This window comes from Numenius arquata, chromosome 9 (assembly GCF_964106895.1).
Source record: "Numenius arquata chromosome 9, bNumArq3.hap1.1, whole genome shotgun sequence".
NCBI lineage: Eukaryota > Metazoa > Chordata > Aves > Charadriiformes > Scolopacidae > Numenius > Numenius arquata.
The window spans coordinates 37,541,087-37,613,175 of NC_133584.1; positions in this window are offsets into that span (position 1 = coordinate 37,541,087).

Genomic DNA, 72,089 nt, shown 5'->3' on the forward strand with positions numbered 1-72,089 from the left:
CACGCTGTTTTACATTTGAAACTTCCAGAAATGACCTTTTTAACAGTATGGAAACATGCAGTGAACACACATTGAATGTATTAAGCACTTAATCATTGCACATGATCTGCCATGTAAATTCACAGAAGTTATTGGCCTAAGACAATGCTCTTACACCTGAATTTCATTACTTCATCATCCTTTGCTTTTATATGCTTTATTGTTAATTCCTTGCAAAATTCATATTTATTATTTAAAGTTACATTAGATGAGCTGTCAAAATTTTCTTCAACTAGGCAACTATTTTTGTTCAAATGAAATTACTATTCTCCCAATACTTGTTTTTATCAGCAAATTACAGATTTTTTTAAGGACAAATTATTATCGCTTGAAAACAGTCCGATTTATGTACACAGTAACTTCTTTTTTATATCATTTACAACTGTGTGTGCATACTCATATTAACATTATAACATATTACAAATTGATAAATGTGGTGCTGTTACAAGATACCACATAAAAATATATTTAATGACCTTTCCATACAGCAGACAGATACTTTAGCTCATAGCATTTTAGAAGAATCTAGGTATATTTAGTGTGGCTATTATGGTCTGTAATACCTTAACATTACAAGTTTTAAAGTCTATCAGAATTCCCTGTACACAATAGAGCTCCTACCGTATGTCAGGTAAATAAAATGTATTTTGAAAACTCCCTAAACCCTTACTTTTCAACAGTGGTTATTAAGGTTATTTATGGATATATCTATTCTCAGCATGTGGAATTCATAGCCACAGGAAGTCATAGAATAAAATATCAGAGCTGGATTTGAAAAGCAGCTGGCTCATTTTACGACTAGAGTAATGTTTGTGGGTGGTATATCCCTTAACATGGCAAGTCTGTGCAGGTACAAGTGCAAGAGCAGATTCATTGCTTGAAGAAGAGAGGAAGTTAAAATCCATCTTGCCGTCCTTTGCTGAATGTCATCCTATTTTTCAACACTCTTTTTGAAATGTGACTACCGTTGCTGGACAGAGTAATCCATGGATGCATTTTTAGTACTTGTTAGGGCTCTTCTCTGAATTTATTCCAGATCCATGCTTGTGTTGAAATAGCCACAATTTAGTCATGCCTTGACTGTGTTAGCCCTCCTTGCCAGCATTGATGCTGAGAGTGTATGTTCCATGATCACCTAGAGTCATTTTTCAGAGAAATGGCTGTGTATGACTCAGCTACCATCATGATTTTACTTCCTAATATGCATTTATCATCTTAGATCCATATAAATGACTTATTGTTATGGTCTAATCAAAGATTTTTTTGTCATATTTTATTAGCAGTAGTTTTATTACAGATCATTGCTAAAGCTACCAAATATCATTAAGCCAAAACTTGAGCCTACAAGAAACATGGCTTCCCACTTCCAGTTACTTTGGAAAGTCTGTTTGTCATCCAGATTCTCCCCCATTAGTATGGGTTTTATTGATTTTATACAGTGTTATATATAGTGGTAAATTAAATAAAAAAATCTCACAGAAAATCAAATAGTTCAGATTATTCTACTACATTTCACAGTTGCCTTTTCCAACTGGATTTGCAGTCCCATAAAACTGACAACAAGTCTTAGATCAGTGCAGAGTATTAAACACAGTTGGCCAGATGTAATGTGTTTACACAGTAAGTTTTCACTTACACACTCACCCACCCACCCTCAACACACACACACACGTGTACACGTACATATTTTTTCAAAAGTTTAAGTCATGTATGGAGGTAAAACATTAGTTCTGATAGGCTATCCATCTGATATACTACAGCGATGCAATAATATTAAAAAAGGGAATGTTTATTCTACTTTTCCTTTAGGTTTACAATTAAATAAAAGGTCTAACATGCATGTGTCCTGCCAATTATTTGAAACTACAAGCCCCCAAATACAATAAGATCAGCCTGTCATTCCTCCAAGCTGCAGCACATACTGAAATGCTAACCAGCCTATACCTCAAATCACCAACCTCCCTTCAAAGGTTAGCTGAAGCAGATGGACCTTCCTACATATAACCAGAAATATACATTTCTAATGATGTCTCTCCAAAGCTCACATTATAAGACTGAATCCTGATATTGAAAAAATAATTATTACTTTCTGTAAATCTGTAGTTTAATAAAATCTCAAAGGCAACAAAAGACAAAAATAAGTGAATGTAAGAGCAAAGATCACAAAAGCCAACAAGTTAATTGTTACTTTAGGCATGTTTTCCTTGTGATAACATCTATATGAGAAAATGTGGGCATCTACCATGAGAGAGTCTCCTTGGGACTCTCCTGTGTGGGCAGCTGGCCCCAGCAGAATGATGTGGGAGACATCAGCCAGATGTGCTCCATACTGCACCAGCCCAGTGCTCCAAACAGCACTGGCTGGATGTCTCTTCCACGCTCTTTGTGATGAAGCTGGAAAACATTTGTCTCCTCGGGGAACATGAAGGACAGAAAACCGAGAGTGTTACTCATCTCCAGCTTACAGCTGGCCTGTTCCCTGTAGTAGAAACTCCATTTTCTGCTGCTATCTGAACAGATCTGTATCTACTCTAGATACCTATGTTCTTCTGACAGGGATCTTTCTTGCTAAAGTATCAGTGGTTAGAGCATTTAGCCAGAAAATTGGACAGAATTCCTAACAAATGTATGTCTTCTAGTTCCCAGAAGAGCTACCTAACTGATTGCTTGGAGAATACCTGGGGGACAACTGCATATTGATCCTGTTGGGGCTGTGTCAGAATAACAAATAAGAAAATGCATCACTGTCATGGAGGCAGGGGAAGAAGGGTTCCTGCCATTTTGTTCTAGCACCCACAGCTGTTTCTGGTGACCAGGATCCAGGTAGTGAGACGTGGGGTGGAATACAGATATCCCCTTCCCTGACAAATGACTGTCATGACTAAGACACTAGACAGTAAGGCAGTGCTTTCTGCTGGGCTTATTGCTTTGGATGTATTTTTGGAAGGCTTGAAAATACCCAGTGAGTAGGATTATATAGGGAAGTGGATATAGTTTAGGTATCACCATATTAACATATCATATTTACACTGTTACAGTCTTTGAGTACTTGTGCAAGGTGCATAGGGAATGTCTGTGATTCAAAATGTAGGTGTTGAATAATATAGATGTTGTAAGACTGGCTGGCTACAGCTGCAGACTGCTGGCTTTCTGAACAGGCTTCCTAAAAACACATGACTCACTCTTTTAAGCACCTAAGTGGGCTCTCTGGGTCTCGTTCATAGGCATAATTTGCAAACCTGAATGATTAAATACAACTCCCTCCACCGAGATTAGTATTTAGACAGGTTAATTAGAATTGAATAGTTCCATCCAGTGTCTCTGCAGCGTTTCTTTGAAGCGGAACAGCAGCTTTACCTGCTCAAAAGGCCAGGAAACTAATTACAGGAGGTATAAGATGGTGCTCTAATATGGCATCCACTCTGACTATGAAGCCCAGATGTCAATGTTTTATTTTAGGCAATAAGATTCAGCCCTAAAACACTCTAAGACATGTGCAAACCTGTGAGTCATCTTTCCAGTTGCACTTAGGTCTCTTGCAGTCATACATGCTTGCAGCACTGAACTCAAGTTCTGGTTTGTGAGGGGCAGTAATTTTGTAATGGGATTCCTTACTTAGTTTATTAGTTACCAGTTACTATGATTTATTATTTATCTGCATCTGTATTTCTCCATTAACGTGTTTAGAAAGAGGCAAAATGAAGCATCTGATCCTGCTCCATTTCAAAAGATGGGAAAAGATTGTGCTGTCTAAATTTATGTTTCAAATTAAAGTAGCTGAGGAAACTGAACATTATTTATTTAATGTATTTGTTTAAAATTGTTAGCATAAGAAAAATAGTATCTTTTAAAATGAATTGTTCAATTCATAAGTATCCTAAAGTATGAAGAAGTAATAAATTTTCCATACAGAATAGCAACATTTTATTAAAAACACTATCCATAGTCTGTACTTGCAGTCAAAGGAGAAAGTATGGAAGATAAAACATTATGTCAATTTATCTTATTGCTATAAAAAATACAGCCGAAAAGGAAGAAAGTTGCATTACCAATAGAAAAATCATATTACCCTCTGTATATTTAAAAGAAAATGCCAGTTTATTTTTCATGTATTTCTCACAAATATAAACTGTACCTGTTTCTTGTTGAGCAGACCTGCTGAGTATAACACTAAGTAAAAGCAAAACAGGACTTGTTCACTAGTCTCAGTTCCCTTTCAGGCTCCAAAGGATTCAAGCAAAATCAAAGGTCTGTGTTTCTTATGCCGGAAAGGGGCACATTATCAAGAAACCATTGTAAATTACTGAGCTGCCATGGAATAATTTTTCCCCTGGTTGTTTTCATGGCAGTAAAAGAACATGATGCATTCATTAGTTCAATGGGAACAAGCAAAGGACACGAAATATATCCTCAGTTCCTTTGTTTTCACTTGTAATAGCTCTCAGGAATGCAAGTTTCAGTGACTGCAGGTGTGGTTCCTTTTTTTACACAGATTAATCCAAGGTCAGTGGCTAATAATGCTAATAACATTTACTGTTTTGTCAAGGATGGGACCCCCGACTTGCATGAATAATGAAGGCCCTGAAGGAGTTGGGGTGGGGACTTGAATCTATCATTATACAGCGAGAGCTGTATCCTCATTCTCAGAGACAGATTTCTTTGTAAGCTTCTGCCCAAGATCTTGCCTCATGGAAATGTGTAGACTCCTCTTCCAAAAAGCTAGGTGGTATTGGTGACTTATGCTGGGTACCTTTAACGGTCAGTAGACTACTCTGCTTAATGTTATGAGTGTTTTATGGCTATTTTGACAAGTAGTTGAAGCTTTTTGCTCTTAGCGTGGCACATACTGCATGTGATATTCATATTACAAGTGATAGTCTGGGAGCGTGATGTCTCTTTCACATAACAGATCTAGCTTTCTTCAATTTTAGGATTCTGCATAACCAAAGAATACCTAGACAAACAGATAGACTGACAAATACATAGATGAATGCATGTTATATGTTTAAAAATGCATGCATAAAACTCTTTTCACTGAAATAATTCAGACTTTAGCCAGCTTCCACAGTTGGAGGTGTGTATTTACATTCTGAAGGTCGTATGTGAACCAGGACACTCACACTACCCCCTCACCCCTCAACTACAGCAAGAACAATTCCTTCTTCTCTTTCTTGCTTAAACATCTAGTATACCCTTATATACCCTTATGCCTTATGCAAGGGTACAGTAACTAGGTGCTTTTGGTTTTGTCAGTATCGTGGGCCAGGTCATGAAAACAAGTCCATTGAAACCATAAGCAAGGCTCTTTGCCAATATCAAAGTGTCTAAAATCTTGCATAATAAATTGATCATTACTGCTTGAGAGCTTTTCTAGCTGTATGTAATATTTCACTACTGTGGATCATGCAATTTAAAAGTCACTATTTGGCTTGATGGGGCTTATCCAGATGGATTAGGCCAGCATTACTGGGTTATTGGAATGGCCATTTTTCATAGTAAATGTATTTCTTTCTCTATCCAATGCACGGCTATACCAGCAATAGAGCTTGCTCTGAGTCGCAGAGTAACAAAGAGCTTGGCTCACAGAAACAATATACCTGCATCAGGGTTGTATTGACTGCCAATAAATATGGTTGTGAGTAGCCCCTGGAGAGGAGGATGATTAGTCCCGTAGCTACATCGCTTCCAGTTCTGAACCTACCTCATTCAGAGCCAGCCTGGAGACCTCCATGCAGACATATCCAAGGTGTATCCGCTACAGTATATGCATTTGTCTGAAATGCAGCTAATAGCTACGACTGACAAGGAGAGCACAACCCTTTTGCTTCGTGGTCTCCTTTGCCACAGTGACCTATGTCTCTGTGAGTTCGAGATAAAATTGCCATAATATACTTTGTGTGGGTCTATAGGCTGAAATGGAAATGGGAGAGACAACAAAATGCAGTTGCCCCATGTAGGTAGTAGTTTGTGTTTGTGCAGTACTGATCTCTGGTGACTGCCGATTTGTTCCTGGATGAAGGTCAACTGTAAAGCTCAGGCTGTGTGAGATCCAAGTGCTCCTCTCTGTCATCGTGACATCATGACAGTTACTATCAGCTAATGCTCTCATTACTGAGAGGACAGAGCTGCCAGAGCCTCCTGGCCTCATGTCCTTCATGACAGATCCTGGGATTTAAAATTAGTATTTTCTGCCAGGACTCTGCTCTATTGGCTTTTCAGATTGGAAAGCTAATCTTTTCACCTCCGCGTTTAGGTCACAGAAACACTGCAGTTTGTAAAAATCATGTTGTTTGATATATGAAAAGTTTTAAATTTTAGATATATTTTGTATTGGGTAGGACAGTATTTGAAATGAATGATGACAGCAATTACATCCAGGTGGCTCAAGCTTGTCATGGATACTTATTTACATTTTCAAATTGAAAAAGCTGAAATAATAATCAAATGCAAATCTTGTGGAAGGGGACTTCACTAGCTCAAGTATGTCCATTTTTCTGCGTTAAATTGACCCACTGATCAAATTCTCATTATGTTCTATGGTCATAATTAGTACATAAGACGGTGCCTATAACAATATTATGCTACGTTTTTGGGGGTGATTATATGCATGTACACAAGCACATATTCACTCAGTTTTGTGGATTTCCACCTCAGATGGTATATTTATGCAGTTTTTCTCAAGCTTCTTCCAGTCAGTCATCCTAGTTCCTTTGTCAAGGTTTCATTTTTCTTTGCAAAATTCTGGGATCATGATGATTTTGTTAGTAAGAAGCTGCTATCATCGGATGTATGGGAACACTTCATTATTCAATAATATTCTACATTTTAAAATTATAAAGTATAGGCCAAAGTACCTTATCTGACATTCTGTTGAGTGGACCCAGTTTTATCACCTTTTGAAGAAACATGTATTTACATATACGCAATGGGAGAAGTAATTCAAAAGTAAGACATGAAAAACTGTTTCCATATGTTGCTCATCATGCCATAGAACTGAAGATTTGCAATGTCAGATAATACACTAATCTATGTGTGACAGTTTGTTAGTTGTTTAAAATAAGCAGCTAGGAATATAAGCTGCACGTCATTGGGTCTAAGATTATTGATGCAGAGAGACAGAAGCAGAATGTTTTACAAAATCTGTGATTCTGTGTTGTTGTTCTAAAAATTTTTATAATTCTCTTATTTGACCATGCATCATATCAGAAAAGAAAAATAGTGAAACAGATCAGAAATACTAGAATTTATCATGTTTGTCTCTCTGTTTTACAAGAAGGTTTAACAGGAGAATATTTTATTCCCTTTATTTACTATCCAAAGATTGAAAGCACAATCTACCTTGCTCAATAACTTCTTCCTTCTATACTCTTTGCATATAACTGTATAAAAAAATATATGGGAAGGTTGTGATACTGTAGGGCAGTTTATGTCCACTTTCTCATTCCTAAATATAAATACAACTGAAATTTTCAATAGATATATAAATATACTGTGCCTGTCAGGATTTTAATTTCAAACACCTGACTTGGAGAAAAGTCTAACTGAAATGGTAATAGAAGACAAAGAATGACTCTAATTCTCTGCATCTTTTCCTGGATCTTTACTTTTCCTATTTGAACTAGGGAAAAGTCAAACTTAGAATGGAAAGGTGGGCTCATCTGAACATTCCTGAACACTTCTAAGCATTCTTGCCTATCTAGTGCTGTCTATAGCAAATTGCCAAAGGCCACCACCAGGGCATCACAGAAACACTGAAGTTAATATTAATTGTGAGTTTCACAAGTCAATCTACTACCATTTTTAACATCTTTCCTAGATGAGGCTTATCTAAATTTTGGGTTTCCAGGTAAGAGTGCAGCTACCTCATTATAGTACATTATAGATAAATTATAGAAGTCTTTCAGCACTTGGGGATTCCTACATAGGGAGATCTTTGCTGAGAAATAACAGTTCTGTTTCCTTATGGATAACAGAGCTGGGCCCCAAACTTGAAGTGTTTTGTTGTAGCATGATCCAAGTAAGAAATTACTTTCATATATATCAGAAGATATTAAATAAGTATATCATTCAATTGCCTTTGAATGTATAATTTGATGTGTTAGGATCTTTGAATATTTCCTGATTTCATTGAAGGGTTTATTTCTTCATTAACAGCAAAAGTAAATAAGTATTTCAGTTGACTTCCACCTTGTCATTGAGTCAATGCTGGGTAAACTGTTAGTGGAGCTACCTAATTGCACATGACAAGTATGCAAAAGTAACTTGAATGATAACGAACATTCCTGGACAACTTCAAATTCTTAGGCCAAATATGTGAAGTATTAAGGCTTACTAATTGGAAACTCTATTTACTTAATTAAAATACAGTGCCTGCGTGCTAATACAAATGAGAACAGTCAATATGTAGCTAGCAGGCATAAACAAAAGGGGATTACCTACCTGAAAAACACATTTACCTTAATTACAGCACTCAAATTTTTAAGTCTGTTCCTAATGAAAATGAGAGGGCATTAAAAAAAGAATTGAGGTTAGCATATTATTCATGAGATTCATTAAAAAGCTATACTTTTAATACAATGACCGTATATTTTCTTTGCCATATTCTCAATGTAAGAAACATTGTTCAAGAAGCGTTGTTAGTATTTTATATTATTTAAGCTTTAACTTTCATCTAATTTGCTCATATAATTCCCTTAGTGACTCTCAGGGGACAAAAAAGATTGTCCTGTAATTTGTACTAACGATGCCGATAACAGAAAGATCAGTGTTCTAAAAAAGACACACTAATCCAAATATAGCCATCTGCAGCTTGGCAATCAGCAGGAAACACCGTGACGTGTGCACCAAAAGAAAGTGAAAGTGAGATCTGTTAAGCTAAATGTCATTTTCAGGAGCACCACCTTAGGAAGTAAAGTGTCTTGGCAGCAGTACATAGGTGTTTTTGACAATGAAATGTTTTATTCCAAAGTTGTTTTTTATGAAAAGCTGTTTCTTATGAAAGTGGCCATAAGCTCTGTCACAGATATGATACCTCTCCTGCTGTGAACAAATATTGGAGCTGGGAACAAGCTGCCCTGCAGTATTTGTGATTTGGCCTGTCTTCTTATCTAGTTGAAAGAGCGTGTCAAATCTTAGGACTACACGTGTTGTCATTCTCTACTCCTTCAAACTAAATGCATTTAACAGCAGTCTTGGTACCAATGAATTACCATGATATGAAAGAAGAAATAAGTGATACACCTGCCGCTTGAATTTTGAATGAGAACATCATTCCAACACCAGGTGAAGCAAGGGCATGAATCTGAGAACTGCAGAATTAGATCGAAGAGGGGCTGCGAATGCAGTTTCATCTTTCACTGAGGCCATCTGGTTTTCAGAAATGCTGCACAAAGTCCAGGAATGTCACAAGCAAATGGCAGCAGCTGCAGCTTACCTCTGGCCACTCAACACTGTGGTTCTGCCATGGGAATGCAAGAGTTCAATATCGAGTGCCTTTGATTGAAAATTGCAGACTGAGTTAATTTCTAAACTATCATAAGAATCATCTCTAACAGTGTTTTTTTGATGCCTTTCTAAAAATTACCTAAGATAAACTTGAAAACATGGTCTTTACAAACGCGTGCACCCAGGCTCAGCCAATGCCTTTCAACTCCATGTTGTCAGTACAAAGTAACTGAGATCACCTCATGTCTGAATAGCAATAAATACCTTTCTTCTGATCACTGTTGGTCTTTCAGAGACAGCAAAGTTATCCCATTCCCTTTCTACTTTGAGACACTTGCTTCCCCTGTGTTGGCTCCTAATCATTGTGCTGACACAAGGGTTTACTGGACCCTTTGCAAATCTGCTCACTGGAATGCCTCAGGTAAAAAAAAACAAAAACAAAACAAACAAAAAAACCCCAAAGAAATTCAGTAGATGGACAAAGACAAAACAGGGTGTGTGTAACTTCCTTTCCCTTTCCCTTTCCCTTTCCCTTTCCCTTTCCCTTTCCCTTTCCCTTTCCCTTTCCCTTTCCCTTTCCCTTTCCCTTTCCCTTTCCCTTTCCCTTCCTTTCCCCTTTCCCTTATATAGAGGGTAAAGCTAACCTTTTCCGTCTTACTTTGTTGAAGATGGGGTGCACCTGGGGTGTCTATTGTAGGTTGTTGCCAGCTGAGCACCACTGGCATCATTATGCAATATCATCTGTGACTGCATCAGGAAGACCAGGAGGAGAAGGCCTTAATCCTACCAGCTGCTGCCAGCCACAGTACACACGTATACTTGAAACTTCTTTCCAGTGACAAGGACTTCTTCTCTAAAAGGGAGGCCCTTATTGAAATAGCAGCTACAGGATGCAGAGCTGTGTTTATTGCAAAGCTTTTAGCTGCTTTCTGGTGCTCAGAAGACTTGCAATGGCATCAACCTCTGTTTAAAACAAATCACTGATGGCCTTGTGTCACAAGGTCTTTAAATGCACATTAGTCCGTAATTGGTTCACCCATCAGTGTGAACTTTTCACTCACTTGATAGGATAATTACCTCTGGCTTATATTAGTTTATCGCTGCTTTCTCAGAAACCAGCCTGATTATTGCAGGCAGGCATTCATTAAGCAAGCAGCTGCGCACGAGGTTTAATTTATTTGCATTTTGGTGCCTGATCTCTGAAAGCCACCTCCCAAGACCGCATGAGGATTTTACTACCCCTCTGTACTAGTGGCCCGTTGCCGGCTTCCAGCTGACAACTCTGACCACCCAAGCCCTGCCAGCAGGAGGGATAATGTGAATTCTCCTTAGTCTGCTTTTGGCAAAGTTAGTCAGTTTAGGTTAAACCACTTCCACTGACAGGTTAAGTTAACCTGACTGACTTTGCCTGAAGAGGATGAGGGAGGGTTTGCGTGATCCTTACCCTGGAAGAGCAGTGGGAAGAAGAGTGACCTCTGGCAGAATGACTGAGAGCTGCAAAGTCTTCATGGGCTATGGCAGTTTGCAAAATGAGTGAATTCAGGACCTAAGTATAGGCACTGTTGACCTAAGCTGCATGACGTACAAAAATAATGACTATGCCTAGAAGCATGGTATGAGGAACAGCCTCCATGACTATGACTAATAATAGTAAATAAACAGTGTGAGACACGGTTTGAGGACTGGCAATGTGATCATCCGTGCTGTTTTCTTGTTAACATGCTCCCTGGCAGTTTTGGCCTGGGCCAACCAACCAGAAGAGCACAGCTTGGAGTCGGGGTAGGTCAACAAGCAGTATGGACAAGACCAGCTTTGCAGGAGGATGGAGAGAAGGGTTTAGCTTGTAAGTGTCCTGGACTGAGCGACACAGGACTAACTTTTCTTCTAATGCTGGGGAAAACTGCACTTTTTGGAGACTCTAGTGTCTGAATTTGTGAAAATGCTTACTTTATATCCAGCCAGGCTCTGTGGGATTGAAAGTCTCAGTGTTTTCAAGACTTGCCAGGTGCAGGGACAAGGAGGAGCAAGGCCTGGGCATTTGACCCAGGCTGGCCAACAGGATTATTTCATACCATGAATGTCACGTTCAACATAAATTAGAAAAGTTTGCTGCGTAGCTCTCTCTCCCTTGATGGCGGTGGTCCAGAGAACTCCTTGCCCCAGTGCTGGACCCCTGAGGCCTTTCCTTCCTCCCGAAGCCATTGCACCCACAGTGTCTGACATTTGCTGTCTGCTGCTGGGAGTGCACACCTTCCTGCTGGTATAATTGGCTGAGTATAATCCTTGTATATCTTATATTAGTATCGGGATTAATACTGGTTCTTTAGTATTATTGTTGATTATTTAGTGTTATCCTATTAAATCTATTTATATTTCAGCCCTTGTGTTTCTTTGTGTTCCTCAATTCCCCTTTCAGGGTAGGAAGGGGTCATTGGGTGATAGAATAATTGTCTAAACGGTAATAAATTGTTATGGGTTTTCTCAAACCATAACGGCAAACATGCCACTTGCCTTCAGGACAATGGGGAGGATTCACACGGCATGGAAGAGTAACTGAACTCAGTGCATAGGTGTCCAGGTTCCCCAGGATGCTCTGTATGCTCCCTGGAAATCTGAGCTATTCTGAGTACCTAGGTTACATACCATGTCCTTCACTTGACTAAATGAGAAGTCTAAAGAAATTACCCAGTTTAAGGCACTCGTATAAAATTAGGCTTTGTGAGAGTTTTTTCCTGTCTACATCCCACCCACGTTTTTTATGGACAAACTACAGATTACTTGAATATCTACTGGTTACTTGAATATCTCCAAGCTTCAAAAGCCACCTGGCCATGGTCGTGGGCAACCGGGTCAAGGTGGCCCTGCTTGAGCAGGGAGATTGGACCAGATGACCTCCAGAGGTCCCTTCCAACCTCAATCATTCTGTGATTCTATGGTACTTCGCCTAATAATAGAAGGGTGTGTGGAAGGAGAGAGTGTCTGGTCCTTTGTGGTCATTTGTTCAAGGATCTTGTCAAATCAGATGATAAGAAAAAGGAGAAACCCAAAAATCAGCTACTGGGAGGGACTGGCATGGATGAGGTGAGTGAGGGGCTCAGTGCCAGTGGCTGGAGCGTGACTGAGGGTCACAGCTGATGTGCCATCTGCTGGGGGTGGTGACTGCCCCCAGTCCTGGTGTTTGAGGGGTGTACATGTGTCATTTACGAGTAAACTCCAAGCTGGACTCACTGGTGAGTAGGAGCCCCTTGGTCCAGATGGAAGGATCAGGTGGGTGGAGGGCCTGCATGGGTATTTGGGGAGACCTGTGGGTGCCGGGGTGCCTATGGGAGGAGCGTGTGGCTGTGTGTCAGTTGGCAGAGAGCACCGAGCTGGACCAGCCAGTGAGTCAGGGACACATGGGCAGGAGACCATCATGTGTGTACCCTTGTCAGTCACCTCCTGTATCTGCCAGCCCCAGAGGAGGAGGGGACAGGGCTCTGTGCTTACCTCTTATATCAGTCCTATATGTTGGTGCAGTTGAAGGCAATGCCCTCTCTGTGTCACTGGCCGTGTCCATGTCCTGTGTGTATCTGTGTGTGTGTGTCTCCGGGATATATGCTCAGCTTCCCTACTGGATGAACCTGCAAGCGGGAAAGTGGCAGGCATGTCCCTCAGCTGGAGCAGAGACACCAGATCCCCAGGGCACCCACCTGGACTCTAGCGGCTGAACAAGAGACAGTCCTGGGCCAGGGCTTCTGGAGGTGGTGGCCGCTCCTAACATCCCTTAACAAATAATTTATAATACAACTTCTTGCTTAAACATGGAATTTGGAGCCTGTGTATGTGATTTGCATTGGAAAAAATAAGAATCATATCAAACAATATATTCTGATATTTTGTCTGTTTTTCAGAACTACGTAAGAATTATGTTAATCCCTATTTCTAGGGGAAAAGAATAAAAACATCATACTCAATCCTGTTTTTCAGTCCATGCTAAACATGGGGCTGATAAAAACCTGGAGCTTTTCTGTGCAATTCTAAATGAGAATGATTAGCTTCAAAAATTTTCCTGCAGAGTTTGAAAATTGGCATTCCCTGTTGTATTTGAGAGATATATTGAAAATCATTACAAGTTCTCTGCAATTGCTCAATAGTTTTCTCAAGTTGCTAAAATATACTTCACCCTTGAGCTGCTTCCTGCTCATTGCCTTCTACTTCCAATGCTATCAAAACCCATACACCTTCACAAATGTTCCTGACAGTGCTCTGCCTTTCTGGGGTTTGTGCATATCATGATAAATTATATTCTTATAATCCTCTGCCCTCAGTCTTATATTAAATCAGTTTAGCTAGCCTATGTTACTTCCAAATATTTTGTCCCCTGAAAACTAAGGCTGGGGCTTATCAGTTGATCTTGGTAATTAGAAACGAAGCCCGCAGTAGAAGGACCATTACTGTCTCATTTGGATTTGCGATGTCAGATGATGAGTTAAAATTACAGTAAAATGGCTAATTTTCAGTGCATAAACATGATACCCAGAACCTAAATTTGATGCATTTTAAGTTTCTTTTGTTTACAGAAATAAAGCCTCTTCTGAAGGGATGGAGTTGGCTCTTGGCATAAACTCTCAATTTTCTTGGTAGTTGTGAATCCCCTTAATCCCTTGCATCCTTTGTAAATGATTTAGCATTACACATTCACTTTCTTTCCATTAGATGAGCTGTTTACACAAGTTATTGATATGAATATGCTTTTAGATTTATTTTTAAGTAAGTTATTTTTGTTTTGATCATTCACAGCCAGGCCAGAACTTCATAACTTCAACAAATCAAATTTGGATTCATTTAATATAGATTACAGTTCTTCCCTGTAAATCTTCAGGAATACTCAGTACTTCTTAATGTTTGGAAACTACTTTAAGAGCAATATTCACTGCTTTGTCTCATACAGGTGGAGGGGAGTATAAAAATTTTCATTGCAGAAATCTCATCCCCTTGGAGGTCCAAATAAGTTGTAATTGTGCAGTTATGTGACTGTGCCTTCAGGTCATATAACTGAGTGTATTTGACAATCAAATTACAAAAGTATAAATATCTCCATAGCTTGAAACAGATTTAAGAAACAGCTTGTATAGAAGCGAACAAAAGCTCCAACCCCATTCACCTTCCCGAAGCCAGTGTTTACCTGTTGTCAAGCCACATTTTTGGACCCACGCAGGATGTGGACAGTCCATTGGTGACAATATCTGAAGCAAGGCTTGGAAGAATTACTGCAGAGTTGGTGATCAAACAGATAAATTTGGGAGTTTATAGACAACCTCTGAGTTGTGGAGATAAGACATAATCTGCTTGCTTCCTCCTATTCTGGACACTGGTTCTGGACACTGGGAGTGGTATCAGGGGGACAAGAAGGAGGACGGAACACTCTATCCACTGTCTCACAGTAGGTGGAAACCCCCTTATGATCAGGCAGATAGATAGTCAAACTCCACGTAGTTATGGGCTAAATGGAAAGTCCTTGGTAATTAGAGTGTTGCCAGTAGCTCATTGTACAATTTGGGAATGGAAAAGTGAGCAGGTTCTCAACAAGTGGATTGTGTTCCAGGTTTGATCTTAAAAGACCCAGCTCACCTTTGACAGACACCCAAGGCACAAAGGTGACCTTGCCTCACTTGCTACAAAGAACATACTTCAAAGACATAGCCAGGAGGTGCCATTACAGAATGTCCTCAACACAGGTGGCAAAGATCTTCTCTTCTTTTGTTTATCTTCATTTGTACTGCCTCTACTTATCTTTCACAAACTGACTGCTGCATTTGCAGATGACTGGGAATGATCTTGAGGCCCTGCCATCTCTTGAAGTCCTGAAACATAATAATTTCATCCTACAAGAGGTGTTCTCCATGCTGTCCTGCTAGGGCACTGCTTGTCAAGTAATGACTTCAGTCTATGATGTTCTAAATTTTTGCCTTGAGTTACTGGCACATTAGGAAACTGCATATGGAGAATAATGAAGTGCACTGTGCATTTGCAAAGCCTTACTTGTGTGCTCTATTTTCCTTTAAAGGAATTTCTCACAGGGAGAGCCTGATGTTTAGATGCTGGTCTCAGAAAACTAACTTTTAGAAGATCTTTGGAGTTGGCAGGAGATATCTCAAGTGAAACAGACCCAGGAATTCAGGGTCTGTTTGAAATCCTTGTGTTTTGAGGGTAAGGTTACTAAACTCCCATTGCAGGAAACAAGCAATGACTGTCAAAAGCCTCACTGGCGCTATCATGTCCCCCATGGGGGACCGCACATGGTTGATGAAACACAAATTAAGGAAAACAAAGCTGCCTCAGTCATTGTCAACCAGAACGCTATAAATTGTCATATAAATTGGTGTGGAGGTGACACAAAAGGTTCTTGGATAACTGTTATGCAATGTTGCATTTCTGCCACTATGCATTAGGGCATAAACTATATAAGGGTGAACCAGTCTGTATCACTTCGTGCATGGGCCTAGATGGACTTAGATATGGATGAGAAAGACGAGTGCTGTACCTAGTGGCATAGAAAGCACAGAAGCTATGGCTTTATTTTCCAAGTACACCCTTTTACACAAACAAATGGACACACACGCATTGCAAATAAAAAGATAAAGTAGGTGTAAGCTGTGGGCACTTGTACCTTTACAGCACTCTGGCAATAAGCAGTTGGGACTGCTGGTTTAAGGCACTGGATGAAGTAGATTCGACAGGAGTCGAATCTGTGTGACTACTGATCACATTCCTGCTGAGTTGGTTTTACCATCTTAAATCATGCATAAAATTGAAGCCATTTTGATAATGTGAAGCTTGATTTATGATTCAGAGAGAAGATGGTTTGACCTGGGGAGTGGGGGGTGCAGGAAACAAGCTGAATTGAAGGATTTCTGTAGTTTAGGAAAGAGAAAAATTATAAAATGAAGATAAATAAGCAAAAATGAAAAATCTGTTAGAGGAAACTTTATATGGAAGAGAGAGGTTGTCATAGCAAAGATGTGGTCACCACCCAAATGCATACTTTGACAGACAGAAAAAGAGTACAGAAATATATAGTGATAGTGAACTACATAAATAAATTTGCAGCTAGCTGTTTACCCAATCTATCGGGTTTATCATCTTCATATTGAAAGACATCCATGGAATGTTGGTAAACAACCAAGAGGTTTGAAGGAGAATGTGAAGAAGCTAAATTACTTGTAGTCATCAAATACTGTTTTTGGACAGTATATTTCTCATTTTATATTGCCTGTAAATGGTATGTAGAGAGGAACCTTGAATCTGAAACAGGCTTGAAGTGGAGTGAGATTGTTTAGATAGTTCTGCAGAAGTTTGTGTCAATGTAGTGTTGGTCATTTCAGCAGAGGCACCAAATGAAGCGGATCTCTGACTCTTGACTCTCAGGGATTGCTACAGAGCAAATGAGTTGTCTGCTCTGTATGCTGCAGATTCCTTTTGATACGATGAAGCATAAGAAGACAAAAAAAAAGAGAAAAAATTAGTAAATTCAGGATGGTTATTGCTTAGTGTGAAATGGGGTGGTCACAGAACAATGGCATAGGTTAGGAGAACTCAGAGAATGTAACTCTGAGACAGAGGTTATTATGGTAACGTGTTATCATACAAGAGGTTTCAAATGGGCTAACGGCTTGGAGGTGGTCTTTAGATGACAAGATGTGAGTTTTTTTGGTGTTTTTTCTTCTTACATTTCTTGTGTTTTCTTCTTACAGAGACTGTTTCTCTGGAAAATAAAATAAAATAAATATTCTACAACCCTCAGGGGATTAACATCAATGTTTCTTTTCCTTTTTAACCAGGTCACACTCTTGTTTCCTCGAGATCATTTTAAATCTTGATTTTTCAAAAATGCTATTTTATGTTTATTTTCACATGCTTGTTTTCTCCTGTCCAACGCAATTTTGTTTATAACGTATCATTCAATATGCCTAATAGGACTAAATATGAGAAGAAAACCAACAACATTATTATCCACACTAAGCACATTTAGAAATGTTCATTTTGCCTACTGATTCTTTGAAGCAAGCCATTTCCTGATTTGTAAGGCTGGCAGAGTCCACAGTTTTAGGTGTTTATCAGTCAGAGCACTCCCTCTTATGCCAATAGGCTGTTTCTTTGATCATTTGCTAGAAGTTTCAAAATATCAGAGAAAACAGCCCAGAGGTATTTTGGTTGGATCACAATGCAGACTTAAAAATATCTTAGCTCCTTGCTTATTGGTGGCACTTCAAGTGAGATGTTCAAAAAAACGCTTATGCTGGCAGAGACAGCCAGCTAAGTTATGCCTCTGTTTTACTTATGGTGAAATTAAGAGAGCATTTCTATAATTTTGCATAATTTAATGTTATCAGGCAGACTTTTAGCACAGAGGCTGAAGAAGTGCACAGGTGACACCCAAGGATCTATGTTTTTTAAAAAAAAAATCTTAAAGAGACATTTTGTCAGTGAGTAACATAATCTCTTAATTAACTGGTTTCTGCTAATGGTACAAATGCTGCCTTTTCTACTGTTGCATTGCTATAAATGTACTATGTGCATTACTAGTGGTAAGGCGTCAGCCCTTCCTAGGAGAGCGCTAGTGCAGACCAGCTGTAAAAGGAACACATCCAAGTGCTGAAAAGACCACTGAAAGGAGAAAAGGCTTTTCAGTGGAAGTCTGAGCAGCCGGTCTGAGCAGTGTGCCCTGGCAGCCAAAAGGGCAAACCGCATCCCGGGATGCATCAAACACAGTATAACCAGCTGATCAAAAGAGGTGATTGTCCCACTATATTTGGGGTTGGTGTAGCCTCACCTTGAACACTGTGCACAGTTCTGGCCCCAACAATTTAAGAAGGATGTGAAGGTCCTTGAACGCATCCAGAGGAGGGCAGAAAAAGCTGGTGAAAGGGCTGGAAGGTATGTCCCATGAGGAGCAGCTAAGGACTTTGAGTTTGTCTAGTTTGGAGAAAAGGAGGCTGAGGGGTGACCTCATTGCTCTCTATGGCTTCCTGAGGAGAGGAAGTGGAGAGGGAGGTGCTAATCTCTTCCCACTGGCATCCAGTGACAGGACGTGTGGGAATGGTTCAAAGTTGCACCAGGAGAGGTAGACTGTACATTAGGAAGCATTTCTGTATCTAGAGGGTGGTCAAACACTGAGACAGGCTTCCTAGAGAGGTGGATGATGCCCCAAGCCTGTCAGTGTTTAAGAGGCATTTGGACAATGCCCTTAATAATATGCTTTAACTTTTGGTCAGCCCTGAATTGGTCAGGCAGTTGGACTAGATGATTGTTGTAGGTCTCTTCAAACTGAAATATTCTCCCTTCCCTTCCCTTCCCTTCCCTTCCCTTCCCTTCCCTTCCCTTCCCTTCCCTTCCCTTCCCTTCCCTTCCCTTCCCTTCCCTTCCCTTCCCTTCCCTTCCCTTCCCTTCCCTTCCCTTCCCTTCCCTTCCCTTCCCTTCCCTTCCCTTCCCTTCCCTTCCCTTCCCTTCCCTTCCCTTCCCTTCCCTTCCCTTCCCTTCCCTTCCCTTCCCTTCCCTTCCCTTCCCTTCCCTTCCCTTCCCTTCCCTCTCCTCAAGTTTGGCACGTAATCTGAAGAATAAGCATCCAGCAAATCTCTCTGTATGGAAACTTATTTTCCCAAATTATTCCTCACTGTTAAAATGTAATGTATAATTAATATCACTAATGTTAATAATTGCTGTATGTAGTGACTTTATCTACATTCAAGCATAGTCACAAGAATATCCAATACTAAGATCTTGATGGGAAAAAGATCATTCTACAGATCAGATTATATTACAAATTGTAGGTTTAAAATACGGTATATAACATGACTGTAATGTAATTATTTCTGACTGTCTAAAATGATGTGAACAGTTCTTATAAAGAACTTGTCTCTGGACTTCTTTCTTAAAGTATGAGTGCTTTCTGCCAATCATATAACAGGAAGGCAACTTGTGTCCTGTGTAGCTGAAGACCAGGAAACCCCTTCTTTCCACACTGCTTTTAGAGGCTGCATCAGGCAAGATTTTCACAACCAATTCCTACATAAAAGTTTTACTCTTCTCCATCAGTAATATTTGAAAACAGCAACTGGGGTCTTTTACAATGCTAATTAGCTAGTAGAGATTATCTTCTGTCACGCATATTTAAAATCCTCCCATCAAATATATGTATTCTTTAATGTGCTGATTATACTTATATTTCTGTTGCTTGTACTTGTTTTTAAAAGGAACAATTGCTGATTGAAATTAGAAACATCAGTAAAGTAAATCTAATTTGACATACTACACTGTCATAATAACAACGTCTACTCTTCCTCCCCACAAAAAAAATAAAATCCTTTGATTCCAGAGTTGGGTTTCTAACTTATCTTCAGGTACATTTCACAGACTACTCAGGAGGGAACTCAGTTACAGACCTGCAAACAAATGTTGCTCTGTCTAAACAGTTATAAATTGCAGATTATCTGCTTTAATTTTCCCAAAGATTTTTTTTATGTATTTTCATGGAAAGCCTGAGCTTCCAGGAGAGCCAATATAACAAGATTCTGTGGAGATTTTCCCTGTTTCATTTAATTACATGAGATTTTACCACATTATAATGATGCTTATGGTACTTCATTTTAGTCTTATTTTACAATATGTAAAACATTTTGTGCTGTGAGACAGTATCTCTTTCTTTCAGATGCTTTGTCTTTAATAGCATCTGAAGGAAGTATCAGTTTGGGGAAAGGGTCTTTTATTAGGCACTGAACTACCTGTTTAATTGCCATTTTTGATCCCAAAGGACCGGGCTTGAATGCAGTGAGTATTCCCAAATATGATTACAAAATGGTGGCTTCCACTCTAAACATTTGTTTTATTAATTCAATTTAATTCCACAATGGGGCAAAAATTCTAAATCTGCTGCAGATGAAAGCTGTGTGTTTGGATTCTGATGGAATAAATATTTTTTTCTTTTAGTAGAGAATAATCTAATTTTGCTCTTCCCAAAGGTCGATAAGACTGGCGAAGATAAAGATAGTTCCTGTCATGCTCCAAGGGTCATTTCCCCTTTTATACCTCCTTTTCCCCAGAGCAAAACAGAAAAGTCCTGGTGTCCTTGCAATGTTTGACCCTACACCAAGTATGACAATGACAACATAAAGTGATTTTATATATAGAAAGATTTTAGTGTAATCCTGAGAAAGAAAATCAGGCATACTACAGTATAATGCTGTATTTTAACAGATGAGGCGATTTCCAACTGGTGCAACTCCAGTCAGTTCACAGAGATTGTCTAAAAGGCCCAGTGTGCCCCATTACCTGCAGATTTCCCTTAGCCCTAGAATTTAGAAATGCTTTGATCAATCTTCCTACATGTTTGCGTTATTTATATTCTACTTTGGGCGTTATGAAGTCAGTTGCACTAGTAAGACAACTCCAAGGAACTGGGCAGGCAGAGACAGACTTTCAGGAGGCAGGGGAAGGAGAGAGCTGGTAGGGATTATGCTTCAAGAAGTGCGATATCCCTAGCTGCACACAGAAGCATGCTTCCAGTATCCTATGGCTCATGATAACTCTATATGTCTCACCTGCCACAGAAGTGGCTGGTGTGAATAAAGTTCAGGTAAGATATAGTCAAAGTGCATTCTCAATGAACAAAGGTCTTTGTAAACAGGACACAAAAAAAATAGGGAACCAGAATAAGACAGGATGTCTAGATAAATGCCAGAAGTCTCAAAATAAGGTGGGGCTAAAATGGTATGGGCATAAAGAGACTCAGAAATTTGATGGGAGAAACACACTCAAGAGAAGACCCTAGCAGCAAATTGATTTACAAATGGCGGAAGAGGAAAGACTGATGCAAGGGTGAAAGTAAGTTCGATTAAACAAGTGCTGTTAAGCAAATTGGCTTTGTGAGATCCTTTCTAAGAGCCACTGTGGTGGTGACAACCATGACTTCAAATGTAACTTTTTTTCTAGGAGCAAAAATCCTCCCAGAACTTCTGCAAGTATTCAAGCTTCACAAAGAGGAATTGTAATTATGAGGGAGCCTTTTCAAAGGAAATTAAAGGAGCAGCTGGGGTGGGGAGTTACCAGTGAAATACAATGGTGTGCTACGCTGGGAGCCGGGCCATTTAGTGTACTCATTTGTCTGGAAAGAAGATACACAATGAGGTGACAAGTTTGCTGATACCTTTACATTTTTCTGGGCATTAAAATTCAAAGCCAGCTGAAGAGAGTTAGGGAAGAGTCTCATGATACTGAGTGGCTGGGTGATAAAGTGGTGGATGAAATCCAGTGTTGATAAATGCAAAGTAATGCACCTGGAGAAAAATAAGCCTAAGTACGTATACACAGTGATAGCTTTTAAATTAGCTATTACCACTCAGAGGAGAAATTGTTGTTATGGATAATTCTATGAAAACATCTCATAACAACATAGTGTTCTGTACCAGACAAATAAGCAAGCTAGGAATTATTAATAGAGAACAAATCAGGAAACATCATTTTGTTGCTGTGTACATTTATGGTGCATCCAAATCCTGAATATTGTGTGCAGATCTGGTTGTCCTCATCACCACCTTTTCCAAAAAGGTTGTCCTGGTTTGAGGTAAAGCAGAACCAATTTTCTGTTCAGTTATTTTACTTCTTAGCTAAGCCTCTTCTGACTCTCAGGAACTCTCTGAAATTAACAACACATTGTGCAGAAACTGTTCATTCTGAGAGTGATAAAACCTGATTATAATTTATACCAAGGAGCGGTATGCAGAGAGGCTCTTGCTTATACTTATTGCTATAACAACCAAGGTCAGCTAACTTTATTTTCCCCGTTGGAGGGTTGGAAGAGAAAAGCATAGAGGGGTCACATCTGCAGGGAGGAGCAGAGAGGACAGGTGACCCAAAACTGACCAACAGAGTATTCCATCCCATCTGCATCATGCTCAGTATAAAAGCTGAGGGATCAAAGGGTCACCTTCTCTTCCTTCAATGGCCAGCATCAGAGGAAGACTCTCTGTTCATCTGCCTTTGATCCTGATCCATTCCTGAATGCAGATCCAAAATCCAGTTCCCATCTGTTGCTGAGTCCAACCTGGGATTTTCCCTATGCCTGCCGGTGACGTGATTGTCATCCCAGGAGCTTGATATTGGTTTTGTATATAATTCATACTTTTTTTTTATTTTATTATTAATATTTCATTAAAGTAGCTTAGTTTCCTTCTAACTCATGTCTCTTTCTCTCTCTCCCTCTTGGATGAGCTGAAGTCAGATCTCCTAAAACCCAGGGTCTGTGGTCCGGTACTTGCCTTCCTCATTCCCGCAGGGTTTTCAGCTTCATTAGTTCATGGTCACTACAGCCAAGGCTGCCATTGAGATTCACATCCCCAGCCACTTTTTCCTCATTTCTGAATAACAAATCCAGCTGTGTACAATCCTGGGTGGCCTATCCAATGCCTGTGTCAAGAAGCTATCTTGACACCTTCTAGAAATCCCCTGGATTGCTTGCATCCTGCCATTTTGTCCTTCAGCAGGTGCCAGGGAGGTTAAAGTTCCTTGTTAAGGAAGAGACTCTATGATCTAGAGACTTCCTTGAGTTGTTTAAAGATTTTTTTATTTTTTTTTAATGAGGTGTTGTCCACTTTCTCACCTGGATTGTGTGGTTTGTATCACAGTTCCACCATGAGGTCACCTTCACCGACCTCTTCTCTGATTCTGACCCACAAAATCTTTCCCAGCCTGTTGCCCATCCTGTATAAGATCTCCCCACATCTGAGCTGCTGCTTCATATAGAGGCGTACACCCCTTTTCCCCTGAGAGCTGTCCCATCACATCTCAGTTAGTCCTGCAATGTCATAGTTTTGTAACCTCATGTATAAGCATATGCGGTGCTTCAATTCCCCCTTTTCGTTTCACCAGGCTGTATACATTTGTGTACATACACCTGAGGTAGGTGTCTCTTCACCCTGTTTAATCATTCACTTGATCCCATCACTCTGCACCTTTTGCTTTCCAAACAAATAACAATTCCACTGATTTATCCACTAAGACAGAATATGGACTAGAGAGACCTTTCATACATTCCAGGAAGTCAGTTCCTATATTTTTACATCATTCACTATGACTAACTGTTATTTCTTTATTTTCTGTGAGATCATATCTCCTGCTCCAGGCCCCTTCTCCCTGATTGTTGGGGGTTGTAAGAGTGAAAATGATATTTATTCAGATATGGGCCAAATGCAGTCTAACCCTCCTTTTAATCCATAAAGAACAAGTGGTAGATTATGTAAATGATTAATATTTAGTCACAGATCCCCTTACATTTTATGGCCAGAGTGAGTAAAACATCTATCTACAGAATTGTACATACAATATTATAAATCAGATTAAATATGTAATTACTATATTAAATAAAACAGCAATTCCCCTGAAATAATAATCTGTCTCTGGGTGAGGTTTGGGAGGAGATTGGGTTGTCTATAATGCACTCAAGCATAGACTAGCTGGCAGATAGAATTACAACTACCTCATACAGGAGTTGTACAGAAAAACTGTATTTTATTCCAGTGAAGGGAGATAGAAACATATGATCTTTTATAGTATTCACAGATAATTATTGAAAATGTGCTTCTTTTCCATTACTACACAGCAGATGCACTATGTTTAAAATGTCATGCAAAAGAGAAGTCTCAGAAAAATATATTTTATCTCTATTTCCCTCTTCTGTAAATACTACTAACAATGCACACTGTATCTCGTGGTAAGTCTGTTGGTTCAAATAATTTGTCACAGTCTGACTTCTTACAAGAAAAGGAAATCAGATTATGGTGATTAATGAAAGAAGTTCAGTATTGGTGCATAAAGTTCTATTCTGCAGCTCAGAGAGCTCATTTTGTATGATATTTTAAAGTGAGTTTAATGGTGGTGAAACTTGCTGTCTTAGAAAAGGAATGGAGCACAGGTGTTGCATGACCAACTGCTGGGCCCATGTCACAGCTTCAGCTGTTTCCAGGGATGACAGCTCCATCAGAGAACAGGTAAGTTAGCCGTGTACTCATGCAATCTTTGTTTCCCATTGGGCAAAGTTGTCTTTTGCCTTAAACGCACTTACAAGGGAGAATTTCATACCTTTACACAGTGCAAAGTCAGGTCTTCTCTGTACTCCATGACCTGATGTCACAGCAAGGTGACCTGGACCTTCTCACCCTTCTACAAGCTGTGTGAGGAGCAGGGAGCAGGGCAAAGGCTGGGGGATCATGCTTTAGTCAGATGCTCTGCCACCTTGTGGGACCTTATAGCCTGGAATAAGGTTTCTTCTTATCACACTACTCAAGATGCTCTGGGCTCATTTTTTGCTACTGTACCCATCATGAACTGAAGCAGAAAAACCTGAGATGTGCTGCTAATGACCTGGCAAGGTTAGTAACAGGTTTTACATTAGATGTGGTCACAAAAGTGAGTAATTATGCCCCAGAGGATGACAAAGACCTCTTGTGGCTCTGCATACACTCAACAAAGCTCTTGCCTGCAATTGTTTCTGCTAGTACAGTTACAGGATGCACAGTCTTTAAGAAAACAGCCAGGTGAGTTTTGAACAGGCAAAGTGACTAACCGCACATGCAGATATTTATTCCCTGATGTATTGGATCTGGCTGGGATGGAGTTAGCTTTCCCCACAGCAGCCCTCATAGTGTTGTGCTTTGTATTGGTATCTAGAAAGGTGTCATTACCACACTAGTGTTTTGGCTACCCCTGAGCAGTGCTCACACAGCATCAAGGCTGTCTCTCAAAATCCACCCTACATCCAAAGGCCAGTAGGCTTTGGGGGGCAAGAGATTGGCAGGGAACATAGTCAGGACAGCTGACCCAAGCTGACCAAAGGCAAATTCCATACTGTATGATGTCGGTCTCAGCAATAAAAGCTAAGGCAAAGGAGGAGGGGAGAGGACATGACTCATTAAGGCATTTGTCTTCTGGAGCAACTGCTACACATACTGAGGCCCTGCTTCCCGGGAAGTGGCTGGACATCACCTGCTGATGGGAAGTTGAGAATAAATCTTTTTGTTTGCCTTTGCTTCCATGCACAGCCTTTGCTTTTCTTTATGAAACTGCCTTTATCTCAACCCATGAGTTCTTTTCCATCTTATTTTTTTCTCCCACCCCCTGTCCTGCTGAGGAAGGGAGTGATAGAGCAGCTTGGTGGGCACCTGGTGGCCAGCCCAGGTCAACCGGCCACAAAGACCATAGTGCAGGGGGGCCAGGACATTCCATGTAAGACCATACTGCCCTCCGTTGACTGCTCAAGGCCAGGACACACATATAAGGCCACACTCGCCCACCCCTGGCCCACGGCAGACTGTCTTTGCTCCTGCATGGTGAAGGGAGGCAGCTGCTGCAGTGGAGTCAGGAGGCTGCTGCCCCTTGCAGACCCAGGGAACACACCTGTTGGTGCCTGTTGGCAGCAGCGTTCAGTGGCCGACATCCTACTCCCCATCCCATCAGCCGTGACATGGGATGGCGTGGGCTGGGGGCCTGTGGCGCGCAGCTGCTGCTCGCAGGGGTTGCAGGAGCTGGACCAGCAGCAGTAGGCAGCAGAGACCCGCCAGCTGCTGCGACGGAGGGAGGCTGAGCTCCGCAAGGTGCAGCAGCTGCTGCAGCGGCAGCTGGCTGAGGAGATGGTGAGGCCCAGCCAGAGCTGCAGGGCAGCCTGCAGCAAGCTCCAGGGCGTCCTCCACGAGCTCGGCTGGGGGACGGATGGCTACCACCCCACCCACATCTGCCACCTCCAGAATGAGCTGCAGCTGGAGAGGAGACTCTTCATAAGGCACATCCTGGAGCAGCTTGTGGGTGAGCTGCCCACCTTCCCCTGAAGGGCCTGCTGGTCCAAAGGCCCTCCTGGGCACCAGGGCCATCAAGAGATACAGATCTGCTGCTCCTCTGATGGAAATGGGCCCTGGGGCCTGGAAGGGGCCAGCAGACAGATCAAGCCTCGATCTTTCCAGCTGGCACTACAGAAGAAACCCTGCAAAAGCCACAGTTCTGGGCCGCAGACAACATGCGAGGCTGTGGCAGATGCTCTGCTCCAGGTGCCGGAGCCTGCAGGCGAAGACATGGTGCTTCCTGGTAGTGCATGCAGTTGGCTGCTGGAGCAGAACACCCACCTACAGAGTGCCTTGGAAGACCTGAAGAGGCAACATGGAACCCTTGAGATGGAGAACTGCCTCCTGAGGAAGTGAATTTGTCCAGATGCATGCAAGGAGGCACAGAAGCTCCAGCAGAAAAAATGGTAAGCTAGCTGCCCTCACCAAGCAGCTGAAAGAAAGACGCAGGCATCTGCAGGAGGTCACTGAGCACCTGATCAATACTCCAGTGCCACTCCCCATCCAAAGCTCCACTGAGGAACGGTGCCTGAAAGGTGTTTCCTCAGCACAGGGCAGGAGAAATGATACAGCTTGCTGGAGCTTTGCCATCCCACAGAGAAATTAAAATTTGGGAATGTTCAGAAAGTACAATTTTAAATTTGGTGGGATACTCTGGCATTTCAGAATTCAGAACTGTTCTCAAACAGGATAAAAAGTCCACTTTTTTCTTTTGGGGGGGGAATGGAAATTCCAACCACTTTGATTTTTGGAATCAAATCTGATATTCTGAAGCATTTCCCTTCAATGTTGAAAATCTACTTTATGGTATTTTAAAAAAGAATATTATTAAATATACTGTATGATGGATACAATACAGGATTAATATTATCATATGAAAGACAAAACATGAAACTTTAAAGTGGGTGATTAATTTTAACTTTGCTTTGATTTAATTATGTCTGTTAAATTTGAGTGAAGCTGACTAAATCCCACGAGCTCTCCAGTCACTTACATGGTACTCTCCTGTGGAAATGGGCCTGTTTAAAGTTTTTAGCGAGCTCTAATCACTGAAACTTACGTCTCTTTCTGCATTACAATCTAGGGAAATGACCTTATTTTTCTTTTTCTCTTGACAACCCTGAAACAGCTGACAGAAGAAACGACAAAGGTAGTGACAGAAAAGTTATTTTTTTTCCCCTTCGTTTTGATGTTATGGATTGATGTCCATTCCGCTAGCAGCCTCCAAACCATAGATCACGTAGCACATGACATCCAAGTCAACAAGAGACATTTACAGGTTAGCAAATGTGTTCATTTTCCCCTTTGGCAATTCAACGGGGATTCTAGCCATCTGATTCAGAGAAGCACATATGGTAAATACTTAATGGAATATAAATCTTGAGAGCACACCTTGAAATTAAATGAGATTTTCAATGGGACTCATATTCTTGTTTTACAAAAGTCCTTTTGAGAATTTTATCTATTGTAAGCCTCTGACAGTTATTTATGATCTTGGGCATACATATACTCAAACGTTTAACCTATCCCATCTGTGTTAAATCTAGTTTTATATCAGGATACCAATGTTAACTGCTCACTGACCTACAGAAATAATTAAATTGCCTTTATTCTTCCTAGATTTTATTTCCTGACCTTATGGCAGACCTCAGGATATGTATGAAGATGTCTTTTTATTATTTCTGCAGCATTATTGTATGTTTTTTAAATATTTTTAAGGATACTGTGCTATATTTACATCCTTGTTATTACCACTAGGCCACAAGGGATGAATTCTGGAAAATAAATTTTATGGATTTACTTTAACTATGCGACATGTCTCAGGCTTTATATTTCCTTAATATATTCTAAAAATACGTTTGTCTCCAGGGTGTCTGAAAGTTTTAGAGGTTGGAAACTGCCAAAAGGCCCTTTGATCTTATAGGTTTGAATTATTTCAGTCAGTGGAGCTCCTCAGACTGAAATGGTTAAAAAATAGATTCCAGACCAGTGGAGACTAATAGCAGAGTGAAGATGGTTTCCCTTTCTTATATTGGAGTTGTGTGAAATAGGAGCAGAACCTCATTCAGTTGCAATCTCTTTTAGCCAGCATACCTTCTGAGACTTGTCAGAACTCGGGAGGGCACAAAGTCTAACCCTTCAGGCAGCTGCTCACCCCTCAGATGTCGGCGCTGGATGAAGTAATTGCTGCTCCCCATGCTGTTTGCTACTGTCGTTTTCCTGGAAGTTGCTGCCCCCACAATTTTGCAGCAGAGTGGTTAAGTGAAGGCTTCCTAATACGACTCTAGCAAAAAAAGCTGGGTTAGCTAAACAGCTTGTTCTGGTTTTGGGGTTGTTTTATTTGTTGTTGTCTTGTTTTAAATTATACCAGAGCTGTGCACTTCCTTAATAGACATCTCTAATGGTAAATGTCTGTTTCTCAATTGCACTTTGTTTCACGCACTGAGAAAGATAAAGCATCAAGGAATCTTTAGACAATACAAAATCACGCTATTGCATTTAATGGGTGTGCATTAGAAACCATCTCCTTCTAGGTCATCAAATGAGTATAACATTGTATGTGGCATGTGTATGTCTGGGGATAACCCAGCATGTATTGAAAGAAACACATTAATGTTTTTAGCAACTTTTGAAGGTTATTTTCATAAAAGACTGAGACAAAACCAAAAAAGATATGTTACCATTCAGGACATTGACATTTCTACAGGTATGTGTGAAGGCTAGTAAGGTAAAGGTCTAAACCCAGGTCTCTTCTCTGATCAGAACCAAAGAATTGTCTTATTAATTGCTCTGCATTTAGGTGAGCAGGATCTCAGAACATATGTTGCTGGCATCACCAGTTCAGCATCTGATATTACTGAATACTGCAGGCTCTACTATCAAATGATTAGACCTCCATTTTTATTTTTTTTTTACCAACTGCATTAGAGGAATCATACCTGGCAAAACATGTGAGGATAACATGATGCCAGGACAAATCCAGGGAAGTCATTATGAAGAATTAGGGAGGACCCACAATTTTCCACTTATTTGTTTATTCTTGTTTTGCACCCTCAGCAGGCTACTAGCTACTGTGAAATAAGCATCCTTAAATCTTTCCGGTACCCTCCTTGTTCTTTGTATAAACAATTAAGTTCTTTTTCTGAAACAAATATGAACTTCCACTATGTTACACACAAAATACATAAGCTCATCCAGAATTCCCCTCTCTCTTTTTTTTTTTTTTTTTCTTGATGCTTAAACTGAGTATAAATGAATCCATGTTCTCTGGCCTGGAGAAAGCAGATTCTTAACATGGTTGTTGGACATTCCCATGGGATGCTGAAATACAGGTTCAAATCAGAGAAAACAAAACAATAAGGACGCGTGCCTAATACCTAAGTGATGTTACTAGTTGGCTGCTGTTTGGGGGGATATCTGTGTCTTTGTAACACTTCTTTTCACAGAGTTACATTTTGAGACATATTCCCTAATTAAATATTTCTTGATAGTTTCCTCCAGAAAGAATCAAATTGGATAAATTAACATTTTGTATTCAAAACACTAGCACTGAACAATTCCCAGCAAATTATATACCTAATTAATTCAGTTGCAAATCAGGACAAAATAAGCATTCTATGCCTGTAATAGCAGTGTTTTTTCAGGACGAATGAGAAATTTTTGTGAGAAGTGACTTTCTCCCCCCATCTTAACTGAAAGATTTTAAAATTCCACTATTTCTTCTTTCTGTGTATTTTTCAATTGTGCAAATGCATGTCTTTTCAAATTATACTGCCTTTAACTCCTCCTTGACTCCCTTGGGAGGGTCACTTTGTAACGCAGTAGTAGGATCATATCAGAACAACAGAAGTAGCACGTTGTCTACAAACCTGTATCAGCTGCCTCTCTTTACCTTTTGATGCTCCATTTGTTTTACTATAAGTGGTAGTATAATCCTTCAGCTTGTCCTTCTGATCATAGATAAGCTGGTGTTTGCAGTTACTCTGAGTACTTCTTTGGATTCATGTGATCTAATTTCATGTGAGAATATATTCTTACCTTCACTGTCACATTTTTCACACTAAATTTCAGGAGGAAAAAATTCTTAAAAATGAAATGTCTAATATGACAATTTTGCCACACTACCCCTATTGTTTTTAATTTAATAACTATTTGTAACATATCAAATTTTTTACAGATTCATAGTTTCTGAAAAGTGACTTACTGTGTCAGATTTTTCTTGATCAATTCTGGGTGTTTTCACAAGTACAGTTTGTAAATACATGATGACTCACTCCCATCTTTGGCTAACTTGCATGTATTTCTTGACAGTACAAATTATAATCTTGTAGGAACTTTTTCTTATTTACAAGTTTTGTACTTTAACAGTACTGGTTTACTTTTTGTCAAGTAAATATTCTTCAAAAATTTCTTCACTTCACATACACCATACAGAGTTTCCCCTGTGTGAGTTTCAAAAGGTTAAGAAAGAAGTGTTACAGGTTTGTTGTTTTTTTTTAACATGGTGGTTCAATTTTTTTAACAATTAAACCCACATTTTTCAGCTTTTCAATATGATTTTTCTTTCCAATTTATAATACTTTACTTTTACATAGTATACACAGATGAAACTTACAGGGAAATTTGAAAGAGGATAGGAAATTAATTAATAAATATGACTCAAATTCAGCTTTATTAACAATAGGGAAATAGATAGGGAATAGTTAGGTGATCTATGCATTTTAAAAAATGAACACCAACATGCCTGTATAAACTGAAGTGATGACATCACCTCACAAGGCTTTAGAGAGGGAAAAGATAGCAGTTAATATTGCAAGATTGCAGCCAAATCGCATATACAGGGACTGGCAATTCATTTCCATATAATGCTCTGCTACAATACAATCTCTAAAATACAGATCTATTGGAAAGTCAGACAGGGAAATCTGTGACTAATTACCCAGTTAAACGAAGTTAAAGAACTTTGCTTTGCTCATGTTTATGCCCCTTTATATTTGCATTTTGAAGTAAGAAACAGAAAGAGATTCTGTTAAACTCTTATGCAAGTGATTTCCTTTTTTTAAATGAAATTTAGTTTTAAAGGAGTATCTGTGCCAGAAATACTACTAGGGGACTACATCATGAGAATTCTGACTAATCATAAATAATTAACACAGCTGAAAGAGTGAAGATCGAGTAATTCATGTGTGAAGAAAACTACACCCAATTGATTCAGAATCAAGAGTCTGCAAAAGTGAATTTGAAGAAATTATGATCTATTCATGGATGTTCAGGGACAAAGAAAAGAGATAAACTTCCTCAGATAAATTATTCATGATCAATTATTTGCTCAGCTTCAGTCCGAGTACATCTTGTGACAAAATTAGATTTTAATCACATATTTCTTTAAATCCCAAATGAGGCATTCAGCATTCAGAGATAGTAAAATCCATCGGCTTCTCGGTGGTTAGGGGCTGATTCTGCCGCACTGAAGTCACTGGGACTATTTTTAACTGATTTCAATTAGAGTAGGGTCAAATTACTGGGACTTTATGGTTCTCTGCATTCCACTACATTTGGACCAGTATAACTTTTCTTTGCCCTCCAATTGAGTTTCTCATGATTTAAAGGAGAGAGCGCACAAGCAGCTAGAGCACTGAAACCTTAACGGGGGAAACTTTTTATTTGTATTAATGAACATGGACAAGGGCTTTACTGGCTGCACTGCTTATTAGTCATCTGGTTTACAATGTGAACAGTATGGGCTAGTTCTTCAACTGTTTTTTTCTTCTTACTTTTTTGTCATTTAAGTGTAATCTCGTTATATCATCTGTCTTCCTAATTCAGAGAATAGTAGCCAATTGCAATAGCTATGATGAGCTTTAATTCAAATGTTGTCTCTTTCAGGAACTTCATGATGAACAGTAAAGCTAGGAGGGATAATCCAAGTATTGGGTTATGCCTGCTCAGTGCATACACTGTGTACGGATCAATTGCTCTTTTCCAATGCAGGCAGTTATTTTGCCTATATAAGACTTTCAAACAGTTGTAGAGGAGAGAGAATGTTTTTCTCATGGCAGAAACACATTGATTTTAACTCGCCATTTGGCAACAAGTTGTTCTGAGGTTAGAAATTGCTCTTTAAATAGGAATATGCCCAGCTCCTCTGCAATTGTTTTTGGAAAAGACTGCTGTCTTTTGAAGATAATATTGCCTTTTAGGTAAATATTACATGTTGAAGCTTCTTGTATGACTGACTTTTTTTCAATGACTTTACTGAATGGATTTTACTGTGTTATTCATTGGCTACGTACTTAGGCACGACAAGAGAGAGAACAATACAAATATTTGTAAAGATATAAACCGTATGAACATTAACAACAGGAATATCAAATTCTAAATCTACTACAGGTCTAAAATTGCCTTGAATTGTAGCATTTTTTATGAAACTTATCAACTATTAATAGAACAATCAGTTCTATGCTTATACTTTAATCATGGATATTTGGAATTTTTTCTATAGTTTGAATAATGTTATGTTAAGCCATATTTTTATTTAGATATTATAGCTGCCAGGAAGTTATAGCTAATGTCAGACATGATTTATCACTCACCTTTACCGTGTCACCTTCCAGCTGTACACTAAATCATCTCCATTGACTTAAGCTAACCTTCCAAACCTCAGCACAGCTTCAAATATGAATGTATATGTATACACATTTATATACATCCACATAGAAAAATGGGTATATATATATGTATTTATGTATAAATATATATGCATACATATATGCATACATTTTGCATATCTATGTGCAGAAGTCTAATATAATACACACCAAAGTTATATTTAACCTTTATTAAGATTACTAAATGAAGCAAGAAAGAGTAAGGAAACCCAAATTTAGGTAGATCTGCAACTGAAGTTTTGCCTTAAAGCGATTTCCTTTAAGAGTCGGATTGCTCGGTTTTTTGCCCAAAGGAAAACTATCTCATCTGGTATGCTCGATGCTCTCAGTGAATGGCTGTTTCAGATTTTGTATTTCTCTCAGGGCTTGTTTACTACATAATATTAAAATCTTGCTCTAACAATAGTTACTAATTTGTTCAGGAGCCATTCTGTGACACACATTATTAGATTGGTCAGAAGACATCACTTGCTTTATTTTCACAAAATATCTTCATAGTGAAAGGGTGATATTATTCCATTTTAGAAGTTCTGAACTGAAGCATGGTGATATGGATCCTAATGATTATCCACTAATTTTAGCAGGTCCACTTTGTGTTATCTTTTTGCTCACTTTTCAGAGTTCTGAGTACACTGTGGCCCTTCTGCTCAGAGCGTGCTGTGCCTCCTGTTGATTGAATGTGCAGCTATTAACCCTCAAAACTTCAGCAAATAACCATCCAAATCTCAAACTGAAAAAACAAACACATGGGCTGAAATTAATTTCAATTTAGCTATTTAATATTAAGACATCTAATCTGAACTAGCTGTCTTAGCTTCTTCTTTCTCCAGTTAACAGACTGAGAGGCAGCTCAAGAGAGCCTTTGCCTCCATCAGTTAGAAAAGAGCTTTAGAACAGGATGAACTGCCTTCTGGAGGTGCCTCTCTTCACTTGCAGAGAAAACCTGCCTTGCTTGTAGACCTAGAGTAGGTAAGATGAATTTCACTCTTTGGGAGGGCAAAGCCAGATATCTAAAACTTAGGTGTCCACTGTAGTCAGGAATCGTAAGAACTTCATGCCATTCAAAGTCCTCCTAAAAGAGTTTTGAAGCATCAGTCCTAGAAATGCCTGTTTCTCTCCATTGACTACAAACACTTCAGACATCTAAACTTAAGGAAGATGAATCAAATATTTATTGATTTGCTTTGATAACTGTGGCTGTAGTGATTTTTTTGTCATGCAGAAATTCTTACAAAGAAATAAAATGCATTTCTTCCTAGCACTATACAGCTTGGAGAACAACTTTCCTCCTTATTCTGCCTTCTTATTCAGGCAACATTCACTGGAGTGGTTACTAAATTCAGAGTGTTTATGCCTCCAATCCCAATTTAAGGGTTTGCATGCGTGTAGAATTTCCTGGGCTTTTTAAAAACAGGGGGTTTTTTTGGAAGGAGTGTGTGTTTGTTTTTTTTAAAAATTCAATTACTGGGCACTGTAACGTTGTGTGATGAGCATGGCCTGAAAAGTAACACCTCACAGACAGGTATCAGGGCAAACAACAGTGACTGAAAAAAACGCAGGAGCGTTTTCTATTTAATCCTAGCAGAAATTAAGTAAATCCTTCTTTAATTTCCACATTGGTATTTAATAAATATTTGTAACTCTATTGCCTACTTTTTATGTTCTAATTAACAATTTCTGCTTGCATTTAACATGGCTTATGTTAAGTATGATTTCAAAGTATTTGGACAAAACCAAGAGACAGACTCTCACAAAGGATGATAATCTATGAACCTACAAATCTACTACTTCAAGGTAATCTAGGCATATTCTGCAGGGTTTTAAATGTATAACAGAAAGTGCTGCAGCAGAAATTTCAGAGACCATACAAAGAGCTGGTATCAAAAAGGTCAGAAGAAAAAGTTGCTAACAGTTCTCTTTGATATATGCAGGAAGACATTCAGGAGAATTTTTGAATCAAAATGGATCCCCCAGAGAATTCATTGCATTGGCATACCTGTGAGTACAGCTATGGCTCCACAATGTGTTACATTTGCCCTATCCATCATGAGGGGAATTTAAGCATTTATATCACCAAAGTGAAGTGTTATCCCTTTTTCTATAGCATCTATATATGAAAACCTGTTTTGGTTCAATGACTCTTTCATTGATTTCAGTCACAAATTTATTAAACATCACACTTCTAATAAATTGTCTATAGAAGTGTCCCATGTTAACAGCTTCCCAGACAACAGTCATTGTGAAATGTAGTAGTTTACCGAAACACGTAGAATCACAGAATGGTTAGAGTCAGAAGGGACCTTGAAGATCATCTAGTTCCAAGCCCCCTGCCATGGGCAAGGACACCTTCCAGTAGACCAGGTTGCTCAAACCCTCATCCAACGTGGCCTTAAATACCTTCAGGGATGGGGCATCCACAACTTCTCTGGGCAACTTGTTCCAGTGTTTCGCTATCCTCAGAGTAAAGAATTTCTTCCTAACATCTAACCTAAATCTACATCATAGGGATGACTGAGACTGTCCTACCTCTGGGTGTCAGCACTCAGAGAGACATTTTCTGTAAATATGTGTTAACTTAGCTCTTCAGTTACTGTTGACTCCCTCTCTGTCCCTAGTTCCTTGATCCTGGCCTGCCCAGTCCCACACTCTGCTGGAGCACCTCACGTCAATCCAGCTTCATCAGTCACCACTTCTGGTGTCCTCACTGTGCCCTAATGTCTCCTCCTGTCACCCAGGTTCCTTTCCCACCACCACTACCTTCTCATTTGATTGTTTCTTCCTTGCTACCTGCTTCATTCCCTCCAGACTGGTTCAAAATGACCAAAAGCTTTGCCAGAGTTAAAAATTCCATCTCTTTGAGGCAGACATCTGTGAAATTTCACTCTAACTTTACTCAAGTGAAAGCAAAGAGGGAGACCTGTGAAACTCGCATGTAAGTAGTGTTATTCCATATGGCCTTGTCTATCCTACAGATCCTGTGTAATTATGTGTAATACTAGCCACACTTTACCAAAGAGTTCATAAAAGGACTGACATTTCTGAAACAGTTTCTTATTGGCTGCTGGGCCCAGGAGAAATCACTGAACACTAGTGTTTGGGTAGCTGATCAACTGCAGCTGCCATATACTGATCAATCTTCACTGATGCATAGGCTATTATGAAAAAAATGTTTTTTAATGCTTTTTCCCCAAATTATTCCATTGTGCACTTCATTGCACTCCTTTTGTTTCTGGTCATATTACCACTATCCTCAGTTCCTTCCAGTTTTGTTGCTCAAATTACATGGGTTTTTCTCACTGTCCATATAATGTTTATGCCTAATAACAATAATTTTCTTTCAAAATTAAAATTGTGATAGAGACACGATCTAGCAGGATTCCACTCTGACTCAGTAACTGCTTTCCAATACATAAAACTCATCACAACAATAATGTATATTTTCTTGGAATTCTGCAGTAAGAACTTCACAGTACCATAAAAGGGACCTTCTTCGTTTCCCAGAAAGATCAGCTTGTGTTTCAGAAAGGCTCACAATATCAGACTTTAAAAATATGACATTTTAAGTATAGAAAAACATTTAGGTAATTTTAGAGGTTTATTTGACTCCCTCTACCCTGTGCCCTGTGTACATTTAGATACACAGTAAGCAAGGGTTTAAAAGTAGAGGGATAGAGAAACTAGCACCAATGGCACTTTTAAAAGCTCTCTAAAATGATCCTAATTTAATTTCATTTTTTTTACCACTGTGGAATGTGGCATTTTCAGAATGCAAAATGATAAACAATTTTATCAGGCCTCAGCCAGCATGGCCTTCTTCACCTACAGGGTGGAATGAAGCCACCTGAACTCATGTCTGCAGAACTTTTAGACTATGTTTCCCCATCCAACATGTACATATTTAATTTTATTACTAATAGAATTAAAAATAAAAAAGAGATAAGCTTTAACAACTGGTTCCATACCAAGCAAAATATAGCCCCCATATACTGAAATTGCTTTCTCCTAGCTACTCAAAATAAATCAGATGATTTCTATGATCTCTAGTGCTTAAGCTGAACTGTCCAGTGTGCTTTGAATGCTCATATCTCTGAAAAACACGTGGCAGCTGAAGAAACATTCACAAATATTTTGAAAAATAATGCCTGAGAAAACATTTTCACAAATCTTCTTGAACTTTACAGATATTATAGCATTATAACATGAATTGAATAAATACTCCAAGGCAGCAAAAGCAAATTTTAGTTTCCTGAATCCCCCTGCATCACAGTGGGTGAGCAGTATTATCTGTGACAGGCCCATTCCCTTGTGAGCACTGGGTGCTGTGCACCTTTGCTTGCACATGGGTGGAAGAAAGAAGTCATCTTATGTGAAGAAACTGATTAACAGACGTATGCATAGAACAATTCCCTTCCAGTTCTAGTATTCCAACCTACTTTCTTCTAGGAGCAGAGACAAAAGAAGATGACTTTCAAAACCATGAGGCTTTGAAAGTGATAAGGAAAGCTGGTTTTCTTCATTTCATTTTAGAGGCATGGGCCATCTCCTGGCATAATCCCCTTCTGGTCCTTGTAATTAGAGATTGCTTTTCCTAGGAATAGTCAGATGTGGTCAGAAACCAAATGGGCCCTTGCAAGACAGTGAAGAGTCCTGTTGACTCTTGAGAGACTCCACTTTGTGTTGACTAGCACAGTTAGAGAGAAGTAGTAACCTGGTCCTGAGATTGTTTTTTTTCTGAGCCATAAAAATGCCTGGAGTTTTCCAGCAGCCTCTGTCCTCAAGGTGGAAATGAATTTATTTTATTCTACCGAAATTCAATGATCAAGAAAGAAGGTGCAAAGTAAGAAAACAATAACATGCTTTAAACATTTGCTATCTCCAACATGATATGTCCAATGACACTCTGATTTGGCTTCACAAAGGTAGCTGTATGGCCTCCATTCAGCAATTTTTTTCAGAGGTTTGTAAGACCCTGCCACAAACTACTCAAATTGTACAACCAAGGACATATTGCACCAAACTGTGATACGGGCAGTGAAAGAAGAGAAAGCCCACCTTAAGCTAAGGCTTCTGCCAAAGAAATGTTCCTGTCTTTTTAGATACCCTCAACTGTAAGTATGCATGTAAATAATCTGGGAATGCTAAGAACAAGCAAGCAATAAATGAAATTAATTGAATGAAAAGTCAAAAAATTTTTTTCTGAAACCAGAAAGAATTTAAAGTAGGCAAAAAAAGCCAACAAAACCAGAGAGATCAGGGAAGACGCTTCTCTACATCACCAAAGATTCTTTCTACTGAATCTCAAGTTTTTCTGGTGCATTTTCTTCATACAACTTTAATGCTTATTTCTTGTCCAAGGTGAGTTCCTAAGTCAAGGCTGCTTTATTGAGAAAATCCTTGCACCAACCTTCAGATGAACAAATCAGAAAACTGTTATTTCAAGTGTGTCAGTAAAATTTCTGTTTGTAAATGCAGAGCCTACAAGCAAAAGCTTGTAGGTGTCCTCGGTATCTGGGACAGAAGCATGAAGATTATTCTCTCTTTTATTCATTCTGTGCCGGCAAGCCTCATGATTTTATCCTGTGTTTCATAACTGTCATGAATTTTCAAAAGCCCCAACCTCAAGAGTCTTGCTGCCTGCAAACCCATGGCTTTTTTCAAAGTGCGTTTTTACAAACAAGCTCTAGTCATCAGAACTGCAGGGAAAAAAAAAAAAACAACAAACCACAACAAACGCTAAAAAATGTTATAAAAAATTTCAGTATTCAAAAAACTACATGGTAGATAGCATGTTCACAAAGTACTTGTAGTTTTTTTCTCATGATTTTATGTTCATACTAAGACTTTGGAAAGACAATGTTGGAGATATCAAAGGTTTACAGAGAGTAAAGATGGAGATATTTTAAGTTTGTGTGATTTAGAGAAATCTTGGCATAAGGCCATCATGTACACATTGGCTATGGGACTACTGGGAGGAGAAATTTTTTCATTTCTCTTAAAACTTTTTCTTTGTAGGAAAAGATAAGGAGAATTAAGTAGTTTATAGTACCATTCTTTTCCTAGAACTGGGAGCTCAGAATAGGGGGCATCTCTTCCACATCAGTCAGAGACAGATATAAAGGCCTTCTTCAACAGTGTCCAAGCCTCCCTTTTTATTCTGTCTCTCTATAAACTTTGCTTTTCTGCTCTCTGTCTTTCCTGATTTTGTCTGTATAGCTGTTTGCTCCACATTCTCTTCTCCCCAGGGGCTGTGTTTTAATTCAGTGATAGCAATCGCTGTGTGTAGACATCAAGATTTTTTGTCACTTTCTAAACTTCATCACAAAATGATTTTCTATTAGAAAAGCAAGTCTCTGCTTCCCAGGCAATTGGAGCCAAACTCAACGTTGCTTGAGGCAGAAAGTAGATATAAAACAGTTCCTGCTCTTTTGTCCTTGCAACGCTTAGGGGACAAAGTGACACAAAAACAATGAGTGCCCTACCTGTTCATCTGTATGACAGGAGTTTGGCTTAGATAACAGATGAATGCTCTGGTCTCAGTCTCAAGTGAACATTGTCAAATTAACACAAGCCACTATATCAGTTGTCAGCTTAGTCTTTGTTCTAGCAAATGACAGATATGAGCAGCTACTCATATTTTTTTCACACCCCAAGAGCATGTGATGACATGGTGTTCATACACAATGAGATGCAATGTACCACTGGGAATAGTTTCCTCTGTGCAAAACCTGTCACAGCCATGAGAAGTCATTACTGATGTGGCTACACAGTTGTATGAACAGAATATGGGTGTCTTGGGAGCTGAGCACAGCTTGAGAGAAACCCATGTGAGAAAAAGATACTGCTCTGTTTTCTCACTGTGACACTTAAAACACCTCACGGTGGTGCAGAAAATGGAAGTCCTGACCACTTTGGTCATTAAAGAAGCTGTGATACTTTATAAAGTGATTTTACAAAGAATAGGAATTTGTGGCCTTGTGTTCTGAGAAAATCCATTTGGAAAAATTACAGCCTCCCTAGCAAAATTACTCCTGTAGTTTTAATTGCCCATAACATCCTGCTTTATTTCTACCCTTAATTATTCTCTATTGCTCTTGAACACTGCTAACTTCCATATTCTCATTCAGAAGTATATGTGTTTCACTGGTGAGTAAAGTGATTGCCAAATATATTAAGGGGATTTATTACATCTTTCTTCAGTAGATTAAAGAATCCATTAAAACACAATATTTTCTCCCTGGGAAGATACTTATGAACTATAATTAAGTCACCTTTCAATCGTTTTTTTTATGTGACACTGATTCTTTTAAGTCTATTGCTAAGGCCTTTTCTCCAGCTCTTGAGTAATTGTAATAGCTCTTTTCTGTATTTCAGATTTCCCAGTATCTTTCTTTAAAAGAAGAAATATAACAGAACCATGTCTATATTTTATGAAGTCAATCTCAGCAGTTACAACAGAACCATATATATTGTTTTCCCAAGTTAGTCCCAGCAATGCATCATACAGTGATAAAATAATTCCTCAAATCCCAGTCCAAACTTGAGATTTTTATGCCACTGTGTTGCATGGAAATTCATGTTCAGGTACTAATTTGTAGTGACTCAAAGTGTTTCAGAAGTCTTATCTTCCAGGTGACAATGCCTTACTCTGTAGACACGGCCAGCACTCCTAGTTCTTCAGTACATATTTTGCATTCACCCTTAGCATGAGGTGGCCTGGCTTGTTGAGAAGCTCTGATTCCTCTGTATAATTGATTTGTCCATATTAGTTTGTCACTCTGAAGTCTGTGTGTCAGTAGTATATGTTGTGTATCGTAGTGTTACAACTGCATACAGGTGAAAGTGTTAGTTCTACATATCAATTCATGTGTACCTCCACTAGGACTATCTCTATTTAATAATGATTGCTCATCCACAAATACTCTGAAATATATGAACAAACTACTTCTTAATTCATTTAACATGTACCTGGATGATACTGTACAGTGCAAATTTTTTAATCAAAATTTCATGAAGTTCTAAAACAATATCTTACAGAAGTCTAAATCCATTATACCTAAACAGTTCCTTTAGTATCCAGACTTGTAATTTAACCAAAGAATGAAGTCACATTTGTCTGATAATAAGGCCACATTAACAAAGACGAATGATAATACAATAGTTAGTAAAACAAAAATATTTGTCAAAGTATATCACCCAAAGAATCTTAGTCAACAGAAACAGCACAGCTCTCAGTACCAGTTGTATATCCTCAGACACCAAATAACTATTACCATCAAATATATACTGAGCACAAAGGAAATCTATCCTTGAGGAAACCAGCTCTGACAGGATGAAATAAGATTAAAGATAGACAGAAGGAGCTAGATTGACAAGACAGAATTAAGCTCTTTATTTCAGACACCTCAGGGTTTCTAAAATGCAGGTGCCAGTAGCACTTATAAGACCTTACTCAGCCAGTGCCTAAGCCTCTAAAAGTCTGTCGCTACTAGAAAGCTGATTCCCAAAGGGATTTATCCTGCCAGCTTTTAATTAACTGAGAGTAATAGAAATGGTGAGTGCTTCAGATTCAGGACCTTAAAAGCCTCCGTGAGTCTTGGTCCAAATGCTTGGATTTCAAGTGCTATATCTGTACATCACTAAACAAACTGGGACACTGTTGAATATCTCAGGGTGTATCTCACTCCTGTAAGCCAAACTTGTGTAATGCACAAGTGGGGCACTTCATAGAATCATAAAATGGTTTGGGTTGGAAGGGACCTTAAAGATCATCTAGTTCCAACCCCCTGCCATGGGCAGGGACACCTCCCACTAGACCAGGCTGCTCAAAGCCCCATCTAGCCTGGCCTTTAACCTGGCTTTCAGGGATGGAGCACCACAACTTCTCTGGGCAACCTGTTCCAGTGTCTCACCACCCACACAGTAAAGAATTTCTTCCTAATAGTTAATCTAAATCTCCCCTCTTCCAGTTTGAAGCCATTGCCCCTTACTACCCATTTCTTAGGGTACCTAATTGGAAATCACATACAAGGACCCTTGTCCTTCCAAAACAGTCAGAAGAAACAGTGCAGCAATGCAGAAAAGACAGATGTAAATAATTCTGACTTTAGAGTGTTCAGTTTTCTACAGAATTTTAAGTGGAGGTTACAATGCTGGTTTAAACTTCAGTCTCCCAAAGGAGTGCCAAAATACAGGCTCTAAGGTTGTTCTCAGCCTTGCTCTGTTTCCACCAAAATTTAATTATTTTGCATATTAGAAGCATTTGGAATGAAGAATTCCTCTCCTGAAAAGCAAGAAGCCTTCCTATAGAGGTCAGGGCTTTGCACGTTTCTATAAGCACAGGTTTAAACTGTTGCCTTAGATTAGACAACTAAACCTGATATGCTCACATTTCACAGTATTCCAACAACTGAATATGTACTGAAGGCAAAAGCAGCATCACTATTGTTTTAGACAGAAAAAAAAAAAAAGAAAAAAAAAAGAGTAGGTCAGATGCTCAACTCTAGGACACTAGAGTTTCTAGCTGCAGATCCCAAGCAGAGGGAAATGTATCCTTCTCTTCTGAAATTAAGCATATAACTTATCCTCTCTTTCTCTTTGACATTTCCTGCAGATGAGCTTAGGCAGCTCCCTTCTGCAAAGTGGATTCCTTTTTTAGTTTATCCCTTTTATGGGGCAGTCCAATTTCCTAATCTGTGGGTGTGTTTCTAGTCACTTGCAAGGCATCTAATACTTAGGCTTAGTCATATTTTTACTCTCTCCCTTATGAAGCTAATCTTAGCCACAACAGCAAATCATCAGTCCTGGAGAAAATATCTCAGGTAAGGACCTAAAAAAGTATTGTGTTAGACTTTCAGTCACTTTGTTTACCTGGAAGTAAGTTTTGACAGTTTTCAACAGTAATAGATCTGGTGTATTGTCTATCCCAACCTCTCACTTTTTACTAGAAAAAGAGTGCATTCAAGCAAAGCACAGCTCTGAGCCTCCAAGTTTCTACTCATTTCCAGAAATCTGAGAAAAACCATCCAAAGTACAGATAGGTAGTAGTGGTAGTAATAACAATTACATGACCATTAACACTGTTCATTGCTATTGTTAAATAATAACTGGGTTTTGCTGTTGATTTTGTAGTGATTGTTATTGTCATTGTTAGTGATGTCTTTATTAAGTGCTTTGTAGTCGTGTCTCGTAGTTCCCAGCCAGGAGTCATTCTGCTGGATACTGTATTTGCATGTCATAAAAAGTCATCCCTTAAACAGCTAGAGTAAAACTAAAGTGGGATAACAGGCATACACAACAACAAACACGAGAATGCCCAAAGCGACAATGAGACAGTTCTGATTAGTACAATAAGTAGAACTCACTGCAATACAGCCTGTTCTATTTTCGTCAACAATTCCACTAGTACTGTAGCACAAGTAGGTTTTAAGTAGCTATTAAAAGCAGGATGGTGTTGTGATCTTGTAGAAGGAGAATATTTCTTTCTTCTTACCCCAGAGACAATTAGCTCAAGCACAAGGAGTTACAACTATGACATGGATCAACCACTGGTCACAGTAAGAAATTCAATTTGAAGAGCTCCTAGAGTCTCATGATTGTCCGAATAGCAAGAGCTGATAATAGTCAATTATATCAACTTGACATGTCGTAACCAGTTAGTGTCCTGCTAGTAAGTGCATATATATTCAGCTTCATGGAAATTCTGCATCAAGAAATTCGATGTGTACTGAGAAAAATCTGTGGACAAGTTTCTCTAAGACTAAGGTGAAGGTAATGTTGATGAAGAATGACTCAGATAAAGTTCAAGATTGCATGATAGTTTACAAAAAACATTGTTATAGGCAGGATGTAGGCATATTTCCCTATAAAGAGCTTAGGGCACAAAGTTTCTCCTATACCATAAAATACCCAATTCCATTGCTTCTTCTGAATAGTAAATTCTATTCCTTGTTCTTTTTCTTCTTGTGACATTTAGATGATCCTGCTCAGTACTCTCTCTTGCAAGAAGAGCTTTGCCTGCATCTCAAGTGAGGAAGCATGAGCATGTGGGTTCCAGTCTGCTCAGAAAATGAACATTCTATTTAGGAAAAACAATTGAAGCAAAAAATTATCTGGGTTTTTTCCATAAAATACAATTTTTTTTATTTTTTTTTTTTGTGAACTCTGAGAAAAGGGAAAGGAAAGGGAAAAGAACTCAATTGATAGCACTTATGGCCAGGGTCTTACCCTGGGATAGGGAGGTCCTTCCGTGCCTAGGTTGAGGAATATCATATGCCTTGAAAATTCTGTTTGACTTTCTGAAAATGGATTTAGAAAATAACCTGTGAAAGACTAGACTTCATGGATTACAAATGTCATGATCTGGAACAAAGTAAGTAAGATGTTGTTAAGGAAAATTTAAACACTTCACAAGTGCAGGGTAGACCGTGTGTATAGAATGTTTAGGCTGACAGTGAGACTAGCATTAGAGCAGCAGAGAAAGAGAGAAGCTGTGAATCGTAAGACACTTTAAGCATTGTGTAAGCATGATAAATGCTCCAGAGGATTCCACAGATCCTAAACACCCATAAATCCAGATAATGTTTAGAGAAACATGAACAGAGCATATATTATTTTTTCTGTTTCTCTCTATTTCGCACATTGTTAAATAAAGGGTCTTTTGGGGTTTTGGTTTAGTTTTTTTGGAATACATTGTATTTGATATAATTTTAAGTACTTTTAAAGAACTGTGTGGAATGTGCTTCAGCTACCAATACAGTCCATAATAATTAACTACCAATTCCAAGCATCCACAGGATTTGATTCCCAGGAGGTTATGAACAAAATTGGTGTGTGAATGCTCTTTGGTTCTTTTAGAGGCCAATATCTTTGGCTTGTAGGAATCTCATGAAATTCTGACAAAGAAAATCTAACATACTGGATTAGGAAAAGAAATTTAAAAAAAAGCAATGCTATTGCCTTCTTAGGACAAATAAAAACATATATCTTTAAATTTGGGCCCAACACTGCTGTTATCTGATGTCCTGGCAAGGAGACTTCTATCAGGGCTGTAAACACTAAGGTCTTTCTCTCTGATGTCCCCTTTCCCACACATCTAGATCAAAGCAGAAATTCCATCTTATTTGAAAATGTGTTTCTTTTGCCATGAATACATACAAGAAAGACATTGACATATTGGAGTGAGTCCAGTAGATGACCCCCAAGCCTAGGAGGACGAAGCACACATCGCAAGGACAGGCTGAGACCAAGGTTTGTTCATGTTGGAGATGGGAAAAAGAAGGGACACCTTATTGCTGCCTGCAACTGGAGAACTGGAGGATACAGAGGAGACAGAGTCTTACTCTTGGAGGTGCACAGCAAGATGGCAAGAGGCAATGGGCACAAGTCAGAACATGTGAAGTTGTGATTCAATATTCAGATTTATTTTTTTAACAATAAGAGTGATAAAATACTGGAAGAAGTTGCCCAGGTGAGTTGTGGAGCCTCCATCCTTGGAGGTGATGATCAGGACACAGCCCTGAGAAACCTAGTCTACTTTGAGGCTGGGGTTGGACTAGATGACCTCTGGACATCTTTTCCAATCTAAACTATTTTATGAGTCTAAGATTCTTTAATTCTATAGTTCTCTATCCTGTTTGTATTGCATATCTACCTGAAGTCCAAGCATGGTCACTTGTAACTTGAAAATAGTAAAGGGCCATGGTCAGAGTACAATACTGTGTGGAGACAAACTTTGTGAGAATGTGGTAGAAATAAAGTGATAAAGAAATTAAAAAAACCCACAGTAGACCAATTATAATGCACTCAAAACACTAAAGATGGGAGGTAGGCTTCTATGGTAGATGTTGAATTTATAATTCTTGAAAAAAAATATGAACTACAGATTTCTGAATAGCTAGTTTTTTGCTTAAAATAGGCTGTACAAGATAGGAGTAATCCAATCGGCAACAAAAGTATGAATCATTTTCAATATCATGCTCGATAGTATGTAAATGTAGCAAGCTGTGATAAAGGACTATAGATCATTAAAGACAGAATAAAACAGTACAAGGAACCTTACAAAGAGAAAGATTCTCTCCCAACCTTGTCCATTTCTACAGTTTTTATCCCTCCTGTTTTTACTCAGTTCTTTCAGAGGAATAATTTACTTACTATCACTGTGGGGTTTTTGTTTGCTTGGGTTTTGCTTGTTTTTTTTCAAGAGCTGTATGATCTAGGATACCTTTTTTAAATCTCTTAATTCCTGATGTACGTTTAGGGTATATCAAACTCTCAACTCAGAGTTGAGTCATGAGCAGTGCCTCATCTCAAGGGTAGTAACAAGCATCCCCCGAACACATTCTTCCGATACACAGTTTCTTTGCTATTCTCCTTTTCTCCACTGAACAGGAATAACCTTCACCATCTCCTCAGAAGATTCAACTCTGATGACTACTGGGCAAGGGAGATCATGCCCATGGGTTTACGTAGTTTCTATATCCTGCACTTTTCTCAAGCAGAGGGAAGTGTGCAGTCAACACTGTACCCAAATCATACTTAGGTCATGTTAAGATCATGCAATGACAGAGATTTATTCCAGTTGGCATATAGGCACAAGTCTTCTTTAATGTGCAGACCAGCACAATTTTTGGGAAAAGGAAGATTGAAATTTTGGACAGATTTCTTTCCCAGATCCATTCAAAACTATTTTCAGACTTCTTCAACTGAGGTCTCTAAAAAAATTCTTTTTGCAGGAGAATAAAATATCCAGTTTTTTGCCTCAAGAAAAAGACTAGCATCTGATGAGTTTGGGTAAGAAACGTATATCTTTCTCTCTGATAGATAACATGCCAGAAAAAGCCAACATACATAGCTAACGGCTGATTGGATTGGTGCATTGCCCTTTGAGGAAGTGCTTTTCCTGGCTACTGCAGGAGGTGAGTTACCCATGTAGATAAATCAATGGCATAATTGATTTGGCAAATCTCATTTTCCAGTCAGTCAACCCTTTGTAGCGTTGTGTCCTAACTTCTGAGAAAATCTCTGACTTCAAAACACCGAAATGTTTCCACCAAAGAGCTACTGAGATGCTTGTTTTCATAAAATACTGTGACTGTTACAAAACAAGCTTGACTGTCTTTAGGGAAGATGATCCTCTAAAATTCTTCTAAAAGAAGATAAACTAAGAGTGGATTTGATGTTCCTTTACCCACAGACACAGCATCCATATTGAAAGCACAACATATACACATGAGTACAGACAATGGCTGTGTCTGTTATATTTTTCCAATGTTTGTGGCCTGTTCATGTAATTTGGAGATGTCTCAGCCCCAGGTGTAAGCCTGAAAGCAAGATCCAATTGTCGACATCTGTTGGGGAACAGAGAGAGTGGCAATCTATAGGTCCTGAGAACGTCAGACACTCTGAGGGAAGAGGTCAGCTGCCAGCATGTGTTGGCATACACACACAGATCCCTGCAGCATCATACATCATCTGCATGCATATGAGCTAACACTTTGGGCCATGATGGCTTGTAAAAGGAGAATGTGCTGCAAAGTTGAGGTGAATACAATATTTGTATTCCTGGTTCACAAGGGATGGACAAGAAAGCCATGGACAGTATTCTTAGGATGAGAGGTCTGTCAAGTCTCTGAGGCAGGAATCCTAAACAAAAGCTGACTCACTGCAGAGCTTCTTGTGAATGATAGCCAGAAGAGTTGAGAGAGGACAAGGAGCATGCCTCCATATGGCTCAGAACATCAATCGAGGGCAATGGGCAAAAACAACAGCTGTTGAGGCTAAGATCCCCAAAACAACAGCCTTGGACAGGAAGTCTGGTGCTCCTTACTCATTAATGCTTCAGCTCATACTGCTAATAGAGTCCCAGGAAACTATATATCACTTAGGAACAACAGTGGATGACTGTGCCAAATAGTTGGATTTCTCTGAGGCTGGGCAACAAACTGTGAGTGGTGAATAGCCCAGGAAGGAGAAGGGCACTCTGCCAACATACTGACAGCTGTAGGAAGAGGACAGGCTGACAATGAACAAAGCCCAGGAGTGACAATGCTCCTTTCTTTCAATTATTTAGGTTTTTCAAATTGCCTTAATATGTTTCTCTTGTCCTCCCCCACTCCACAAAACTCTAACTCTTCAGCTCGCTTACCTAAAGACATGGCCTCATGCGGGGAAGTCCTCATCATTTTGGAATTCTCAGGTGACGTGATATATTTTCCCAGACTCCTGGGAGGTGACATTTAACTACTTTTTAGCAGAAACACAGGGAGGTAACTCTTGTCCTTTTTCATGCCTGGCAGAAAGGTCATAACACATGTCATTTGAAATTCTCATGGAAAATATATTGTGCAAAAAAACCCCTTAGTTAGCCTTTACTGAAATTCTGTATGACACAATCTATCCCAATGTCTGTGTTCTGATGAACTTCAGTGTGCAGGACAGGACTTTCTTTTCATCCACGCACTCAGGATCCAGGGAATGCAAAATCTGACTTTGTAAGATCAGTGGTGAGCTTGCTAAAATTAAAAGTGTGGATTTATTAGTGAGATTAAACCAAAGTCATATAATAGCAGAGACAGGTTCACAAGAATAAGATGAACATTAGCATCAATCAATCAGTTGAGCTCCAAGCCATGTGCTGAGATCAAATGGTAGTGTTCAGTAAAGTTCTGCTCTATGCCAGGAAAAAAGTAGCAGCCCAATGTGTTGCATTTAAAAAATATATTTTTGTGTAGCACAGAATGACATCAAATTGCACCTGTCAGGAGACTGAGATTCTGATATAACTTAAATCATGATTTCCAAATGGCCAAGTTCTGAGCTGCGAGGAACACCTGCCAACATAACTAATAGTGAGGACAAAAAGCCTTTGGTAGCAAGTCCCTTGAGAAGGAGATAATAATATATGTGCCCTGTTCAATAAGCTCTTAGCCTGAGGTATTTCCAGTATGCAAAGAAAAGAAAGCTTACTTTTAATTTTTTATGCTGTCCCCCTTCATCTTGATACGTTTGTTCCATTTTCCTCAAAGAGATTCTCGATTAGTTTAACAGAAGTTTTCTTTTCTAAAACCAAATCCGGTTCTCTGTGGAAGCCTTTGATGGGAGTTTCCATATGAAGGGAGATTAAAGAAGTCAGGGCTAATTATTATGGAAAGAATAAGCACAAGAGAAGATATAACGAAACTGGCACATATAATTGTTCCTACTGTGGAGAAGGTCAGTCAGGCTCTCTTGATTATCCTTTACGAAAGCAAAAGAAGAAAACACTCCATAAATTAAAACCCAACAGATTCAATTATATATACACACAAATTTTTACAAAAGAAATCTCACTTTACACAATACATGGCTTTAAGAATTTACTTGCCCAGCAAAGAAAGTTTGTTGTGGAAAAAAAAATATACAGTCTCAGTACATCCTAGATGGACTTGTTTCCAAAATGGCAATCTTGTAAACAGGAGGCCCAACAGGTAAAGGTAATCATGGGTTAGAACTTGCAGGACTACAAAGAGCAGCCAGATCCACAGCCCTTCTCTTTCTTCTTTGTGCCTTCTGCTCTAAATATTGCCCATTATTGATGTATTTTTAGTGACAGAAAAAAAATTGACTGCAGTGACGGGGTCACAGGAAGCTCCAGCTGGACTAGTGGCCTTTCACAGAATGTTGCTGCTGCTTCAAATCAGAGGAGCCATCTCTAAGGTTTAACTTCTTTGGATGTAGTTAAAGGATTTGTGCCGTTACCACACAGCGAACAGAAAAATGAACACCTATCATGAGAACAGAATGCTGGCAGTCTTCTTCACATGGTGCCACAGCTTCTCATCATGTGATGAAAAGTGCACGAGCATTGAATGGGCACCTGTTTGCATGCAGCAATGTAGGAGATGAAGTACCAGAGACAATCAAAACACGGGGGTCCTTCCATACCTGCTAGGCCCATGTTCAAACAGAAGGGGAAGATGTACAGGCAAGTTACTTGGCATTCACAATCTCTTAAAGAGACTTGAAGTGTCACAAAAAGGAATGTTTTTTTTCTCATATTGAGAATGATATACTGGGTCATAGGAAAAGAAGGTAGCAGAGAAACAGGTTACAAACTAGATGCCTTTTTCTGTCTAAGAGAAGGTTATGGAATAGCCATTAAAGGACTTTCTAAAAACAGGCCAAACAAACAAATTTTGTGGGGAATTACAACTGATATTTTTGTGCAACAGGAGATCAGAGAAGATATTTTGCAGAGACTCTTTCTATGAATTCAGCCCAGAAGGCCACCTCTGCATTAAAGTGTCTATTAATCTGCTGTAATTGATAATAGATATGTTGTGAATCTTTACGTCCTGACCATTCCCTGTATTGATGATATGAGGATCAAGATGACTTTCAGATGTGCGGGGCATGCTATGCTTAATAAAAAATGCAGTGTACATAAACTCCTCACCTGGCTGAGACCCAGGAGAGAAAGTTCATTTGGTACAGCAAGCACAGACAGACTTGCCAGCTCACTTCTAGGTGTGCCTTTCTGGGTTTGGCAGGACAGTGTAAGTTCAGGTGTGTCTGCATCTGTCAGTACTGACCTTTTGTGCAGCACAAATGCTATGCAAAGAAATTTAAACATCATATCCTCAGTTGCTTGCCATTTTCTCTCAAAGGCACTACTGCTTGTTGACAGTTGACTGTCAGAAATCCTCTAGTTTACTGCCAGAGTAGTGGCCCTTTTTTTCCTGAACCCTTAGGGCTCTTTCACCTTGTCTACATAGACAAATTGACTGGCGCAGCATTTTTTATTTTGGGGGAACAGGCAGGGAAGGAAGCCATTGAGAATGGGGTTGCAGGTATCCCATTCCAAAACGGGGTTGGAAAATCATAGACTTTCACTGGTATAGCAATAGCGGCAAAAATATACCATTATAGACCTGCTATTATAGCTTTCTTTGAAGACCCTATACCAGAAAAAAAGGTTATACCTTTATACCTATAAATCTGTTACAATATTATTACTCTACTGTAATTGTAGCTATGGATATACCTTCTAACATCCCTCTGGTTCCTGGAGGTGTTTTTGCTGAAGAACAAAAGCACCTCACTAAAGGTAACATGCTGACTAATGGCACAGGAGTTACACAATGAACTTGTTTGATGGATTTAACCCAGTAGTTTAATATAAGTTGCTATTGGTTCATGCTGTGTAGCTTCACACATGTAGCTGCTCCTTACCCAATGTTGTATTGGGAGGAGGTAACTGCAGCACCATTCTCCATTGCCTTCTCCCAAGCAAAATAAATTAATCTGGAATCTTCTAGCTACACAGTTATCAAGACAGTATCTGAGTTAAAAAAGCATTAAACATTACTATGACACTAAAAAAATCAGAATCAGAATCAGAATCAGAATCAGAATCAGAATCGTAGTGGTTGGAAGGGACCTCAGAGATCATCGAGTCCAACCAACAGTAAAAAAAAAAAACAAACAAACAAACAAACAAAAAAAACCACACCACAAACAAAACCACCACCCACCACCTGAACACACAACAACAACAACCAAACCAAAAACCATCACCCACCCACACAGCACCCCACCACAAACCAGTAATCTTGGACACTAGAGCATGCCCTGAAGAACCATGTCTACACGTTTCTTAAATACCTCCAGGGATGGTGACTCCACCACCTCCCTGGGCAGCCCATTCCAATGCCTGATAACCCTTTCAGTAAAGAAATGTTTCCTAATATCCAACCTGAACTTCCCCTGGCGCAACTTGAAGCCATTACCCCTTGTCCTATCATCTGTGACTTGGGAGAAGAGACCGACCCCCGTCTCTCTACAGCCTCCTTTCAGGTACTTGTACAGAACAATAAGGTCTCCCCTCAGTCTCCTCTTCCCCAGACTGAACAACCCCAGCTCCCTCAGCCTCTCCTCGTAAGACTTGTGCTCCAGACCCCTCACCAGCTTCGTTGCCCTTCTCTGGACCCGCTCCAGCACCTCAATGTCCCTCTTGTGGTAGGGGGCCCAAAACTGGACACAGTACTCGAGGTGGGGTCTCACCAGTGCCGAGTACAGGGGGACGATCACCTCTCGGTCCCTACTTGCCACACTGTTCTTGATACAGGCCAGGATGCTGTTGGCCTTCTTAGCCACCTGGGCACACTGCCGGCTCATGTTCAGCCGACAGTCGACCAACACCCCCAGGTCCTTTTCTGCCAGGCAGCTCTCCAGCCACTCTGCCCCCAGCCTATAGCGCTGCCTGGGGTTGTTCTGACTGAAGTGCAGGACCTGGCACTTGGCCTTGTTAAACCTCATCCCGTTGGTCTCGGCCCATCGATCCAGCCTGTCGAGATCTCTCTGCAGAGCCTCTCTACCCTCCAGCAGATCAACACTGCCACCCAGCTTGGTGTCGTCTGCGAACTTACTGAGGGTGCACTCGATCCCCTCGTCCAGATCATTGATAAAGATGTTGAAGAGAATTGGCCCCAGTACCGAGCCCTGCGGGACACCACTCATGACTGGACGCCAGCTGGATTTAACTCCATTCACCACCACTCTCTGGGTCCGGCCCTCCAGCCAGTTTTTAACCCAGCAGAGGGTATTCCCATCCAAGCCATGGGCAGCCAGTTTCTCCAGGAGGATACTGTGGGAGACTGTATCAAAGGCTTTGCTGAAGTCCAGATAAACAACGTCCACTGCCTTTCCTTCATCCAGCAAGCGAGTCACTTTGTCATAGAAGGAGATCAGGTTTGTCAAGCAGGACCTGCCCCTCGTGAACCCGTGCTGGCTGGGCCAGATCGCATGGGTGTCCCTCATGCGTTGCATGATGGCACCCAGGATGATCTGCTCCATGATCTTCCCAGGCACCGAGGTCAGACTGACAGGTCTGTAGTTCTCTGGATCATCCTTCCGGCCCTTCTTGTGGATGGGCATCACATTTGCCAGACGCCAGTCGGCCGGGACCTCCCCAGTTTGCCAGGACTGCTGGTAAATGATGGAGAGTAGCTCCGCAAGCACTTCTGCCAGTTCCCTCAGTACCCTCGGGTGGATCTCATCTGGTCCCATAGACTTGTTTGCATCTAGGTGTTGGAGCAGGTCCCTCACCACCTCCCTTTGAATTGCAGGGGCTTCACTCTGCTACCCGCCCCTGCCTGCTAGTTCAGGGGTCTGGATATTTAGGGAACCCCCTATCCTACTACTAAAGACAGAGGCAAAGAAGGCATTTAGGACTTCAGCCTTCTCCTCATCTTTGGTTACTATGTTACCTCCCTTATCCAGTAGAGGATGGAGGTTCTCCTGAGATCTCTTCTTGCTATTGATATATTTATAGAAATTCTTTTTTTTGTTTTTAACATCCAAAGCCAGGTTGAGTTCTAGTTGGGCTTTGGCCTTCCTAATCTTTTCCCTACATAACTTTGCTATACCTTTGTAATCTTCCTGCGTGGCCTGCCCCTTTTTCCAAAGGTCATAAATTCTCCTTTTTTCTCTAAGCTGTGACCCTATCTCTTTGCTCAGCCAGGCCGGCCTTTTCCCCCGACGGCTCGCTTTACAGCGCGTAGGGATGGCCCGCGCCTGGGCTTTTAAGACTTCCTCCTTGAAAATGTATAATATATACAATCCTTATGCTTCACAGTTCATGCTAAAGAAATATTTACCATCCCATTGGGTGAAGTTGTTATACATCATCCCCTTTCTGGGTAATTGGTACAGAGAATGCTAAACAGTCAGGCACAAATAACAGCCATCTCTTAGGGCGAAGGTATTTTAACTGTGGATGTACATACAGGAAAAACTGATAGGTGCAGGTAGACATCAACAATTTGTATCTATTTGTATGTATATAGCTGCTGATGCAATGGGACTATGTGGGTAAGAGGATAAGGCTGTGTACTGCTGTGTTCCGGAGATAATTTTACAAAACAAGAAAAATTGAAGGAGTAATAATAATACCATTAAATTTGGAGTTTATGTGAGAAGATTGCTATGACTGTTGCTGAAATAAATCCTTATTCTGCAATTTTAGCAGCCATCTTTGGCTACGTCTTAGACATCTGCAGCAGAAAAATAAGGATTCTTGGATCATAATGCCCAATCAAATATTACAATTATGATCAGTCATGTCTTCCTGATCATAATAAGCTCTGTTAATAACAAAAAATGGATTCTTGCCAATATTTCTGTTAGAATATTGTTACAGACTCTTATTCTTCCAGTGTTTCAAAATCTTGTAAATTGTAGGCTAAACTGAGTCACAGCTAGATTTTTCTCATTTGTTCTTGTGCCAGCACTGCCCTTTACCATAAAATGTTATTTAGCTCATTTTAGGCAATAGCTTTTTTTGTTTGAACTCCCTTCTCTGCTGTTTGTTCCTCACTCAGCCTTGGTTTTGCTGCTTTTTCCCTGCTATGCTGAAGAATATTTTTTTTTTTTGTTCACGCAAAGTAAGTTCTACATCATACTGGTCATTTTAATGGACCTTTTCTCATCCGTTTTGAATCAACTTTATTGAGCTTTGGTGCTTATATGCGGGATTTCAGAGTAAGTCTTACCAATATTAATAGCATTAATACTTCCATACCTGACCACAGTTTGTGTCAGCAGGCAAGGGGCCGAGGGATGTGATTTGAACATTATTATTGCGAGAAAGCCCCAGACTACCAAAGTTGATGGCTTTGATCCTAACCAACAACAAAAAGGTACTGCAGTCATTCAATCAGCTTTTGTTACTGTAGCTTTAATGAATTTCCGTGCATAACTGTGAACTTTAGATCTTTAATTATCCTTTTTTCCTCTTCAGGTACATATGTACAAATGAGTTTTGTGAGTGAGCAGTGCATGGTTACTCACATAGATTTATCAGACAGAAAAGGCTGTTCCACTCATTCACTGCCTCTGAAGAAGACTTTTCTCTCTGTTTTCCCCTTTATCTTACCTCCTCTCGGTGATGGAGTTTGATCTTCTCCCCGCTGCCTACCAAGTACACTCATACTGTATTTGCTTTTCCTTTGTCTTACTTTTCTACCAGCTGAGTAAAAGTGAGACCAAAAGAAGGGGAGATGAGAGGACTGGAGGCAGGTGATGTGCAGGGGTAGGGAATAAAAGAAGAGAACTTGGGTAAGAATAGGTGATGAAAGCAAAACCATTTTTTCCTCCTTTCTCCCTATGAAACAAGATGTTACATTCTTCTCAGACTTTTGCAGTGGCTGTCTTTTCTGAGGGCCCAAAGTGTTTGTTCTAACACTTGAATAGAGTTGATGTAAGTATCCTGAAATGACAGCACATCAATGTGAAATAGCAACAGCAGTCATTGTAATTATTATTAGGGTTAGTTAATTAGCGTTTATTAATTAATATATTAGGATTGTGCATTGATGATTATTTTTTCATTGCTTGCAATATGGCATAGGTGGGGGTCTGTGGCTGCCCTTCACCATTCTGTATTTTCTCTCTCCTTTTTTCCTTGTATACAGTACCTTCTCTCATGCATTAAATTCTGCTGCACCACTGCACTTTAAACAGCCTCTTGTTGCCAGGTGACCCATCCCGGATGATTCAGCCAACTTGTTCATTAGTGCAGTTTCTTCCTGTTCTTGCCCATTGACTGTGTAGTGCAAGCTGTTCGTGGAGTATAAGCTCTTTTCGGCAGGCATCTTAAACTTGTGTGAGCTCTCTAAAAGGCATTGCTCGCAGAATCTTGCCAACTTAGCTGCAGTTATATTACACAGTGGATAAAGATGATTTTTCTATCCCTTCTCTACCACACTAGGAGTGACTGTAAATATGTTTAAGAGAACAACAACTCTGCACTGTTTTTGGTGCTAGTTGAATCCCTCAGATTTAAGGCAGCCAAATCAGATATAGGCATTTGAGGTATTTGTTCTTTCCCTGTGATCATCAGTACTCCAGGATTGCTAAGAGACAAAATTCTCTTGGGAATATCACTCCAATAGTTTTCTTCCTCCTTTTCTGCCCTTCCCCTCCAGGTATCCCTTTGCAGTGGCAGTCAAGCATTAGGAATAATTTTCCCTATAGGAAGAACGGAGGGAAGCACATTTTCAGGCATGACACTACACTGAAGTGTTTTCAGTAGGAAAGGAGACTTAAAAAGAATTACCAGTAATTAAACATGGGCCCTGGAGAAAAACAGAGTTGTGAAGAAAACTCCTATCTCTAATTGGTCCTGGAGAGGCTTCTTGCCAAAATTGCTAGTAGTTATAAGGTGTGGTTTTTTCTTGATATTACACAATATCATGTAATGGATTTGGTTTTTAATACTAGTTTTACTATACTATCTTTCCAGTAGATTAATAGAGTTTCTCTAATTTAGAACTCCTTTGTTTCTTTCTTATTCCAGTCATACTCTCAAATTCATTGTTTCATGGAGAATTCCACATTCTGAGCTACTTCTTGACCCCTAAATATAAAGGGAATACATCCCTACCACACCTGACATATTATTTTCAGACTACAGATACAGCTATAAAGCATATATCTATCAAGTGACTTGCCAAAGGTCATGCAGACAGTCTGCAGCAGGGCCAGATCTCTTGAGTCCTGATCAGTGATTTTACCAGAAGAAACATACTTCCTCCTAGCAGTTGTGGCACAGCCTGACATTTGCAGGAAGATGAAGAACTGAGAAATGTTAACTGTGGACATCAAGGAATTAACTTTTCTTTTAATTAGACAAAATAATTTAGCTATGATTCTTAACTTAACAGTTCGTTAGTGAAACACATGGAGTGACATCGCAGGCTATCCAAGGTACAGAAGAATCTATTTTTATTTCAGTTAAATAACATTAAAAATTAACAAAAGCTGTAATTATTGGATATGGGAGGTTAGTCACATTTTCCTAAATAAATTCAATTTTAGCTGACACTGAGATTGACAAATTTAAACACAGGAGGATTTATTTTAGAAAAAAAGAGAAGGGAATATAGTTTAAGAGTATAATACCTTTAGCATAATAGAGTAATAGTAATACCTTTAAGAGTATATACCAAATTGAACTATGCAGTTGCTACTGGTGACTTCAATAATTGCATGCTATATCATTCTTGAATCTGCAGCAACAAGGCTGTTCACTTAACATCCTGATTTTCCTGTGGTTGTGGTTCTCAAATGATATAAAAGCTAATGTAATGCTTGCTTTTTAAGGGTAACATCTAAATGAAAAGGTCACTAGATAGTTTGAAGAGGTATAGGGTGACTGTTTCATTGTTTTCTTTATTTATAGCTCTCTTGCTTCAAACTAAATCTGATGTTTTTCTTTGTCTGGTTATGTGATTAGATTTAAGAGGGGAGTAATGGAGCTAACTCTGCTAAAAAATCCTATTCTGCTGAAAGCCACAAAGCATTTCTGCTTCTGTTATTACTCCCCAATTTCCATTAAAGAGAAAACTGAGACCTTAAAGGCACAGAACCCTGTGTACCCCACCTTAATTGTAGTTGAAAGAAGTATAATGAAGTCTAAGACTTGTAGCTAGAAGGAACATATATGCTTTCTTTTCAATGACCCTACTTCCTAAACTTGTACATAAGGCTCCACCTGCCCTTTTACAACCTCTCGACTTTCTAACAGTTCATGTGAAAAGCATGAAATTTAGCAGAAGCCAACATATATATCCCACTAGGACTGCAGCCAGAGCTTAGTGGGGCAGAAGCAGAGCAGAGAAGAGAGAACGTGTTTTACCTTCATGTTATAAGATGACTTGATTCTTTTGAACTTAAATGGACAGAAGGTATCAGACTGTAGAGACCCTTTTAATTAGAAAAGTCATCATAAGCCTCAGAGGCTGGATGTTGAAGGTAAACTAATTCAAATTATGGAAAGGGCCCATTTTTCTAGGAATGAAGATGATTAACCACTAGAATGACTTTAAAACAGGTAAGTTATGGGAGGTTCTTAACTGCTAGAAGAATTTGAATTGAGCCTCGCTCTCTTTCAAAAGATGTATTCTCCAGTGCTTCTAGTTTGCTGTCTTGGTTCAGAAACTAGAGAGTGGAATGATATGGTCTTGTCACACAGGCAGCAAGATGAAATATTTTGCCCTTAAAACTGCAAATCTATTGAATTTTAGGATTGGTCTAATGTGGAAGAATTTCCTTATGGCATCTGTTGTAAACTATAGTGTGGAGGGAAGATATTTTTTAAGCTTGTAAAGTTCTGGTTTAGCAATGACATTTCAGTGTGGTAGAAGCAGTCTGCTTGCACCAGAAGAGAGCATTGCTCAAAGCTATGCAATTTCTGCACAGAAGGTCATCCAGACCTACTGTAGCTGCAGAGATATGCCCACTGTTCATCCAGCTCCCCAGAGTTGTTCTGAACTGAAGCAGAATGCCTTCTAGTGGGCATACTTTGTGGTTTGAAAATCTACCTTTTACTTAAAGATCCTTCATTATACAAGTACGGGACTGTAGAATTAAGCCCTCTTCATATAAAATAAAAACCCCACTTTGTTACTTGTAGGGTCCTGCACCTGGAGAAGAAGAATGCCAGGCACCAATATAGGTTAGGGTTGGACCTGCTGGAAAACAGTTCTGAGGAGAAGGATTTGGGGTCCTGGTAGATAGTAAATTATCCATGAGCCAGCAATGTGCCCTTGTGGCCAAGTGGGCCAATTGAATCCTGGGCTGCATAGGGAAGAGTGCGGCCAGTAGGTGGAGGGAGGTCATTCTCCCCCTCTACTCTGCACTGGTGAGGCCACAACTGGAATACTGCGTCCAGTTCTGGGCTCCCCAGTTCAAGAGACACAGGGAACTACTGGAGAGAGTCCAGTGTAGGGCAACTAAAAAGATAAGGGATTGGAGCATTTCCCTTATGAGGAAAGGCTGAGAGAGCTGGGGCTCTTTAGCCTGGAGAAGAGAGGGGAGACCTTATGAATGCTTATAAGTATCTAAAGGGTGGGTTGAAGGATGATGGAGCCGAACTGTTCTCTGTGGTTTCCACTGACAGGATGACGGGCAATGGGCACAAGCTGGAACATGGGAAGTTCCATTCAAATATGAGAAAAAACTTTACTCTGACAATTCCATGATTCTGTGGTACTAAGAATCCTATAAAATGGCTTTAATGTCACAAAATTGAAAGGATGTGAGACCAAGGAATATCTGGTTTTATGTAGTTCTTTGAATATTGCCTTGTTTGTGGGGATAAATAAGGCAGCTTCTCTTGACCCGAGTTATTAGTTCATCTCAGTGAAACCAACCACATTGTACATGCATCCTGTAGTTAACTGTGTCATCTTGCTCTGCATCCAGAACTACTGTGTTATGAATTAGTAGAAAAAGTTGGTCTACATCACTTCAAATGTTTAGTGACTAGTCAGAGCTTTGTCACGTGGGTAATCCCTGTGCTAATGTAATGTAATTATACAGTTAAACATGGGGTCCCTGACAAATTAGTCAAACAGTAAATCTTTTCCTCAGCACTGCCTGCAAATTTGCATAGGGAATTTTATTTCCAATTACAAATAGGATCAGTAGAGGTGACATTATAGTCATGGTGAGAAATATTCGGATTATATTTTTTTCATATACCTGATTAAAATTTACTGCACTGTAGAGTTGCAATCATACTTCCAAGTGAAGGCTCCAGAAAAAATAGCTGGCTGAGAATGTGTATCAGAGATCTTCCCCAGTGGCCCTTGTAGATTTGACATTTCACTTTTGGACACTTTTGGAGCACTGCGTCTACTACAATCTTTCCAATGCTTACTTGATACCACTTTCTGAAAATATTTCAGTGTGTAACCAGCAAAATGTCACACCAAGATGTCTGACTCTGCTGACACTACCATTTTAACTTCTTTTTTTTTAAGCACACTTATTTTTCTTAAAATGCATCTCTCATGTCATCTGAAATTAATAAATATTAATAAAATAAATGGAATATTTAACTGATGAGGTAACGTAAATATTCCTAAAATACTTATAGTCATTGTAGAAAAGCATAACTTGGACAGACGTAAAAATGACTGTTTCACTTTTTCTTTTTAGATAATGAAATGAGTGTTGACTAAAAGGGCTGATTCATGGCTAGTTACTGTGCCAATTTTATTCATAGTCTTCTGGACACATTGTTTAAGAACTAGAATCAGTTTCTCTCGGAAATTCAGGCATTGCAGTGCATATCCTTTAAGTGCCTATGTTTGGGCGATGTTGGCATTGGTCCTAAGGGTTTAGGGCATGTGAGATCCTATTTGTACTAAGGGACAAGATGTCAGAAAACTTTTCCTAAATATGACAGAGGGCTGGTGCTCTGCCATCTATTCAAACAAGGTTTGATAATAACCAAGGGAAATAAAAGAGTATATGAATGTAGCGTAATGGCAGCCACAGTAGACAGACTGGTGAATTGCTAACAGTGACCTTTACTAGGAGGGGATGATTAATTACCTAAGGTGTTTAAGGCAAAAAAAAAAAAGGTTATATTATTAGAAATAAAATTACGTGAACAGATTCTTAGACTTCTACATGACCCATGTTTTTGTCTTGATTAGACTGTGAATTAGTCTAGATTTGAAGGATTTGCATATTTTAGGTTAGTTAGAAAGAACGACAGGTTAAGCAGGCATTCTCAAAGACCAACACACAGGTGAGTTTTAACAACAGCCTAATTAACTAAATGAATTCTTGATTTGGCCTTCTGTCCCAAAACGTCCCTTGCATTATGCATCAGTTGTCTATAACAGTACATTTTGTTACTAGTTATGATTATTGATGCTCCTTTTGTGTTCAGTAACTTGCTAGTACATGTGTACTGAAGGTTTCACCAACTAGAAAGAAAAAACAGGCTACATGGAATTGGGTAAAACTTATTTTATGTTCAGAAAATATATGCAAACTCTCATTTTCCTATACATAGTAGAAATAAAACAGCGGGATATGGCTTCTATCCTGTATCTTCAAGGTACTTTCTCAGCTAGAATTTTAGCTGCAAAGCTTTTTCTCCATTTAAGTATCACACTGCAGGTGCCTCTCTGGCTCCAGACTGAATTCACTGTCTTTTCTGAAGGTTCCTGGGCTGTTCCTAGTACACATAAGCTCTGAAAACTCCACCAAGAAAGTAGACAGAAAAGCTTCTTCAATCAACAAGGTTCCTGATCAGCCATATATGCAGCAGTTATTTTTGGGAATAGCTCCGGTTTTTAAAGCACCAAACATAAACATGTTCTGAATGAATGGCAGCCACCAGCCCCAAGGATAATAGCATGTATATTTTACCTTGGCCCATCTTTTCAGGAGAGTCCAATACGGTGAATGTCACTATAGGCCATCTAGAACAGAAAGAAAAAAAAATTATGGATTACATATGGTACAAATCAAACTTTCATAACAACACCTTTTTCTGACAGGAAATTTTCACATTTCCAACAAAATGGATTTGGTGAACACCCTAATTTCCTTGGAGTTTTTTCCCTTTGTGGTTGATTTTCTTTCTCTCCTTTTACCCTGGGAGATTTTTTGTTTCTGTGAAATCTGAGTTAGTCAGAGACTGTTGTTTTTGTTCAACTGGAGAACTTTTTTACTGCTGCAGCCATTCCATTCTCAGCTGTCACAGTTAAATCCCTAATCTCTTCTCTCCCTGCTGTTTTCTTCAGTAGTCTTCAGGAATTTGGCTTAATTTTGCACCTAGCTGTGTTCTACATACCATACATTTTATTTGCATCAGTACCACATAAAGCCCCTCTGAAGATTTTTCCAGCTCAGGATTCTGATTTATTTCTAGTATTGTGAAACATTTAAACATTTCCTACATAACCTTATATCATTTTAATGCTAGTTGCTCTCAACTTTCCTCTGACAAAGGAACATGAGTTTTCAATTTTGGATTGCAATGTTTCTGCAAAGTCCTTTGTTCCTCTTCAACAACTCCATAGAAGAGGCTTCCTGGGGTCCTTGTCTCACACTGACATGTGAGGAGTGCCAGGATGACATTTTATACTCTCTCATTGGTTGCATTTCCAGAAGCTGTCAAAAGGAATGCGATATGCTGATCCCAATGCCTTTGATACTGTTCTAAAACGATGGCCAGCTGAGCCCTTCAGATCTAATTGAATTTTGCATCCATCTCATTGTACCATTGGTGCTCAGGGCAGGAGAAAATTATGTGGATTCCCAGAATCTTCCAGGCCAGCTGAAATATTTTGGGTTAGAATTTCCCCCTTCACTCGTACAAAGTCACTGGAGATGTCAAAAATTCATTCATTCTTTAGCAGAGCTGAATGGAAAATAGTAGGCGATTTTGGTGAAAAAAGCTAAACTGTTGAAGTTTGTTTGTTTTCCAAATGGGGATAAAAATTTAAAAAAAAAGAAAAAGTTTGGGGAAAATTGATGGGATTTCAGGACCTGAAGCTTTCAAGAAGTGAGCGAGCCAGAAAGGAATTTTTTGGCTTTCTAGGTGCCCTTCTGGAAGGTGTTTAACTGACAGAAATTAACATTGACTGAAGCTTGCCAGCACAGCTGCAGAAAGACAGGCCCCTGCCCAAACAGCTCTCCGTGCTCTAGATCTGGGAACCATTCAGCCTTTCTAAACCCAGGAGAATAAAGACACAACTGCACTGTGGAGTGAGGTACAGAGAAGTCCAAGCTTGGTTGCCAGCCAGCCTTGTCACAGGACTGCCACGTGAGCTCGATGCAGGGCCGTGTCTATAGCACCATGTTCAGCTGCGTTATGGTACCCCAGTGCACACAGGAAAAGCATGTGCCATCATCATCTCAGCATAAGGATTCACTCCTCAATGTAGGCATGACCAACAAATCAAGGTACTGAGAGCTCAGAAAGTTTCTGTCAAGTTCACCGGAAGAAATTGGAGGTAAAAACCTTACTGTTGACAATAAAAGACAGTGCTTTATGTGGATGTGTGTGTGTATAGTAATATGCTTTTGAATGGACAACTGTTGTTTAGGATGTTGAGTTCTAAGAGGATAACAATTTTCTTAAATCACTGTCCCGTTAATAAGCAAGCAAAAGCAGAATGATTAACCTGTTTACATCGGTACATCAAAATCTGCTAGTGTCACATGTGAATTTGAATTTATTTGCAAAGCTGTGCAATTAAATCTAATAAAGAGATGGTAAAGCTGATGATTTATCCAATGAAAGCTTGAATTTTGACATTGGCTTTTGGAAATTGGGGAAAAAAGAAGAAATACTATATTTTGCAATAGAGAAAAAGTGAAATCTTTTCTTAGTGTTTAGAAAAAAATGTCAGGAGCCAGAATATACCTAGTTATAGCTCTAACATTAAATTTTTCTGACTCTTAAGCCAATTAGGGTAACATTTTAAAGTGTGGATGTTTAAATATAACTAACACATTAAGCAGGGAATTCAGTGTGGAGTGAATTCCCTCAACTTCTTTTGGAAAAGTCCACTGATTAAGGAGGATAAATGTGAGTGCTTAGCTTTATAAAATTAGGCATAGTGGTTTGACAGTGCTGGCCTGATTAGCATTGTATCTCATTTTATCTACCTGTGGAACAAGACTACTTATATGAATGAAGATTATTTAGTAATATCTGTAAGTCACTTTCAGACCAGCTGTATATAATATTAAACAAATGCAAAGTATTATTAACATCTATAATCTGAAATTTAGTTGCTGGACAGACTCCCCATATATAATTTTGCTTCAAGAATATAGCCTCATCGTATGAGAGGCCGTTTTCTTACAGTACAATGATCATCTTTTTGAAATACATTATTTAAACATACTAGTGCTAGCCAATATTCATTTGATGCAGAGGAAAATGTTGAGTATATTATTCAATAGCTATTCACTCTGTACCAGAGACAATAATTAGTGGTATTACCAGGTGGAAATTTGCTGCAATGAAGAATTCACTAATATAGTATGATGAACTCCCTCAGAAAGTTACTGTACTTTTTTAGAATCACAATTGCTTTGTTACTAGCTGCCAAATAGTGGTTTTGGCAGTGTATTGTCAATGAATACTCTCAAAAGTACCCTTCAGTGGATAGTAAAAAACTGAAATAGCAATTCTCTCATTGAGTAATGATTGCTCTGGATAGACCCTGTAGTATAGTATAATACAAACACTGAACTATATGATTTATTTATAGACCCTCAGTTACAATGACTCACCAGCTATTCCAATGGTTTGGGGGCTACTTGGCATATTTCTTTAATTGAAAGTTACTGCAAAAAAGGAGTAAAGGCCATCTTCTAATACAAATCCTGTGAGATTTTTACAATCTTAAGATTTATTAAAGGCTTACTTTTAGAACCTTTAGTAATATTTCTTCTCTCAAGGTAAGTATCCTATGGAGAAGAGTGTGGAACAAAAGGTTGTTATCCAGGTCCCTTTGAGAGATGCACAAGGTTGGGAAGGACAGGTTCAGCATTCTTGGTTCTTGGTTGTTCAGGGAAAGGATGTTACCCAATGGAACGAAAAAGAAGCCGCAGGGATTATCTGTAGCTTAAAGGAAAACAGGATCTCTGACAAATTACGGATACAGTATGTGATAACATTCGTCAGACTCATCAGGGAACTGATAGGAACCAGGCTTTCTCAGCCAGCACAAACAAATAGCAAATTAAATTCTAGCTTCTCTGTCTCCTATGGTGTGTCGGTACATTTAAAAAACAAGAACTTAGATTTCCCCTGATACCATTTTATTCTTTGCATTACTTAGTGTAAAGCCAGACTTGTTGCATTGAGTGTGTATTGTGTGTCATAAATATGCTCTGTGATGTACCTGTCTAGCTCTGACAAACTTTACAGGAAAAAAAGAACTTTGCTATAAATAGGAAAGAAAACTGTGAATTATGAGATACTTGCAGAAAGTCAGATAACCCTGAAATCAACTGTAGTTTTTCTCTAGATTTCAGTGACTTGAAGGTTCCGCTTTCAGTCTAGCCATATAGATTCAGATTTATTAAAGCTGAACCAAATTCACAGGTTTTGAAGTGCCTTACTCCTGTTTGAAATTCTAGTCAGTGTGACTTCAGGCTCTCCTAACGTCTGATACTCGACTGAGGTGCATTAGGACCTCAGTCTCTTCATGTTTCTATTTACAAACAACAGAAAAACAGTGATACCTCTGGAAGTATTACAGATCCTAAATGACCAGAGTTGACTCTATTGACTAGGAAGGGCCAGGAAGATGAGGCTTTGAACCTGAGGACACCGGCACCTCTGAACTGCATGGGATCAGGCACCTAACGGAGTGTCACCGCAGCAAACATAGAATCACTTTTTTCCCTTTCCAGAAATGGGCTTGAGGTTAGGTTGGGTGAACCATGTAGAAGCTGTAACAGACTGGATTTTCTGGGCCAAAAAATGTTCTTGAGTTTGTGAGTCTTTTAATAAAGGTCTGAGCACCCTACCATGGCAGACAGTGTCACAGGCTTTGATCAGATGAATGATTAACAATGGAAGAAATGATAGGTTTATGACTGTAGAATTTATTCAGAAGTTAAGCACACTAGAAGTTTGAATATATGAATTGTTCTTTAATATGAATCACTTATGGGCAGAGAGCTTCCTAGAAGGTTGACTCAATCAAAAGCATTTTTTTACTTTTCTGAAATTTAAGGCTGGATGGTTGTTTCTTAAATGAACTTTTTTTTTAAGAAGTCTTGAATTTAAATGTCTGAAATTTTTATAAGTAACTATTTAATACTGAAAATGTAAATTGTTCAGGTATCTTTCCTTCTTCAAATGAATTTGGATTAACTATAAAAATTCGTTTCGTTATATGTTTTGAAAACATATTTGATAATGGTCTTGATAAAATCTTGAAATATCACCAAAAAAAATTCATTTTGACTCTTGAAGAGAGGATGGCTTTTCCACTTCATTTTTTCCAAAGTAGTTTTTCATTTTTCAACCATCTTAACATGTCAAAACATTGCAAAGTTTGGAAGTACTCAGAATTACACAGGACCAGGCACGTGAGAGAGTATTACACAATAACAGTTTAGAAATACAAAATGAGAGCTTTTTTTCCTCCAGAAACACACAAGTACCTGTTACTACACCTCCCTCCACAGTCTATTAGAGAGAGTGCTTTTCATCAGAAGTAGACGTCTACATACACAAAGAAATTCTAATGCTTTTTATTTCTTCTCCTGCAAGCTTCTCTTTACAATGCTGAAGCTTTAAAAGTTGCCCCAATGTAATGTAAAAACTGTAGGAGTTTATTCCCACTTCTGTAAATCTTCTCTGGGATTTGTAGTGCATTTTGCATTTTTTTTCTTCTATTACCAACTGCTTTCTGTTTCTGGCAGGAAACCATCATTTTTTGAGTAATTATGCTATGTCTATATGTGTATAATGATTAGCTTTTATACATTTACCATCACTTTCTTCTCCTTCCCCCATGAATCCATAACAACCATCTCTATGCTGCCTGATAAAATGAAGACTTTTTATGTAAAAGCTCCATCACAGATATAAGGAAAAAGGAGTATTTGCTGTAGGAGCAAAGCAGACAGTGTCAGTATAGCACTGGCACTGGAAAAAAAAAGTGTGCAAGCTGTAAATTTTAATGAGGAGCATGTTTTACGGAAAGGAAAGTCTTTACTTTTTATTTGTAGATGTTAGCTTGCATAGAGCCTTCATTCTGCAATGATGTAAAACTGACTAAAAGGACTCCTTCTGCAATGAGAAATCAAAATCTATTCTCTTTTAAGGAGTTTTCTTTTATATACAGACCACCAAGAAAGAAACTTCCAAACAAGCCTTCTCTGCTCCTGCAGAGGTTTGAATTGAAATCTTTCCTCACATTTCCTGAACTGCAGGTGAGATATCAGCCTCTCATTCTGTCGGCCTTAGAGATCAGCATGGAACTGGCTTAAGGTAGCTTGACATAGATTTGCTATTTGCAAATTAAAATCCTTCATCTCTGAAAAGAATCCAAAATAGAATACAATTCTTTATTAACTGTGGTCTTAAATTTTTTTAATGGCTCTTACCTCGGAGAGTCTTTCAAGAGTTGTCTTTTCAGACCTATTATATAGTCGTAATTCATCTAGGTATTGAGCATGTATGTGAAACTACTGGGGTAGCTCATGCAAACTTAGGTTTTTTTAGGCTAAGAAGTTTTATGATGAGAAATATCAGAGATGTAAGACATAAGTTTTTTGCCATAGAAAATTGTTTAGAAGAAATAACTTGAGAAATGAACAGCTAATAAAGATATTTTACCATTATTAGATTAAGATAGAGGAGCTAGATAATTCCCGATTATCTTAAGATATTTTATATTACATCACTGGTACCCCAACTGCATTCATATGCCCCTCACCTATGCACATATTATACTCTGCAGAAGTCTAAACCTTTCCTGAAACTTAAAACATTTAGATGAGATATTTGTCCCAGGAGGCAATTTTGCTACTAACATTTCTTCAAAAATTTTACTCTTGATTTTCCAAACCTAATTTTTTTACTCCTTTTATTATTTTTATTCAGCATTTACATGTCTCCTATGTACTATTGTAGCACGTGAATTTGCCGTGTCATATCCACATTGCACAACAAGTTGTTAAGTAAAATTTTTGTTGTCGTCTGTTACCATGAAAACCTAATCTCTTTGGGGTGGCTTTCTTGAATGCCTGCTTTTCCAGCTAATGTCTGGAGGTCAGTATCATTCATCTGGAGGCTTTGCACTTTAAAAAATGACAGACTGTGATTAGACAGGGGCTGCTCTCTGACTGTTTCCAGCGGGTGATTCTTTCTGACAGTGCATTCCCCTGACAGTGAAATCCTGCTAGAACATTTCAGATCAAAATGACTTCTAATATCTTAAAATTTTCTAGAACTTAAAACCAGATATGATCATTTGAAATGAGGTTCTGTCATTGTTTGTCATAGTGAAGAGTACCTTAAAGGACAAAAATGTTGATACCACAGCATGATACTGCTGAGAATAAGATACTAGCCCTTCACAGGGTAGTTTAACTGGAATTCAAACAAGCTAAAACAGGGATATGAAAGAGAATCAAGTTTTATGCTTCTTGATATAATTCTTGGTGCAATAATCAGGAAGGAATTTGGGTTCTGTGTATAAGCACTTTAAATACTCCAGATCCTTTCCAAAGCTGGGATGAGCCTATTGGGCTAGATGGACTGTGCTTTGACCTGAGACAGGGCTTGAAAGTTCTTGTAAGTTTCAAAATATACATCAGTGAGCATGTCCTTTACAGTTTAAACTGGTGAAGTTTGAGTTCACATTTTCTCACCCTAAGGATATGGAGTTGCTTTATAGTGTGTGCTAAACAGAGCAGATGTTCGGAGGACTTTTCCGGGCTTCCAGTTGTAACTGAAATGGCCTACTTTGCAGTCTTCTGTTTCTGTGAGACTGAAGGAGCAAGTCTCATTCGGTCTCTGTGATGCAACATATATTACAGTGGATATGCACCAGGACATTGTTCTTCTACAGATGTGTAAGTCAGGGAATTTCATTAGACAGGGGAACCAAATGGGAAAAGCCTTCTGTTGGCTACAGACTGGAGAAGAAAGGATGATGGGAGGAATCAGGGGAGGCTTGGAGGCATCTGCTGCTGTTCCTTATATTTTGGTGGAAGCATTTCCATGAAAAAAGAAGACATATCATAAATTACATGGTATTTCAAGTATTTAGAGTATTTGCTCTAAAAAGGAAAACAGAAGAGGCTGCTTAAGGGGCTGACAGTATGAGTCTGTATGATGCATGTCTGATGCACACAGTAGATAAGAAGAGTGAGAGACAGTAGAGGTTGCTAGCAAAGCAGTGTGTGGGGAGAAGTAGCTACAGGCATGAGAGGGACTAGCAGGACACCAACACCACAGGGTCAGCATCAGCCTAACCACAGGCTTCTTGGGAAGAAGGGTGGCAGAGCGCTACCCTGCACTGGAATCAGTGCCTTGCTGTCCCATCTGCCTTTATAGCAAGAAAGACTTGGTACTCTGCTTTTTTGGGAAACGAGGTGTATTTTCTATCAGGATTGCTCCTGGATGTCAGTCTGTGCTCCTATAAAAGGCAGTATGTCTGCCATGCTCTAAGGTTCATTCTTGGACATCTCTGTGAAGCACAGAAAAGCTGCACCTGTTAGCCTGTCACAGCTAAAATTATAGAATCATAGAATAATTTGTGTTGGAAGGCACCTTTAAAGGTCATCTAACCCAAGCTCCCCTGCAACGAGCAGGGATGTCTTCAACTACATCGGGTTCCTCAGAGCCCCGTCCAACCTGACCTTGAATGTTTTCAGGGATGGTGCATCTACAATCTCTCTGGGCAATCTGTGCCACTCTCATTGTAAAAAATGTCTTCCTTCTATCTAGGCTAAATCTTCTCTCTTTTGGTTTAAAGCCATTATCCCTTGTCCTATTGCAATAGGCCCTGCTAAAAAGTTTGTCCCCATACTTTTATAAGCTCTCTTTAGGTACTGAAAGGCTGCAATAGGGTCTCCCCAGAGCCTTCTCTTGAGGCTGAACAACCCCAACTCTCTTAGCCTGCCCTCACAGGAGAGGTGCTCCAGCCCTCTGATCATTTTTGTGGCCCTCTTCTGAACCCTTTTGAACAGGTTCATGTCTTTCCTGTGCTGAGGGCTCCAGAGCTGGATGCAGTACTCCAGGTGGGGTCTCACCAGAACAGAGTAGAGGAGCAGAATCACCTCCCTCGACCTGCTGGCCACGTTTCTTTTGATGCAGCCCAGGATGCAGTTGGCTTTCTGGGCTGCGAGAGCACATTGTCTGCTTGTGTCCAGCTTTTCATCCACCAGTACCCCCAAGTCCTTCTCAGCAGGGCTGCTCTCAATCCCTTCACCCCCCAGCCTGTATTGATACTGGGGGTTGCCCTGACCCAGGTGCAGGACCCTGCACTCGGCCTTGTTGGAACCTCATGAAGCTCACATGAGCCCACTTCTTGAGCCTGTCCAGGTCCCTCTGGATGGCATCCCTTCCTTCAGGCATGTCAACGGCACCACTCAGCTTGGTGTTGTCTGCAAACTTGGTGAGGGTGCACTCGATCCCACTGTCTATGTCACTGGTTAAGATATTGAACCATACCGGTTCCACTAAGGACGAAACTGCATTACTGCCATGCTCCTCATACGCTATGGACCTGCTATTATTTTTTGTGACTGTTTTCCCACTTAATAATCTTTTGAAAATTGTTATGGAAGTGAAGATTGTATTATAGTAGCATGCAAAGGCCTCTACTTACATTTCTAGATACTGTCTTATTCTTTCCACATTGCTGTTACTGCAACTGTGTGGGAGAAAATCCAATACCGCATGCTCCCTGGTTGTGTGCCAAAGCGGTAAAGCAGCAAAATTGGGCCCCACTGTTAGCGATGGCAGTCTGTAAAACAGGAATAATTTTCTATTGAATACCTGATTGAATTACTCATGAATTGCTGCTCTGCTGAGAAAATGATATTGGAGGTTGGCAGGTGGTCACCATTTTTATTTGCTAGAGGGTATTATCTGAATTTGCCTGTCAGGTGATTGCCTGGTTAGTCCCTTCCCAATATAAATAACTGTGTATTTCAAGATGTGATAAATAATAGCAATAAAGTTTATAGGAGAAAAAAATCTTCTTACTGTTACAAGGAACAGCACTTAACTCAGCCATTTATCTACTGCTTACAAAAAACTGGGGTGATCAGATGATAATATATTCCAGTGGTTTGCAAAAATATAAAGGAGGGAGAATCACTGTTTGATCCCCCTCCCTCTTCTTCTTGTAGCTACAGTTTATAATAGCTTTGCATTTAATTGGTATTTTATTTCTTTATGCTTATGAGGTTTGATAATTTGAACAGCCCTTGCAGTGGTATCATTTTGTTCAGTGAGCCAGACATTGTAAAATTGTGCATTTTTATGTAATTGAGATGATTTTGCCTGGTAGCTTGTGGAAAATTTCATAAAAATTTTTATGCGTTGGTCAACTCATTTAAGGTGATATCTCACTTTTTGAGCTGATCGGCACTTTTTCCTGGTACTCCATCGCTGTGCTGCAAATCAACTTTTTTGTACTTTGTTTCTAACGGTAAAATAATGAACAACATAATGCTTCCCAAGGCAGAAACACAATGTTCATTTTCCCTTTGGCAGATGAGAATGTAGCCATTAGGAACATTGCTTTCCCAGCTGCTCCTTGGAGGGACAGACCAGTACACTGGTAACAGATATATGGATTTCATTCAGATCACAGAAAACTTATGTCATGTAACACTTGACTGTGAGCCTCTCTGTGCTTGACTGTGAAGCAGAGGGGCAGATTCCTCTCATTTCACTGCTGCTGCTCGAAGTGGTGGATTACATCAGCTGGACTGAAAGAGTTAAGTAGCTCCTTGTGGGATACCACGCCTGTGATAGATTCTTCTCAAAATGGGTAGCATGTCTTTCACGATGATCCTCTTTGCGCTTTTGGTTATAACGGAGCTTTTAACAACAAGTACTAGATCTTTTTTCACAGACAGATACCGAGCACCAAAGTGTAAAGCTCAGCAGCTGGAAGGAAGGGACTAACACTGCATCTTGTATGTGATCTATTGTCAGGAACAGTAAATACAAGGCACTTCCTCGCAGAGGTTTGGTCACTTAGATCATTGGTTCAAATGCAGCTCAGATCTGAACCGCTAATTGAGAGACTTGCATGGCTGCTGCCGGCCGTGTACCTGCTCTGCCTGCAAAGAGGTCTTCAGCCTCCAGGAGTGTCAATCCAGCAGGTTGGTTCAGACAGGCAGTGAAACCTGCAGCTGCAGGGGTGCCTCTTGGGTTTTCGAGTGCGATGTGCTATACCTCTTCCATATGCATGAGACTCCTCCATGGGGAGGCTGAGAGGAGGAAAGAGGTATGCACTTGCACTGAAAGCAGCAGAAAGACTCCCAGTGTGATAAACACCTGGCTGCTAAGCTGTTGCTCAACACTGCTGGGATATTTCAGGTAGGGGACTGACTTTTTCATGAATCTAGGGTATTAGACCAGATCAGACTGGCAGTGCGAAGCACACTCCATGAAAGATACTGCCAGCAATCTCAGACTGGAAATTATGGACTATTTTCTTGTTGGTAGTAACAAAAGGTATGGTGGGTCCCTAAACCCTGCCCTTGGGATGATATGAGAAAGACTAGGAAG